The sequence below is a fragment of the Mizuhopecten yessoensis genome, unplaced genomic scaffold (assembly GCF_002113885.1).
Source record: "Mizuhopecten yessoensis strain PY_sf001 unplaced genomic scaffold, ASM211388v2 scaffold3229, whole genome shotgun sequence".
NCBI classification, from domain to species: domain Eukaryota; kingdom Metazoa; phylum Mollusca; class Bivalvia; order Pectinida; family Pectinidae; genus Mizuhopecten; species Mizuhopecten yessoensis.
Genome location: NW_018404940.1, coordinates 1,113,564 through 1,185,652, shown reverse-complemented (window position 1 = coordinate 1,185,652; position 72,089 = coordinate 1,113,564). Strand labels below are relative to the sequence as shown.

The following is a 72,089-nucleotide window of genomic DNA, read 5'->3' as shown; positions in this document are numbered from 1 at the left end:
AAAGGAGACATCAAATAACAGGTTTTACCTTTTGACAAGCGTTTTCTCCTATCTGTAATCTGATCACAGTCGATCCCGGCCGAGCTACATCTCGGCTCACCGATAACAGAACCTTTCCATAATTGTTCTCATTTACATTGCAAAGTTTTGAAAACGGATATGATGGTATTGCGGAAAATCAGGAAATACATCTGGTTGATTTTTTACACGAAGAAATTTCGATACTGATCATAATGTAAAGGCAAACAACACAAAGTGCACGATCTCTTTAAAAAAAAACACACCGCTAATGACCACGAATAAATACCAATACTTGAACAATAAATTTTGAGTGCACTTTTAGTCACGTGATTGGGCAGTGCATGTTTCGTATGGTCTGCTTTGAAACACGACATGCATGTACCCAAACACGGCCATCAGTCACCCTGGCGAGCTGCCGCTATAGATCACCTCTCAGTGATCGCCTGGGCGGCACTTCACGTCTATATATAAAGTATATACGGTCCGCGTCTTCTTCCTCCTTAAATATCACGGCAGACGATAGATGACGTGGTCTAAAATGGGGACATTTTGTGTGCCATGATTATGATAAATTTTGACCAATCAAAAAAAGCTGATTTGTGTGTTCCGGCTGCGACATTAATCTCGCGACTATTGTCCGTCCTGTTCCGGTTATAAATGTATTATTCAGAAATCCCCGGACTGGTCACAGAAAACACTGGAATAATTGATGGGACCTAGCGCGCGCGTCTCGCTATCACAGACTTCCTCTCGCTGCCGATATATGGGAGAGGTTGATATTGGTGCAGACTGACCCTGGATCGGAGCCGAGCTAGCAATGGCCGCCCTGTAGGCAGTTTAGAGGAGACGAAGTATTGTACCGTGATTGTCTCTGCTATTGCCATTTCATCGATGGAAAATTGAATTTGGAGCATGTCTAATTCTGTTATCGTTTCGACCATGTTGGGAAAAAAGAAAACCCTACAGAAAATAACAAGAATATTGATTAAGATAATAGAAACAAAGTTCATTTATAATATGTTTTTTACAGAAAAACACGTTTATCACAACATATAAGCTAATATTAAGGACAAGAAAGCAATTGTCTTATAACATGACAATATACATGTATCTGATGACTTCCGGTTGTTGAGACTATAGCGCACGTGTCTAATAACATGACTGTTTATGTTATAACTTCCTGTTGTCGAGACTTTATAGCAAGTGTCTGATTACATTACAGAATATATTTGATAGTATCCGGTTTTAGTGACTGTAATACATAACAAGTGTCTGATAGCACCACAACTGATTTAATAATTTCCGTTTCTATTTTATAATTTCCGGTTCTAATATCGGTAGAACAAACTGACTTTAACGTTGTGCCACGTTTACCACTAGATATTTGTTAAGCACAACACAATCAACCTATTCATTTTTAGTGGCTAACCTATGCTGAATATGTTCTGTTGATGTGTAGAAGCCTTGCGTGAAACTGGTCCGTTTTCTACTCGAGTACAATCTTAAACAAGTTTCTTGTTTTCCCTGAAGAATGGACTTGTCGTTCCGGCTCTCTCTCTCTTGCTCTTTGAACAATCTTAATAGAATTACAACAGAAAATAATAATGAAAACGAAAGTGCCTCTCCCGCCTTTCACGTGCCAATTAACGAACCAATCGCTTGAACGCGATGCAATCAAGCCCTTGTCACTACTTCTGGGGGACATTATGGGGTAATTGACACAACTTTGTTTTTAAATCGTTTGATCTTAATGCCTTTGACCTGAAACATCCAAAGCCATAAAATCAAAAATTCATGGAGAACATTTATGGATTCATTAGACCAACTTCTCCAAACGGGCTGGGTCTTCAAATTAGACGTCATCAAATTCGGCCATAAGACCAAGGGAAGGTCTGATTAGTCCGTGGACGTGACGTTTTGTTTGCACAATCTGGCTGTGCAGTGGCCCGTAATTATATCTGTGACAATGTTAGCATTAGCAGACGTCTCTTACCACACCATAGCCTCGATGTGCAAACTAATTACCCCTCATGATCGATTCCTGCCCCCATCACTTTGGGCCCGACTTCCCGCGCCCTGGACTAATCTTCGTGTAAGTACTGTAGCAAGTATTGTCATCTCAATCTCCTGTTTATAAATACTGTCATCCTACCCTTAGTTTTACGAGCTTTGTCATCTTACCCTCTTTTTATGAGCGTTTTCAAGTTACCCTCCTGTCTATAAGTATTGTCAGCGTACACCCTCTGTATAAGTATTGTCATCTTAACCCTCCTCTGTTTGAGTATTGTCATCTTACCCTCAACTGTACGAGTATTGATATTTTACATTTTTGTTTTTAAGTGTTATCATTTTACCCACCTGTGTTTAAGTATCGTCATCTTAGCCCCTGTGTATAAGTATTGTCATCTTACCCTCAATTGTACGGGTATTGATATCTTCAATTCTTGTTTTTCAAGTGTTATCATTTTACCCACATGTGTTTAAGTATTGTCATCTTAGCCCCTGTGTATTCGTATTGTCATCTTAACCCATGTGTATATGAATTGTCACCATACTCTTCTGTCTATACGTATTGTTATCTTCCCTCCTGTGAAATGTGCCGGAGGAAAAATTACCGTACATTTGAATTAATCCTCTTGTTGAAATAATGTTTCTTTCCTCGCCATTACCACAATTGAATGAATATATGTATGATTTATGCACAGGAGAGAAAGCTGGCCATTATTATACATCGAAGGGTAATATGACAATACGTCTTAACCTGTACAATATGCATTGCACAACCTGTTAAACGCGAAATCTGTATTCTTCTTATCTCTTACACACGAAATTTCTAAAGTTCGTTTCCTGATCAACACGAAATTTCTGAAAGTGTTTTCCTGTAAAATACGAAATTTCTACAGTTCCTTCATGTTAAACATGAAATTATATCAGTTCCTTTCCTGTTCAGCATTAAACAGTTTTAGTTCCTTTTCTGTTCAACACGAAATTTGTTGATTTCTTTTTGTTCCTTTTCGTTGTTAATACAAAACTCGCACAGTCCTTTCTTGTTCAACACAACAAGTTTAACTTTAGGGTTGAATATGATTTTGAAATGATGCATATGAAAGGTTGGTTCGTTTTGATTACCAATATTTGGTATGAATATGTCATAAAAGTAGCGCCATTTACAAGTCTTATGTGATAAACACACGTGCCGTCTCAGAAAGTGTCATTTACTTTGCAAGAAGAGAGTTATTCAAAGACCATTCGCTCCACGCAGTGGACAATCCTGATGTGCCGTTCTCCTATCATGTTATATTTTCAATACCATTCTTCTTACTCATAGAACTGACCGTCTTCTTCCAACCATCAAATTTAACATAACACTTACCGTCTACGTATTAACAAAATCATCAAAGACTTTCTCCCATTGTTTCATAACTATGACAGTTGTATAGAAAAATGCTTTCCAACGTTGTTATATGATTTCCGACAGAATTTACACATAGTTTACAAATAAAACGTTTTTTCTTTATGTTTTTGCTAATGATACATTATATTCTTTAAACTCGGTAAACTGAAATCATTCTCGCTGTTGAAGATATTAAAAGTGTGAAGATTTTATTCACCTTTGGTGCTATTGAACAATCCGAACGATTCTGTATTTATAACCGCAAATTAACGGAAGGAAGATTATCTGATTGTGGTATCTCAAAATGTCACAAGTATGTCTACGTTCTTGGTTGTGACATCTCAAAATGTCACAAGTATGTCTTCGTTCTTGGTTGTGATATCTCAAAATGTCACAAGTATGTCTACGTTCTTGGTTGTGATATCTCAAAATGTCACAAATATGGCTTCGTTCTTAGTTGTGGGTGGTTCTCTTTCTTATTGATCTCAAAAATAGATAGCCACCAGACAGCCATACTCAATTCGACCGTTGAAGTTTGTTATTGCTATTTCTCAGTCCGCCCTTTTCTCGAATTCCGTCTGCACGTTCTTCATGTTCCCTAGATTTTCAGTTTTCATCTTCAGATGAAGAACCTGGCTGCTAGAAATAAGAAATCGGTCATGATTTTATCACGCCTTGCTGCTCTGGTTAAAACGTTAAAACATCGCACTTTTAAAGCTTAATGTCAAACATAGAATTATGACATAACTATCACTCCAACAGATATGAGGCAATAATAGAAAATAACTGACAAAATTTAACATTGCATTGAGTTAGACAATAGAATACGATCGTGGTTGAAAAATATCCTGATTAATAATATTATTAAATACAGCACGTGCGCAAAGGTTGATTTTGATACTATTCATTACCAACACGAGTAAGTACGTGCTATGAAACAGTTCCTCACAAGGTTCCCTTACAAAACATGTGCTATTTATTTTATTAAATGATATCACAATAAAAATGAACGTATTGTGAAATAAAATTAGTTTTGACGATTTGTTTTGTATTATTATTCACTGAACAACGAAATTGAACTACGGTGTGCTGAAATACCAAAACCCACGGATTGTAGTTGACGGTGTGTTATCGTTTTTATCTTACGATGGGTTATTTTAAAGGTAACGAAAGATACGCAGTAAGCCTTGCATCTTCAATGGCTTTAAAAAAATGTACAGCTTTTGTGATATGAAACTTCCAAATGTGCCGTTTAGGTTGCAACGTATTTTGAGCAATATACTAAGTAATATTTTTCTATTAAACAATCCTCTTTTAATAAACAGGAGGACACTAGCCGTATGCTCAATACTGTTATTTGATACCTGAAGTCCCAAGGAACTGTCCTGAATACCGTTTCTGACCTAGGAAGGGCCAGGAGATATTATCACAAAAGGTGTAAACAGCAAGGATAATCTAAGTGAGTCCTTGTTACTTTAGGACCGAGTGGTTAAGTCGTCCGACCGTCTTGACCACTATAGCCCTCCACCACTGGGTCGTGGGTTTGAGTCCTACATGGAGCAGTCGCCAGGTACTGACCGCAGGTCGGTGCTTTTTCTCCGGGGAACTCCAGCTGTACTCCACGACCATGGCAGGACGTAAAACAAACAAATATACCTCTTCATGGCATCGAGTTGTTGGCAAGAAAAACCATGGCGCAATTGGCAAAGGAAGAACAGGCTTTCTCATGCTGAAGACTCGTCGTCTGGGAGGAAGAGACTTCCTAATGCACGCATTAATCACGTTATTGGATTGTTTGGACTGAAACGATCTCTAACGAAGGTCGTTACTGCATGATGAACACCGGGCCTTATTGCCGAGTAAGTATGGGATCGCCAGAAACATTGGTGTATAACAATATCTGATAATTTTGTTGGAAGACAAAATGGAATAACAGAAATTTCACTATCTGATAATAACTACAGCATATTTCTCGGAGGTTTTGTCCAAAACTACTTTTTATTAAATGTTTGTATGTAGAATAATACGGCGTACAAGTATTATTCCCAACACTTCACAATTCTCTTACACAACGACCCTTTGGATAAAGAACAATCTCACAACAGTATATCGAAGTCTGTCTTCTAATCCTCACTGATTATAACAAACCGTTGTCAATGGACAATCTCTCACTATGGTATAAAGAGATGTGTTTCCTCACACTTATTTTTAATTTAACCCATTTGATAATGAAAAGACTCTCACAAATATAAACGAAATCTGCCCTTCAAACTCCCGCTATTTATAACAACCGACAGACAAAGAATAGTTCATATTCCTCTTCCGGTTGTTTTTACACGTGTTCATTTGGTCTGCGCGACATTCAAGATATCAATACTGAAATACCAAAATGAAAATCGCGATTTCACTTTCAGATTTTGGGTCGAAATATCAAAATTCGTTTAAGAAACGTTTAAATATGAAGTTTTGCTCAAAGGAAAAAATAAAACCATACGAAACAATACATGTAAACAAAAACAGAGTTTATTTTATTTTGATCACGATTTGTTCTTGTACTAATCGCGAAGTTATTGTTGTTGTCTCGTTCTCAAACAGATTTACAGGTGAGACGTACAACGGCAACCACTGCCAACTGTACAGCTCCAAAGTATCATCGCTCATCCTTCTCTCAGCTTCCCTATCTTGACGTGTCAGGGATGACAGACGTTACTTGTGCTGTCTATTTGTCATTGTTTCAAAACTTTGGACAACCACAGATCAGAACAACATGAAAACAACAGTTGTACCTTTCTTGTACCGTAGACTCAGTATCAGTAGCTGTATGGGTACTGTATCTATGGTGGTAAAGTATGTATCAATGTAACGCTGTGCGTTATGGTGATTGAACTTTACACACACTATCTTCTTACATATTAAATTGTAAATAGTGCGTTAAAGTTCAGTTATTTGTGGTATATCGCTGTTGACCTATTATTTTATCAACTATGCACTTGTGATGGGGTCAAGACGTTGTTATATAAACTTGAAAGATTGATATCTATTGAGAACAAAGTCCGAGGTCGATATCTTTCTTCCGGTATAATTTCACATCATTTTCTAATATGTTACATATGCATAACAATGCTCCAAACTAGGTTACAAAGACATGGTACACAAAAAGCATAGTTATCCTCTGGAACCTTATACCTTTTTTTAACAAAATAATACAACAAAATGAAGGATAATTAATAAGACTCAGGCAATTCAGTTTAACATTTTCATCAAGCGGTCTCTAAACCTTATGAAACTGACCAGTGCAATATATTTCCTAGTCATTATTGTCTTTTGTTAATTTGTTGCAATATGTACGTTTTCATTAAGCCGTTTTGTACTTAGCTATGACCGATACATTTGAGCCGACAGGAAAGTCCATAAGGATGATATTACGTCTATATATTTTATGTTAACAACGTAGATATTCAGATATTGTAGATACTTACATTGTAGAGCATTACACTGTAGATAATAACACTGTAGATACTTACATTGTAGATAATAATATAGCAGATACTTACATTGTAGATCATTACACTGTACATAATAACATTGTAGATACCTACATTGTAGATAATTACACTGTACATAATAACATAGTAGATACTTACATTGTAGATTATTACACTGTACATTATAACATAGTAGATTCTTACATTGTAGATCATTACACTGTACATAATAACATAGTAGATGCTTACACTGAAGATACTTACATTGTAGATAATAACATTGTAGATACTTACATTGTAGATCATTACACTGTACATAATAACATTGTAGATATTTACATTGAAGATCATGACATTGTACATAATAACATAGTAGATACTTACATTGTAGAGCATTACACTTTACATAATAACATAGTAGATACTTACATTGTAGATCATTACACTGTACATAATAACATAGAAGCCATTTACATTGTAGAGCATTACACTGTACATAATAACATAGTAGACATTTACATTGTAGAGAATTACACTGTACATAATAACATAGTAGATACTTACATTGTGGATCATTACACTGTACATAATAACATAGTAGATACTTACATTGGAGAGCATTACACTGTACATAATAACATGGTAGATACTTACATTGTAGATCATTACACTGTACAGAATAACATAGTAGATACTTACATTGTAGATTATTACACTGTACATAATAACATAGTAGATACTTACATTATAGATCATTACACTGTACATAATAACATAGTAGACATTTCCATTGTAGAGCATTACACTGTACATAATAACATAGTATATTCTTACATTGTAGATCATTACACTGTACATAATAACATGGTAGATACTTACATTGTAGATCATTACACTGTATATTATAACATAGTAGATTCTTACATTGTAGATCATTACACTGGACATAATAACATAGTAGACATTTACATTGTAAAGCATTACACTGTACATAATAACATAGTAGATTCTTATATTGTAGATCATTACACTGTACATAATAACATAGTAGATACTTACATTGTAGATTATTACACTGTACATAATAACATTGTAGATCATTACACTGTACATATTATCATTGTAGATATTTACACTGAAGATCATTACACTGTACATAATAACATAGTAGATACTTACATTGTAGATCATTACACTGTACATTATAACATAGTAGATTCTTGCATTGTAGATCATTACACTGTACATAATAACATAGTAGATTCTTACATTGTAGATCATTACACTGTATATTATAACATAGTAGATTCTTACATTGTAGATCATTACACTGTACATAATAACATAGTAGACACCTACATTGTAGATTATTACACTGTAGATAATAACATTGTAGATATTTACATTGTAGATCATTACACTGTACATAATAACATTGTAGATACTTAGTTTGTAGATCATTACACTGTACATAAGAACATTGTAGATACTTACATTGTAGATAATAACATGGTAGATACTTACATTGTAGATTATTACACTGTACATAATAACATAGTAGATACCTACATTGTATATTATTACACTGTAGATAATAACATTGTAGATACTTACATTGTAGATCATTACACTGTACATTATAACATAGTAGATTCTTGCATTGTAGATCATTACACTGTACATAATAACATTGTTGATACTTAGTTTGTAGATCATTACACTGTACATAGGAACATTGTAGATACTTACATTGTAGATAATAACATGGTAGATACTTACATTGTAGATTATTACACTGTACATAATAACATTGTATATAATAACATTGTAGATACTTACATTGTAGATCATTACACTGTACATAAGAACATTGTAGATACTTACATTGTAGATAATAACATAGTAGATACCTACATTGTAGATTATTACACTGTTCATAATAACCATGTAGATACTTACATTGTAGATTATTACACTGTAGATAATAACATTGTAGATACTTACATTGTAGATACTTACATTGTAGATAATAACATAGTAGATACTTACATTGTAGATTATAACACTGTAGATAATAACATTGTAAATGCTTACATTGTAGATTATTACACTGTTGATAATAAAATTGTAAATACTTACATTGTAGATACTTACATTGTAGATAATAACACTGTAGATACCTACATTGTAGATCATTACACTGTACATAATAACATTGTAAATACTTACATTGTAGATACTTAGATTGTAGATACTTACATAGTAGATTATTACACTGTTGATAATAAAATTGTAAATACTTACATTGTAGATTATAACACTGTAGATACCTACAATGTAGATTATTACACTGTACATAATAACATTTTAGATATTTACATTGTAGATAATATCACTGTAGATACCTACAATGTAGATTATTACACTGTAGATAATTGTATGGTAGATAATAACTTTGTAGATACCTACATTTAGATACTTACATTGTAGAAAATAACACTGTAGATACTTACATTGTAGATTCTTACATTGTAGATACTTACATTGTAGATTATTACACTGTACATAATAACACTGTAGATATTTACATTGTAGATCATTACACTGTACATAATAACATTGTAGATATTTACATTGTAGATAATAACACTGTAGATACCTACATTGTAGATTATTACACTGTAGATAATAACATTGTAGATACTTACATTGTAGATTATTACACTGTACATAATAACATTGTAGATACTTACATTGTAGATATTTACACTGAAGATCATTACACTGTACATAATAACATTGTAGATACTTACATTGTAGATTATTACATTGTAGATAATAACATTGTAGATACTTACATTGTAGATTATTACACTGTAGATAATTGTATGGTAGATAATAACTTTGTAGATACCTACATTGTAGATTATTACACTGTTCATAATAACCATGTAGATACTTACATTGTAGATTATTACACTGTAGATAATAACTTTGTCGATACTCACATTGTTGATAATCACATTTTAGATACTTACATTGTTGATAATTACATTTTAGATACTTACTTTGGTGATACATGTATGGTAAAAACCCTTTTTAATATAAACATTGTAAGTACTTCGATTGAAGATATTTAGTTTGCCGACACATACACTGCTGATCTACGTATTGGAGATACATACATCGTTGATATACTTACCTGGTAGATACTTACATTGTTGATACCTATATTGTTGATATGGTTTTTGTAGAAACGTACAATCATACAAGTGATACTTTTATCAGGATTATAAAACTCCATCGCATGATGTAACGGAGGTGAATAGAAACCATTCTCCCGAGGGGATCATAAAATTGAAGTAAAACCCGAAGCTCTGTCAATGTGTGATTGACGAGGGAGTAATTCTCTATCTGTCTAGCGTTACAGATAAATGGGTACTGTCTCTCATACCTACTATCAAAATCAAACAAGTACGTCCTCAATGAACACCAACGGTCGACATCTTGTAATGGCTTACTAGTTATTCATTAACAACATTTTTCTGTCAAACGTTTCTTTAAACGATGTTGCCATCGACACATTTGTTTCATATTTTTATTTATCATACCAAACTCTCTACTATATAGTTTGTCAAAATGCTTTTCTATTCTTTTATCAAGAGAAAAAAATGGTCACGCCCCCGAAACTACTTTTTTTCTGTGTCGGCAACATTAAAGTATATGCAATGCAAAATGCCGGTGAACTTTTGATAATTGGTAGACTTAAGTCTATCCTAACTTAACCGAGTAAATCTAGGCATTACTGAAAGAGAAAAGGTAACTTCCATTTAACAAAATTAATATAAAAAAATAAGTTAAAACAAAAATAAGAGTACGGTTGTTATTTTTCTTTGTTTCCATCGTCTGCTGTCCAACAAAACAATCAATAACAAGACACAGGATTAAACAACTGAAGACAATTCAGATTTAAGCATAGGAAACCCCCTCCTAAAACGAAATTGTCTTTACACTGTAGCTGATTTTTTTAGGAAAAATATTCAAACTTTTGCTATTACCATGCTTGTTTCAAATTTTCCGGAGCAAAAACGACACAAGAGACAAAATGTAGCAATGTTGTGCATTTCATCAATGGAAGACAGCATGGACTGATAATAAAGAAACTAGCCAAGTCCTTCAATTTCACATTCCGATATGTCAAAGTTGTGCTGTCTTTACAAAAACAAAAGGGTAGGCAAAAACCTTGCTTAGAATATCAAGACTACCTTGGTAGATGTCGATTGCCGACGGGCAGGTTTACCAAGGACTATGGACAAGTCTTATGGTCGCCATCATGATAGCGAAAATATTTCTTTGTGCGATATGAAAGTTGATGTTTCTTATTATGCTAGTTAGAGTACCTTGTGGTTTTGTTGTCACTACCCCAATTCTTGGTAGGAGGACGTGACATTACTTGGATTCGACTTGGTGTTCGACATGGTGAGTGTTGTTGTCACTGACCCTATTCTTGGTAGGAGGACGTGACCTTACTTGGATTCGACTTGGTGCCCGACATGGTGGGTGTTGTTGTCACTGACTCGATTCTTGGTAGGAGGACGTGACATTACTTGGATTCGACTTGGTGCTCGACATGGTGGGTGTTGTTCTCACTGACCCAATTCTTGGTAGGAGGACGTGCCATTACTTGGATTCGACTTGGTGTTCGACATGATGGGAGTTGTTGTCACTGACCCAATTCTTGGTAGGAGGACGTGACATTACTTGGATTCGACTTGGTCTTCGACATGGTGGGTGTTGTTGTCACTGACCCAATTCTTGGTAGGAGGACGTAACATTACTTGGTGTTCGACATGGTGGGTGTTGTTGTCACTGACCCGATTCTTGGTAGGAGGACGTGACATTACTTGGATTCGACTTGGTGTTCGACATGGGGGGTGTTGTTGTCACTGACCCAATTCTTGGTAGGAGGACGTGACTTTACTTGGATTCGACTTGGTGTTCGACATGGTGTGTGTTGTTGTCACTGACCCAATTTTTGATAGGAGGACGTGACCTTACTTGGATTCGACTTGGTGTTCGACATGGTGGGTGTTGTTGTCGCTGACCCTATTCTTGGTAGGAGGACGTGACATTACTTGGATTCGACTTGGTGTTGGACATGGTGTGTGTTGTTGTCACTGATCCAATTTTTGATAGGAGGACGTGACCTTACTTGGATTCGACTTGGTGTTCGACATGGTGGGTGTTGTTGTCACTGACACAATTCTTGGTAGGAGGACGTAACATTACTTGGATTCGACTTGGTGTTCGACATGGTTGGTGTTGTTGTCACTGACCCAATTCTTGGTAGGAGGACGTGACTTTACTTGATTCGACTTGGTGTTCGACATGGGGGGTGTTGTTGTCACTGACACAATTCTTGGTAGGAGTACGTAACATTACTTGGATTCGACTTGGTCTTCGACATGGTGGGTGTTGTTGTCGCTGACCCTATTCTTGGTAGGAGGACGTGACCTTATTTGGATTCGACTTGGTGTTGGACATGGTGTGTGTTGTTGTCACTGACTCAATTCTTGGTAGGAGGGCGTAACATTACTTAGATTGGACTTGGTGTTCGACATGGGGGGTGTTGTTGTCACTGACACAATTCTTTGTAGGAGGACGTAACATTACTTGGATTAGACTTGGTGTTCGACATGGTTGGTGTTGTCGTCACTGACCCAATTCTTGGTTGGAGGACGTGACCTTACTTGGATTCAACTTGGTGTTCGACATGGTGGGCGTTGTTGTCACTGACCCAATTTTTGATAGGAGGACGTGACCTTACTTGAATTCGACTTGGTGTTCGACATGGCGTGTGTTGTTGTCACTGACTCAATTCTTTGTAGGAGGACGTAACATTACTTGGATTCGACTTAGTGTTCGACATGGTGAGTGTTGTTGTCACTGACCCAATTTTTGATAGGAGGACGTGACCTTACTTGAATTCGACTTGGTGTTCGACATGGCGTGTGTTGTTGTCACTGACTCAATTCTTTGTAGGAGGACGTAACATTACTTGGTGTTCGACATGGTGGGGGTTGTTGTCACTGACACAATTCTTTGTAGGAGGACGTGACCTTACTTGGATTCGACTTGGTGTTCGACATGGTGGGTGTTGTTGATAAAGCTGAAGACGTTTACCCTTCCAGAATGTCCTGTTTCATTCGCCTTATATTTTTTCATAAATCTTAAATTAAATCTTTCATTCGTTTATACTTTGCCCTAGTTTTATCGATTTCGGGTTCGGGGTTTGGTTTTGTTGGTAATTCGGTATTCTCGTGTTTTTATCATTACATGTACCTTGTTGGACTGTACGTACACGTTTAGAACACGTTGCCGATAATAATATAATTGTGTTAAGCTCTATCTTTCCTATTTTTGTAATGTTTGTGGTTCCGTAAAGGAGACTTATTTACATGTGAAATCTTGTTTGAATTAGTTCCTTGCGTGGTGAATGCATTGCACAAAGTTTGTTCTATTTCGATGCAATGTATGATTTTTCTTTGCAATCGTCACTGTAACTTATTTTATTTTTTGTGTGAGGAATATTTCTAAGTGGAAACTGTGGCGAAACGTCAAATTGGTTATCAAATGTCACAACCGTGACTTTCGGAAAGATAAACTACAATGTCAACACTCAAAATAACTAGAACTGGAAATTGATCTGAAATTATTATTTCTAACAGGAACTAAGGAGATACCAAAACAAAAGTGAAGACATCATGAACCCTCACGAAAACGGAAGTGGATCCACTAGATCCGGGGTAAGCATTTCGTGCACCACATGTGGCCCCTGTCATGATGTCTCTCGTCAAATACAAGAAACTATCCGTCGCCAGCGACCTTTGATAGAGCCAACATGTCTTAATCTGAACTTATGATAAATATATACTTATATACATTATGAATCAGATGTAGACAGCTTATTTCCATGTTGCTTTGGGTAGATAAAGAGTGTTATTGTTTCATGGACGGAGGGCGATCGAGATGACACAGCGTAGCAGACAGACGTGATGAATCGATATCATTTGAAAAGAACACATTGGCGTGCGATGTGTGCTCAGTGGGTTATACGCGACGAAGACCTGTCCAGCTCACTAACATACCACTAAAAACGCTTTAGTTAATTTTTCATGGCAACATAATGACATTGTCACTTAATCCATATTGTTACGACTTAATTCATTTAATGGAGAATTTATCTCTGAAATGTTATAATATCGAACATAAAAGCGATTAATCACAGCAATCTGGAGCGTGTATCTAGGGCTGGGATGGAGGACGGGTCTATGGACCCCAGAGGTTAAGAAAGCATGCTATTGTGACAACAGTATTCGAACACATGCCGACAATAATATTCATAACATATTTCTGACGTTATCATATTAGTTCATAATCTGATTCATCGTATATTATTTGGAAAGTTAAAATGTTTGTTTATTATAAAATATCAGAAATAGTTTCACAACAAGATTTATTTATTTCAATGTTCCGTGTTTTGTGAAAGCTCAATAACATTTCCATTTATCTACATGTAACCTACTTTCGATCAAGTTTACTTTTTCTCGATTTCTGTTACATAGTACCCGGTATTGGTACCTGGACAAAACCACGTTGTTTGTCCAGGACTTTAAAACCTTGGTCAGCTGTGCAGTCAACAAACATTTGATAAACATGGTATTTTTATTAAACATAACAAAATAATCCCAACAAATGAATCTTTCTGTATTGTATAACATACATACGTGTGTAAAATTATTTTGTTTCTAGATGCTCATTTTTCCTCAAACGGACAACTTTATGACTGTTGATATACCTACCTTAACTCTTTAGGACAACGAGACCCATTGACCTATCACCTGGTTTGGTACTAGTTAACCATGAACGCTAATGGGGTTAAATTGGTTGTGGTCATAGTAAAATCCATTTTCTTCGAATACCTGAAGCTTTTCTAAAATGTGTTAAAAACGTGTTTTTAAAAGTAGTGACAAGTTTGGTCGAACATATAATACCTAAGTGTGAATATAGAAGGATAATAGTAACTATAAACTATGAAAGTCGACACGAAAAGATCACAGCTGAAATTATCAAAACAAAAGGGAAACCCTACACACACAAAAATATCAGCGAAACCAAGTTCCTCGGAAGGCTTTATAGTGAAAGCAGGTTCTCTGGAGGGCTTTATAGCGAAAGCAGGTTCTCTGGTAGGCTTTATAGCGAAAGCAGGTTCTCTGGAGGGCTTTATAGCGAAAGCAGGTTCTCTGGTAGGCTTTATAGCGAAAGCAGGTTCTCTGGAAGGCTTTATAGTGAAAGCAGGTTCTCTGGTAGGCTTTATAGCGAAAGCAGGTTCTCTGGAAGGCTTTATAGTGAAAGCATGTTCTCTGGAAGTTTTTGTAGCGAAAGCAGGGTCTCTGGAAGGCTTTATAGCGAAAACAGGTTCTCTGGAAGGCTTTATAGCGAAAACAGGTTCTCTGCAAGACTTCAGAATGTTCTATACCTCATATGTGACAGAACAGAACAGAAGAATATCCATGTCATGACATTGTACGCATGCGATACTTTAAAGCGGTCATTGGGTGGTCCTATCTGCTGTGGACACTGGCTGTATATGACCTTATCTCTTGCAAAGACGAAACACCCAAAAATAGCCATACAAACCAAGTGTGCCACCCGCCATCATGTTTCCTGTCTCATCAAGGAGAGGACATTGATCCTCAACTATATCTAGTATCATAGCACGACTTTGGATCTTATTGACGTCAGATCGTGATGTCGCCCGGATGTTAATCACCTGATTCACAGTCGTTTGATTTTAGTCTTTCGATATTGTACAAAGTGTTAACACTAATGAGACTACCTTTCGGACCGGCAATCAAAGTATTGCTGACACCTGGTTAAACAAGTCAGAACTGTTGAAGTACTTAACATCATAGTACTTGTTGTCTATCCTAGAGGTCTTCTTTGAATAGGCTGTAGACCTCTCCGGCACGGCAAATACCTTACTCTTGTTGATTAAAATGTGCATTTTCTTTTTCTAACCTTGCATTGATTAATATGACAAACACGTATTGTGTTTAACATAGTACTTTGCATTGGTCTGTCACCAAAACTACTTTATATAATTATTTGAAATACATATTAGTCATAATAGAATTACCAGGAAAAATCAACCAAATAAAGACATTAGACATACCTCAACGGACGTTTCCACAATGATGGGCATCTAGAGAACAAAAAATAACGGTTCTATTATATCTAACTGTAGGGTAACATTGAGCATTAGGGAAAAGGTATAGTAAGACCACCTTGCTCAACTATCATTCTATAATGAACCATTAATGTGCATTTAAAATTCAACGTAGTTTGCTTTGACATAAGTATTTGCTTTTGTTGAAATTGACTTACTGACTAAATGTGTCGATATCCAAACACGACTAATACTACTATCACACACGTTACATTTCAACTTTCAAACTTCAATTTGGGGCTATTTCAATTGGGGCTATTTCAATTTCAAATTGAACGATATACTCAATTAAGCTCATCAGTTTGGAAATATGTTATATTAAGAAATTTTGAAATTGCATACGCAAATGCTTGAACTCTTGTAAATTATTTTCTGTGTACAAAATACTTAGTAGTTATGCCATTTTCGTTATGATATCTTCCAAGAAAGAGGAAATCGGGATGTCAAAGCTTCACCTCGTGTAATCTTTTATTTCGGCAGATATAACCCATGCTTATCCACTGACATATAATGAAAAAAGGAAAAGTATCATTTTTCCTAGACAAGTCAAATATTACCCTCCCCATTATATAATTGGAAAAGTAGAATTTTAACTATCGAACTGTAGAACTATAAATAATTGTTTCACTTCTCATTTATTGTATGAAAATGACTTCAGCTGTACAGCTGATACATCCCATACAAATTCAGAACACTTTTTAATTATTCAAAAATATCTTAAATAAGATTCATCAGTTTGGAAATATGTGATTTCAAAGTTTTACTTCAAACAAAGTATTATTAAACGTGTCGCAATGTTCCAAGACCGACTGGCCCCTTTGTCAGCGTCGATTTAAACCTTGTGGTATGCTACTGCTGACAGAGGAAAATAATCATTTTGAAATGAAACGTAATCCACACAATCATATCACATAACAACAATAAATCATAAAAAGATATTTGCATAATCTGCAAATAAGCGTATATCGAGAGGTATGCTAATGGCAATTAAACTATAAAGCTTTCTCGCCAATAATGCGATACATAGCAACTATCTTCTTGGCACCCATCATTCGTTCTGACTAATTTCTAAAATAAAAACATGTTAATTTACCGCATTTGGTATCAGAGTGACGTAACGCAGACAGAAAATTGTTGTAGTAGACACTTTATCTATTGTACCTATTAAAGTGTGACCGAAAGGCAGAAAGTCATCCAAATATTGTTAGCTAGTGGTACACTCATTCCTTAACGGGCCTTCTAACCTAATTAGTGCCGCGGGGTCTAGCATTAGGAGACAAACAGCAGGTCGACGGGCTAAATCAGTAAGCAGAACACCCTGCTCACGTTAAATGTCAAGATGGTATTTACATTTTGTTTAAATATTGTCGTTTATTGACAAACTCGTTCTTGCCTATATTTAAATTTGTTCATTTGCAGCTAAAAAGACAACCATGGAAATGGTCTAAATATTGGAATTATAAATCAGACCTCTCGACTTGAAGCTAATCAGGCGTTGATGGAAGTTGAGATGTTTAGTCGTTAGTTGCCCGCTAGAGTACACGAGACATTTGTTGAAGCTGTTAAGCATGTAGACGGATACCTGGTAACGGCACCAGGCTGCTAAATTAGCCCATTCTTCTGTATCTGTTTCTGATGTCCATCATTGTAGCAAAAGTACAAATCACTTTTTCTCTCTCAAGACACTGTCCCGTCGACCTAAAAAGTTCTTCATGTTAATTAAACAAAGTTGAAAGATGATGCAATGTGAAATGTGACAATTAAACAAAAACAATTTAAGATTTGTTTTCAGCAAATACCACGTATTTTTCACCATATAGAGTTATATATGCGTGGTCTATGTTTCTTTAACACCTTATTTGTATCTGTGTGGCTTAAGTTGTTCTCTTTTCTTTAGTTGTGTACCTCCTTGGTACCTGTTGTTGTCTCCTTTCTTGTTTCTGTATCTCCTCGGCTCCTGTTGTTGTATCCCTTCTTGTTTTTGTATCTCCTCGGCTCCTGTTGTTAAATAAACTTTTGTTTTTGTATCTCCTTGGTACCTGTTGTTATATAAAATTTAGTTTTTTCATCTCTTCGGCTTCTGTTGTTGTCGTCTTCCTTTTTGTTTTTGTATCTCCTCCGCTCCTATTGTTGTCTTCCTTCTTGTTTCTGTATCTCATCGGCTCCCGTGGCTGTCTCCCTTCTTGTTTTTGTATCTCCTCGGCTCCTATTGTTGTCTTCCTTCTTGTTTTTGCATCTCCTTGGCTCCTGTTGTTGTCTTCCTTTTTGTTTTTGTATCTCCTCGGCTCCTATTGTTGTCTTCCTTCTTGTTTTTGTATCTCCTCGGATCCTATTGTTGTCTCCCTTTTTGTTTTTGTATCTCCTCGACTCCTTTTCTTGTCTCCCTTCTTGTTTTTGTATCTCTTCGGCTCCTGTTGTTGTCTTCCTTTTTGTTTTTGTATCTCCTCGGTTCTTATTATTGTCTTCCTTCTTGGTTTTGTATCTCTTCGGCTCCTATTGTTGTCTCCCTTCTTGTTTTTGTATCTCCACGGCTCCTATTGTTGTCTTCATTCTTGTTTTTTGTTTATCCTCGGCTCCTGTTGTTGTCTCCCGTCTTGTTTTTGTATCTCCTTGGCTCTATTTGTTGTCTTCCTTCTTGTTTTTGTATCTCCTCGGCTCCTATTGTTGTCTTCCTTCTTGTTTTTGTAACTTCCGGCTCTTGTTTTTGTTTTCCTTTTTGTTTTTGTATCTCCACGGCTCCTATTGTTGTCCCCCTTCTTGTTTTTGTATCTCCTCGGCTCCCATTGTTGTCTCCCTTCTTGTTTTTGTATCTCCTCGGCTCTTGTTGTTGTCTTCCCTTTTTTTCTGTATCTCATCGGTTCCTGATGTTGTCTCTTTTCTTGTTTTTGTATCTCCTCGGTTCCTATTGTTGTCTCCCTTCTTTTTTTGTATCTCCTCGGCTCCTGTTGTTGTCTGTCTTTTTTTGTATCTCCTCGGCTCCTGTTGTCGTCTTCCCTTTTTTGTATTCAATCGACTTCTATTGTTGTCTCCCTTCTTGTTTTTGTATCTCTTCGGCTCCTGTTGTTGTCTTCCCTTTTATTTCTGTATCTCCTCGGTTCCTATTGTTGTCTCCTTGTTGTTGTTGTGTCTCCTCGGCTCCTTTTGTTGTCTTCCTTCTTGTTTTTGTATCTCCACGGCTCCTATTGTTGTCTTCCTTCTTGTTTTTGTATCTCCTCGGCTCCTATTGTTGTCTCCCTTCTTGTTTTTGTATCTCCTCGGATCCTATTGTTGTCTCCTTTATTGTTTCTGTATCTCCTCGGATCCTATTGTTGTCTCCCTTCTTGTTTTTGTATCTCCTCGGCTCCCATTGTTGTCACCCTTCTTGTTTTTGTATCTCCTCGGCGTTTGTTGTTGTCTTCCTTTTTGATTTGTATCTCATAGGTTCCTGTTGTCGTCTTCCCTTTTTTGTATTTAATCGGCTCCTATTGTTGTCACCCTTCTTGTTTTTGTATCTCCTCGGCTCCTATTGTTGTCTCCCTTCTTGTTTCTGTATCTCCTCGGCTCCTATTGCTGTCTTCCTTCTTGTTTTTGAATCTCCTCGGCTTCTATTGTTGTCTTCCTTCTTGTTTTTGTATCTCCACGGCTCTTATTGTTGTCTTCCTTCTTGTTTCTGTATCTGCTCAGTTCCTATTATTGTCTTCCTTCTTGCTTTTGTATCTCCACGGCTCCTATTGTTGTCTTCCTTCTTGTTGTTGTTTATCCTCGGCTCCTGTTGTTGTCTTTTGTATCTCCTCGGCTTCTGTTGGTGTCTTCCTTTTTGTTTTTGTATCTCCTCGGCTCCTGTTGTTTTCTACCCTTTTTGTATTTAATCCGCTCCTGTTGTTGTCCACCCTTTTTTGTATTTAATCCGCTCCTGTTGTTGTCCACCCTTTTTGTATTTAATCGGCTCCTGTTGTTGTCTAAACTTTTTTCTATTTAATCGGCTCCTGTTGTTGTATTCCCTTTTGTTTTTGTATATCCTAGACTTCTGTTGTTGTCCCCCCCCCCCTTTTTGTGTGACTCTTTGGCTCCTGTTGTTGTGTCTCCTTTTGTGTGACTCCTTCAATCCTGTTGTTGTATATCCTGTTGTTGTTTATATCTTCTGCTCCTGTATTTGTCTCCCCTTTGTTTGCCTCCTCTGCTCCTATTGTTGTCCCTCCTATTGTTTGCTTCCTCTGTTCCTGTTGTTATCTACATTTTCGTTGGTTGCCTCCTCGGCTTCCGTTGTTGTCTACCATTTTGTTGTTTGCCTCCTCGGCTCCTGTTGTTGTCTATCCTGTTGTTGTTTGTCTCCTCGGCTCCTGTTGTTACCTATCCTGTTGATGTTTGTCTCATCGGCTCCTGTTGCTGTCTCCCCTTTTTGTGTGACTCTTTGGCTCCTGCTGTTGTCTCCCCTTTTTGTGTGACTCATCAGTTTCTGTTATGGTCATTTTGTATCAACTCTATGTTCTGATGCGTATTGACGCCGTGGTATAATATTGCTACCTTATATAAACATACAAAATGTGTCATTAAATGGTGCAAAGTCCGAGTCATGTAAAAATTGATTCCGATGATATACATCACAACATAAACAGACCTTGTATAAATATCAACTACTGGTACGATAGAAGGTTCATAGAGTTGTTAAAATAAAAAAGTGTTTGGTAATATAGAGGTTTCCCAACGATTAGTGGTTGTTTATGATGTTTATCTCACTCGAGTTTGTTAATTTTAAAATTGTATGAAGATACTATGAAAACCTCGTGTCTTTTACAATTTGAAAAATTCATTAATGAGAGTTTGATAAACGTGAAAATCAACCGTAACGAGTTTTGAGACAATTTGTTTCCAAATGGGAAAACAATTGACATCAACTATGAGGTCACAATGGAAGTTGAAGGCGCAAAGCATTGTTATTTGATACCATCATTAGAAAATTGACAAGTGAAATCGTATTTAGAGTGTTACCCATTCGTAAGTAACCAAAATTGTTAACCGACTCCTAGTAGGTTTATCAAATGAGTCGCGAGTGAAGAAACCTACAGTGGTTGTGGGAGGATTAGAACATGAATCATACCAATCATTTGACACTGAGAATGTATATATTTATCATACAACTGGTACTACAGGGGGTATACACAGTAAGATATCAGTATTGATACATGTACTACATCAGATATATAAATAGCGCGTGTGTACACCAATGAGGTGCACTGGTCTGTATATTGTTAACATCCACGGAAACACTTTCAATTAGAAATCTATGAATATCGCTGGTGTTGTATTGGCTATCATGATCCTAATAGAGCTTCCCGTTAAAGGATTTCTGCCCGACTGACTTCCGCCAATACGCCCAGGACGTAAGCTTGTAAATCCCTGACTGCCAAGCTCACAAGTGACCTGGATATCCTACATGTACGACGGTGCCGTCACAAAACGTGTTTTACAAACAAGGGCTTTTAACAGCTTAGCTACACAGGACAGCCCACATAAGGAGAGTCACATGTTTCATCGGAATTCGTCGAATGTATCATTGCTTATCAGTGTCCACCAAATCTATTCAAACCATACACTGTACGGTATTCTGGGAAATTATTTAATTGTGTTTGAATAAAGTTTGACAATACACTGTCCTTGTAAAACATAATGAGCACACGTTATGTACGCGATACACATAATTATGACTGGACAGCGTACACTTTATCCTATCTGGTATTACCACTATATAACCCTACCGGTTTCCAATGGCACTTTTAGCAGCTGTGAATGCCATAACCCATGTGGTGACATCATCGTCACCATGGCTTCAAAAATGTAACATAAATGACACATACCCTTATTTGAGCTAAACGATTTACCTCGATAAATAAGTTTAATTTTCCATTACATTTAAATATATTAACAAATGCTAAATATAAGTATTAAACAGATTTCAGTTGGCATTTTAAAGTCGATATGGCTGCTACGTGGAAAGAGACAAACTCAACATGAAGCATGGAATGTGTCAAGTACCACTTGAATGGAGTGTAACTTATCGTGCGAGTCTGACGTAGGTTTAATGTTAGTGTAAAGAAGAGGAGAACGACAATCGTGAGTTCTGGAGTTTACCTTTCTACTAGGTAATTAATTGTATACCACTACATAATATGATTAATTATTTTCAATATTCAGTGTATTATCATTTGGCTTCACAGTAACTTGTATATTTATACATCGAGGATCATAATTGATTCTGTACCAGAAAAAAAACTTAATTTATATCAGTTAACGGTGAAAGAAACAAAGATCGGTGCTATCATTTTTTCATAATTATGAAATCATTGCAATACAAAAATGTACAACCACCAACCAGGGTATACGTTTGCATCTCGTATTTACGAGTTGTACTTGTTTCTATGAATTAAGACAAAGCGGGACAGTGACAAGAAAGTAGGCGAGGTGTAACCAGAGGACTGTGATGGTATAACAAGGACATACCTAAACCAGCGCTTGTTTTCATGACTGGATGAGTTTTTAAACGGATACAGGTCGCGTGTTAACAAGACATAACCGGGGGGCTATTGAACAGTTACTGTTGTGGACCGACAACTTTCGTCCCGCGCCTTCCCATTCAGGGCGAAGACTGTGTACCACAAAAGAGCAACGCCATTCAATAGTGTTGCCACTATATGACAAGAAGGGTCGTCCAACGCCAATAAAATGGTTACAATACAATTGTAAGCAAATCACTGTCCCCTACATAATGAAATGATGCCTAGGCGACCGCTCTCAATAGGATGGGACCCAAACCTTTATCGCTATCAAATTAAAATATTTCACAACAAAGCCTTTAAAATTGATTGCAAACCTATTGGTCTAACTCGCTCAAACAGTTACACACGTGAGCTTAACGTAAGAATTGTCTATGTATCGTCGTATAGCCAGGGCCGGACAAGGCAACATCGCCTGCTATCGGGGACAGTAGCTATCACCAAGCGAAAAATGCAAACAAAACTCTTCATAGCTGGACCAAATTCGTATATTTTACTTGTAAACAAAAGAATACGTTTTGCTTAAAACGACCATGCTTCTTGACCACCGGATACAGCTTTGGCAGTGGTCATTATGAGATGACCACCAAATGGACAAAGGGCGATTGTCATGTGTCGCCAATAAAGGCGATGTTTTGTATAACGTCTCTTGCTGCGGTACGTTAGATCAGCGGTTAAACAATGGCACCCGCCATCCGACAACTTAACTCGGTGTCACTGGGGAGTTATGTGTGGCATGTGATAGCTGGGGATATCGGTGTGGGGGGAAGAGGAGGGCTGGGGCTCTCGAATCCGCCAGATTATAAATGCTCGGATTTTCTTAAACGAGAGTCTTAAATGTTCTAGAAAAATAATTCGGACATGTGCCACAACTCTTGCATTTCATTTGAAAAATGGTTCAATTCTTGGTAAGTGAATGTTTATGATATATTTGCAACTGTATCAAAACATGTACGAAAAAGTATGCTTTAATTGTAACTGAAACATTTTTCGGTTCATTAAAATAAGGAATATTTTTTCGAACACAGTAAATCCACGAAATATGGTTTCAAAACGTTTGTCGAGATTGAAAATATCTTGAAAGTGACCTTGAATTAAATTTGAGAATATGTCAGGTAGCTGGAACATTTAAACACCATTTCCTAATTGGTTTTAGCTCCGCTAGGAAGTGTCCGCCAATTTCGTTCAGATTTATATCAACTTCTGTGAAATAATGTGGTCATAGTGCATCGATTAGTTTCAAATGACATTGTACTAAGCTTGGTTTGACCGAAAGTTTTTCATTAGAAATAAAGGATGTTTTCAAGAACAAATTATGATGATCTGTTTAAACCAGACTACTATCACAAAGCAAAATAAATGTGAAGCATTGAATGTCACTAAATATTAACATGTGATCCGAGGTTATGAGTATGGCTACTAATGCTGGTATGTCGTGTCAATAAAAAGCATAAACTGGACCGATGAAACGGAGGTGATACGGGCTCGCACGTAGGTTACGTCACGACAAGCTTACGGTGGCAGACGTTATGGGCAAATCAGGATAAAGAGTCCATTTGAAAACATTTTCAAAAATTGTTTTGAAATGATAGGAGAAAGAAACGAGTAAGATTATTGAGTGGCCCTCGGCATGAAGCAATCCGCGGGTTACACGACGAAGACACTCACCCCTCGAGTTGATATTTCTCTCTCAAACATTTTGTACCGTTATAGTAGGAGAAGATTGTATTAGCCCTATGTTACAATAATTATCACATATCCATGGCATTCATAGCTCATATGAAAGTTATCTGAATTTGGTAGGGTTACATACTGACAATACCATACAAAACAATGGTAAATATGTCAAATTAACCTCTGCCAGAAAGATGGTACATGTATCAGTTGCAGTAATTAATAACGACATCGCTTGGACATCGATGATAATCTGATATGGCAAGACGATAGATTGCTGTTCTCCTAAATAATGTAACCCCATCGAGATAATCGCCATGTTGTTGACTGTTTGCTTCGTCATGACCATATATCGCGTCTTATGGGAAACAAGTCCTTAAAAATTAACTCCTTATACAAACGACATAACTGGTTTTTAACCTATAAATTACTAAGCTATGGATTTCTACCAGAGAAGCTCAATTCTGAAGAATTTTCATTGTCGTCACTACGACCCTATTTCCTGTATAAATTCAGTGGTCGTCGAATTAAAACACTTTGTTTACTGCATCTTCGATCGTCGGTGACCTACATATTTTCTGGATTTGAGGAGACATCATGACGATTTCCTTGGCTACCATAGACATAATTAACATGTACGGTAATAGCTGGTAGTGGCGATTTCGTCTTGGTTTTGTGGACGCTCTCGCTCCGATATCCATTTTTATCATTTCATGACCGAAACATACCTTCATCAGGAGGCCACCACATAGAGATGATTCTGACGTAGGTAGCACACGTATCAATCTCATACCACCCCCATCCTGGGGCAGAAGACAATATAACAAAAAACATTTATAACTTCAAATTCATTTTTAATAGAAACTTTTTCATCAAATTTTAATAGCAACATCAGTATTATAATACAATAGTTAACAACAGAAAATTCGTCTTGTTCAGTTAATTGTGGCAAAAATATAAAATGAAATCATAACAAAACTTTAAATTAAGTAGTTCAATTCTGTGAAAATGGTAGCAAGTATAACAATATTCATCGTATATCTACATATGTCTTAATGATGACGTGCCGCTAACAATGAATCTACTGAAGATAGAAATTGTTCGGAGAGAGTCGGTCTCCTTGTCGAATACCATACGACTGATAGAGAGTTAACTCCCCTCCTCTGAGTTAGCTCCCATTGTTCTCGGGATAAGTGTCGCCATCCCCTTAAAAAAAATGTTTACGACAAACAAAAACTTCATTGTGGCCCCTCTGTCATTCGGACAATTTCTGTTTAAAAAAGTAAAATACCAAATTTACTGGGGAAAACTGTCGCTTAAAACTACAAAGTACAGGAAAATACTTATTAATAATTTTACCTTAACTTCGGATTGGACTTCCATTATACAAATGTAATCTTCTCAAAAGAAACGCTAACATTTAGTGTAAAAAGAGACAAATATGTATAATGAAATGAAGGTTTACATATTATATCGTCCTGACTTGACGGAGGAAAGAAAATTGACGTTTGTAGGAGATGGCGACATAAACAGAGATATTTTACCAGCGTTCAGTTGCTGTGGTTATCACTTAGCTACCCCTGCTTGTAAACAGCTACATCGTCCCTACTATACACTTCGACGATGTAAATAAAGTCAAATTGTACAACACTATTTGTTATTTTTAAACTGAGGACGAGACAGTGGGAAATGAGGACATTTCTTTCATTACTTGTAACATATAGGTTTTGGTAGATAGAGAGGAAAACAATGTCTTGTTCCGATTCGTGATACTATTTGGTCCCACGGTTTAACATGAATTGCATTTTAACAATGGACACAGTAATAGGGGGAAATGACGTCAAGCTTGTTTAAAAACTGAATGATGAACAAATTAAATACAGTTAAAATCAAAATCAACACAAGAAATCATTTTGTTTTAAACAGGTCACACATTTGAGAATTTTCGTGATATGATAAAGAAAGTTTAATTCTTTGACAACAAGATAGGGTTTGTTTATTGTTAAAGTAAGATAACTTTCTATATCTCTATCTCGTAACAATTTAGATATCTTTTCAAGATTGCATTTTTACTAAAATCGCGTAAAATAAACACTCAAAAAAAATATCTGTAAATACGAAATCAATACAGAGTGTAATAGATGAAACAGGTGCCCGACAGGTAAACCGGTGTCTACCTGAGAACAGTACTGTATAGTCGATTGCATATATTTCAAGGTTAGCGACCTTCAACTAGTTAAGGTCAGTAATAAGTTGCCGATGTTGTCAAAGAATACCCCATTGTTTGAAATAATATTTCATTAGGAAATATACACAGCAAACTGTCTTGTCAAACAGCTCACACAAAGTATATATACAGTATAACATGATTTGTGTGAAATGGAGAAAAAAATAGTTGAATACATAAAATCAAAATAAAATAGGTAGGTATATATTAAAATATAGGTAATACTGTGAGCCCCGAAAGCGGGTTTTACGTGATGGTTTTGTAGACACTTGTCGTCATGGAGTGGTCATAGTAGGACAGCTAAATTCCTTAACTTTCCCTAATGCTCGGAAACTAGTTTTTACTGTTAATGAGATTCTTTTCAAGTTGATTTTAAATCACATTTATAAAATAAAACATAATATTTGTTTGAAATAATATTTTGCCGAACATATATGGAACTTTTAAAACAACTGTGCATGTTCACTAAAATTTGTATAGAAATGCAAAGATCGATAATGACGTCATTCGACTCCAACACAACTAGTATCAATGATTACTTCCGTCATTACACCCACACTTTCACATACCATTACAGAGCGGAACTCGGCATCACAATGGAAGGAAGTTAACGACACGAGAGGACACAACTTAATTGGGAAGGGTTTATAAAATGCAAGGTATCACTTTTTTATTTGAATAATGAAAAATATTCACATAAAAATATACAAACTTACGAAAATAGGTGACAAATAACAGCCTTTGATTAACAGTTACCCATGGAATCAACGGATTACAGCCGGGCTTTGATTGGGGTCGTTTTAACAGTGGAAGGTGTGGAAGTATTTCTCCTGACGCTATTGCTATGCTCATCAATATCAATCGAACAGAAATCACGCTCACTAATTCGATTTTGAAGTCAATAGAACAAAAGGTAACACAAATTGTACCAATGAATGTCCTCCAGTTAGATTAGTAATACCTTGTTAGAACGATTTAGTACTGCAAGTGGAGAATTTAGTACTTTGCAATGTCAATTAAGTGTAACTATAGCCACCCATCCCATACAAGCCCAAGAGAGAATATAATACCGAACAAAATCACTCGTCTAACCCTGTTTGTGTGTTCTACTGCCAACGCATTTCATTGTACAACTTCTCCCGTTGACTGCAGAGCTACTTCCGGTTAAATCATAAACCCCTTCCGGTATAAATCGATGTGATCATTCCGTTATTATTGTTCGATTGTCATGATTACACACACGTGTATTTACAGAATAACACGCATGGACGTTACAGGAAAGACGTTTAACCTTTTACACAGACACGCTTCTGTACTCGTTGACTGTATAAAATATATATAATCAAACGAAACACGAGAATACCACTGAAACATAAAAAATTAAAGAGCTACATTTTTAAGTTGTCTGGAGATGAAACGTCACCACGCCTGCAGTAGGAAATCACTTGACTTTAGACGGGCGAGAGGCTCTGTTGTTTGTGTGTATGTCCCTACATCGAAGCACACCTCGAAGCTGAGTAATAATTCACTGTTGTCACGGAAGACCCCCGACGTGCCCAGCCAGGCGTGAAGGTTTGACGATCGTAGTGGTACGATCACCGTCACAGCCCCACGATACATAAATAAGGATAGCCTGTTTCCCGGCGGCCACAGCCCACGTCTCCTGGTCCGTACGTATGGTCAACTTCCATCACAGTCAACAAATACGTACCCAAAGATTGTCAATAAAATCACTTTACCCAAACAATGTTTCTAATACCAACTGTCACACATTTTTGGAAACACATTGCGTGATTATTTTTTCATATATAATTAATTAGATAAATCACACTCACACAAACACAAATGCACATACACGCCTGAATTTGAGCTTGCAAAGTGACAGGGAAGAGAGAGTAATCTAAATTAGTATTAAAGAGCAAGACTATGATAACAGTCATGATTTTTGAGATTTGTAGGAAAACACATATATTGAAGAGGGAAGAAAGATAAACTGCTAAATGAGCCATAAAATTGTTGTGAATTTTAGGAAATGCTAGAAGGAAAGTACGTAGAAAGATAGAAAAGGTTGAGCGAGAGTAAATCAGGAGGTTTAACGACACAGAAGGAAATTGATACTGGTATAAAGAGTTAAATGTACCTGAAAATACCATGTCATGAAAAACTACATTAACATAATCACTGCCATGACTCAGAGTTCGGAGCTGTAGAGCCACGTGTTTGGAAATGAATACTATAATAGAACAAACGTCTTCATCCGTCCTAACACTGTATGTACAAAGGAGGCTACAGGCCTACAAACGAGACATTAGGCAATAATCTTATAAAAACACTGTACATCGTGAAGGTGATCGGGGATGAACAAGACATTAAACATACGATGTACAATTGTTATTAAAAATATTTTTGCGAGATCTCGACATACAATTTAGTATTCAGCACAACGTAGCACACATATCAAGTGAGGATATGGAACATGCTTCGTCCAATTTACTTTGGTGCGCTGTTGCAACACCCAAGTCACACTAAAAAATACACTATGACCTTAAAATGACTTGTTCCACATAAATGTCCAAACTTCTCCCGTCGAGGTAGTTAGCTGTCGCATGTAATCAATCGAATACACATTTAGCATAAAACTCACACCATATTGTAACCCTCGACGTGCAAGCTTCCCGCGAACGCCAGGGGAAACAACGTGTATTCGATGACAACAAAACATCACACGTGGCCCTGATTTAACATATCTCAAATTACGTAAATGATATTCTTCTAGCAGCACAAACTCCAATAAACGTTCACTTTGCGCCGAGAATTTCGTCGAGCCAATTGGCGTCATTATTGCCATCCGAACTCTGTACCGTTATTCCGTCGATAAAGTCAGAGTTACCGGTCTGTGCACTATCTAATAAATTTATAAAATCGTCCTGATGCGCGTGCGTGCCGCCAGCCGTGGCGTTATAACCAGCAGCATTAGCGTCCATAGATGGCGCCATTGTACCGGAAGCGCCGGGCATAGGCCCTCGAATGTTCATCCGTTGAGAAATTTGCATATTCTGTTGTTGCATCATCATTTGCTGAGTGTTACCTTGCATCATTGCGGCCTGTTGAGACTGCATCGCACTCATTTGCATCGGTCGCGTTTGTCTCTGCATTTGCATGCTGGCAACTGAGTTCATTGTACCGCACTGGTTTGAATAGGAGCCGTATTGCATCATACCTGCGGCAGACATCTGAGGTCGACTCATTGCACCTGGTCCGCCCTGGTGTGGCGGGCCCGCGAACCGAGGTCCCTGGGAGCCGGGTACCATTTGGCGAGGCCATTCGTGCTGGGAGCGAGGCTGAGATATGTTGAGGCCATCAGGACCTACGTTCACGTTTGGCGGTCTTTGGTTACGCATTATTGCACTGGTATATGTCGTACCCCCTGGTCGCTGTTGTCGCGTCTCCTGAGCACTGATCTGCGTTCCCGGGTATGACTGTTGACGCTGTACAGACGGCTGACCGGTGTAGGGCGCAGAAGCACCCGGCACCGGACTCGCACTAACGGGGCCTGGCATTCCCACCGCCGAACCGGCAGAGTTCATTCTCTGTAATGTTGATATTTGTGCACTTTGCATCATTCCATTATGCATTTGAACCGAACCGTTTTCACTTTTGATTTGTCCATACCCTGCAGCTTGCATATTCTCTGATTTGATCTGTCCATACCCTGCCGTTTGCAGGGTATTCGTTTGGTTCACCATATTTTGCATTGTCTGTAGTGGGTTTGAGCCCACACCGTTTGGCGTATAGCCCTCGGGTGCGCCCTGACTCGACTGCTGCATCTTGTATTCCGGCGGGGGCCGACCCATATACTGCTGCATTTGGGCAGCTTGTTGTCTGTTCATCATTGTCGGTTGTGGCGTATGTTGTTGTTGCTGTTGCTGCTGTGAGCGTTGTTGTTGCTGAGCATGCTGCTGTTGCTGTTGAGGACGAGATGGTTGTGGAGGATGCGGCTGTTGTTGCTGTTGTTGATTGGGGTGTTGAGACTGTGTTGGGTGTTGTTGTTGCTGCTGTTGCTGTTGCTGCTGTTGCTGTTTTCTCATTTTTTCAACCATTTCCATGTTCATTTGTTCATTCATGTACTGTGATTGGTTTGGCGTCATGTTTCCACCAGGCATAGAAAAAGACTGATGTTGCGACATGGCGATCTGGTGCGGCTGCCGCATCTGAAGTTGTTGTGTCTGTGACATTTGCATGCGATGTGGTCCGTCAGACACCTGCATTTGTTGCGTTTGAGTGATCTCCATCTGAGAACCCTGGTCGAAGTGTGCCTGTACTTGGTTCTGTAGCTGTTGTAATGATGAAGGTGTTGCTGGTTGCGATGAACCCTGTGGTGTTGAGTAATGTGAAAGGGGTTTCGTTCCGCCATACGTCAAACTCAAATCGGTCTTTCCCGGACCGTACGGTACCGGTCCGCGCATATTGTTCATACTGTGCTGCTGACCTAGATACCCGGTCTGCTGCGATAAAAAATGCTGTTGGTGATTAATATTCGGTGGGTAGCCATTTTGACGGTAATTGGTATTTGTTTGAGGAAAAGTGTCATCAATAGTCTTCATGCCGTACACATCTTGCTGCAGACTTTGGTGTTGGGCCGCCATTTGTTTAAGAGTCTCGGCGGCCGGCCCAGTTTCACTCAAAGGTGACCGAAAGTTTTGTGGCATTGGGGGAGTTCTGACTGGGTTCAAGTTTTGATTAGTGTCATACCCGGTAGGGGTCGCGTCAGGATATGGTCCCGGGCCCTTTTGTAGCACCGGAGAAGTGCTAGTCATGTTATACATCTTGTCCTGGCTATCATTACTGTCTTCTTGTAAAACTTTGGAATAAATTTGATCGAACTTTTTTAGTTCCTCAATCAACTCGTCACTGATCTCACTATCACCGTTATCGATTGTGTTCAGAATGTCATCTAACTCAGCTTGGTTAAGAATATCCGACGAATTATGACTCGAATCCGACTGATTGGAGCCACCACATTGAATATCGTCGACTCCTGGTTCCTGTTTACACTCAAAGCTCGTGCTAGTCTCGACGTTCGTTGACGCCTGCGCACTCCCCTGCTCGGGAGGAGCACTGGAAGAGTAATGTGTTTTGACTGTGGTGCTTACGTTCACATTTGTCTGGATTTTTTGGTCTGGGTGTGGGTTGCCACTGATCTGCTGGACGATATGTACGGAGACGTCGAGGCCCTGAGATCCGGCGTTTACGGTCTTTTTTGTTGTAGTGGTGTCGTTGTCGTCAAAGTCGAACGCGCTCGTATCCTGAGGAGGGTTCTCAGTCTGGCTGCTGTCGATCTTCTTCTTCAGACGTTGCTGCAAGGACAAAAGGAAAAAAATCAGTAAATTTCCTAACATCAGGAAGTGGTCGACACATGGTAAAACAATAAGTATTTAGTTAAATTTTCTTCCATATACAATGTCCCATTTTATAACTCTCGCGCCAATGTAACATTAGTGATAATTAACCGTTGGATAAACAACTCCCGTCACTTTGATTGGCTAAAATTCTTCACTATGGACATCCGTCCGAGACGTAGTGCCATGATGAACGTTAAAAATTAACAAATGGTTACTTTAACGAATTGATTAAAATAGAGCACTACCAAAAGGACTGAGGTATTATGAAATGAAACTTGAGGATATTGCTGAAAATGAAGCTTTGTGGTTTTTCACATTAATTATCAAACAGAAGTAAATTCCTATGCGGCTTAACCCGTCATTTGTAAAACTACACAGATCGCCAACCCTCGAGTGTCGTGGTATAAAACTGGCGACTGTTGATTATTTGGTTTATAACATTGCATACAAATTTCATAAACTTATTTAGAAATGGTTATACATGGGCTTTACAGAAATGACATGTATGGTATATATGACATCATATGTATCAACAGTTTTTGTTTTTAGCACTGCCTCATTAGATACATCACTTAAATAGTTAAATCAATATAGGTATGTGCCAGTATGACACGCGTGTATAGCTGTATGTACAGACATATGAATGTAAATACACTTGCGTGCGAATGTGTATGAACACCCATGTAGGTGTATTTTCATATAGGTGTGTATGGTGTACGTGTTTGATGTCTGTATACGTGTATTCTCTGTCTGTGTATATGTGTAAATGTGTGAGCATGTAGGTGTGTATGGTGTGTATGGTGTACGTGTTTGATGTCTGTATACGTGTATTCTCTGTCTGTGTATACGTGTAAATGTGTGAGCATGTATGTGTGTATGATCACTTGTGTATATCTAAGCTATATCTGTGAAAAATGGAAGTCATTACAAAGTTCATATTTCATCCAAGTGTATACAACACGTGCTGTATAGTGTTTATCAACTTATTTATTTATTTATTTATGAGAATAAACTCACGACCAATACCCGTTGGTATCTTTGCTTAATGTATCTTTATATAACTATATGGTAGATATTCGAACTCGCAATCAGCACGAAAATAACATCGAAACACATCCGAAATTTAATGATGTTCATTCCAGTAAACACTTGTATATTGGTGTTATCTTTCCTTTACACGTCTGTATATGACTTTACAGATTTTATCCAGATTGGTATTAATGTGTACGAGAGACAGGACCCGGGCCGAGGCTCTCCGTCAACACCCTCACTGCCCACAGCTGCTCAGTGGCGAGACTCCCGCAGATGGTCCGAATATACACAGACATGTTTATTCAACAACGGCATGCCGTGCGTACTCGTGCACTGCGAAGGATTCTAAATATCGCACGACATTAAACACTGCTCAACACTTCAAAATTTAAAATAAACAATTTAAAGCATTCACGAAGAAACATTAGTTTACAACACTTAGAAATGAGGTATCTTACTACAATTTAACTGTGTACGTAATGTCGACATCATTCATAGAAATGTCTTCGTAATATCGAATCGGTACCGGAAATATGAGGGTAATACCGGCGTCATTTACAGAAATATGTACGTAAAATCGGCGTCATTTACAGAAATATGTACGTAAAAACGGCGTCATTTACAGAAATATGTAGGTAATAACGGCGTCATTTACAGAAATATGTACGTAAAATCGGCGTCAATCAGGAATTTAATACTACAAGACATGATAGCTTTATAAATTGCCATGAAAATCAAGATAATGTAGAGACAATATTTTATCACAAATACAAAAGTTCATCTGACTTTCGCGTCGATATGGTTTGTACGTTAGATAACGTGTACTCAACTTGTATGCACCGATAGTATAGCTTGCTGAGCATTCGGTGATCTTAAGGAATATTGGTCATATAATTTACTCGCCTACGACCTCCTCCTTCGCCCAGAATCCGAGACCAGACTTACGACAACTTCCTTGGCCATGCAGTGGCGATACAAGCCTTTCAGCTCATTTTGAAATCAATTCCCTGCTAGTCTGATGGAGTAACGTTAGTTCACATCAGCAGCTCAATATGGCATCGTGTTGGTAACCGAGACGTTCGTATGTATGTCGGCTTAGGAACACACAACCAAAGTATCTCAATATCCAATCCTTCCTCGACTAGTAAATGTCTGGGACACATAAAATGTCCCGCTGTCATGCATAATTGGTTTCCTTGTTTGACAGTTTTCTATGAAAAGTAATGGTGACTTTGACCTTGGCATCCTAACATACGAACTCGTCCATAGTATTCTCCTCTCCCAATTTTTGTAAAGCAAATCCATTCATAAAAAGAAGTCGCTATAGTGATGACACTGGCGATTTTCTATAAATAGCAATACTGACCCTGGCCTTGATCTTAGAAAAGTTTTATCAAAATCCTTCGAAAAATGAAAACGATTTTGTTATGTAACATGAATCGGGACCGGACGAGACAGTGGGACACGGGTAAAGAAACGCTATGTGTGTGTTATCGATAAAAATATGGTGGCAATGCAACAAACAATCTAATAAACGGATATTGGCTGTAAACAGACACATCAAGATCAAGTAGATTGGCAGTAAAACAAAAAGATTGTATTAATTGGAGAGTGACAATGTAACAAAAAGTCTAGTTCCATGAAGTAGCAATACGACAAAACAGCGGTTAATAAAGAGTGGTAATACGACAAAACAGAGGTCAATAAAGAGTGGTAATACAAGAAACATCGAGTAAAACGGAGAGTGGTAAAACAAGAAACATCGAGTAAAACGGAGAGTGGTAAATCAAGAGACATCGAGTAAAACGGAGAGTGGTTATACAAGAAACATCGAGTAAAACGGAAAGTGGGAATACAAGAAACATCGAGTTAAACGGAGAGGGGTAAAACAAGAGACATCGAGTAAAACGGAGAGTGGTAATACAAGCAACATCGAGTAAAACGGAAAGTGGGTATACAAGAAACATCGAGTTAAACGGAGAGTGGTAAAACAAGAAACATCGAGTTAAACGGAGAGTGGTAAAACAAGAAACATCGAGTAAAACGGAGAGTGGTTATACAAGAAACATCGAGTAAAACGGAGATTGGGACTACAAGAAACATCGAGAAAAACGGCAAGTGGGTATACAAGAAACATCGAGTTAAACGGAGAGAGGTAAAAAAAGAGACATCGAGTAAATCGGAGAGTGGTTATACAAGAAACATCGAGTAAAACGGAGATTGGGACTACAAGAAACATCGAGAAAAACGGCAAGTGGGTATACAAGAAACATCGAGTTAAACGGAGAGAGGTAAAAAAAGAGACATCGAGTAAATCGGAGTGTGGTTATACAAGAAACATCGAGTAAAACGGAGAGTGGTAAATCAAGAGACATCGAGTAAAACGGAGTGTGGTTATACAAGAAACATCGAGTAAAACGGAAAGTGTGTATACAAGAAACATCGAGTTAAACGGAGAGAGGTAAAAAAAGAGACATCGAGTAAATCGGAGAGTGGTTATACAAGAAACATCGAGTAAAACGGAAAGTGGGAATACAAGAAACATCGAGTTAAACGGAGAGTGGTAAAAAAAGAGACATCGAGTAAAACGGAGAGTGGTTATACAAGAAACATCGAGTAAAACGGAAAGTGTGTATACAAGAAACATCGAGTTAAACGGAGAGTGGTAAAAAAAGAGACATCGAGTAAATCGGAGAGTGGTTATACAAGAAACATCGAGTAAAACGGAAAGTGGGAATACAAGAAACATCGAGTTAAACGGAGAGGGGTAAAACAAGAGACATCGAGTAAAACGGAGAGTGGTGATACAAGAAACATCGAGTAAAACGGAAAGTGTGTATACAAGAAACATCGAGTTAAACGGAGAGTGGTAAAACAAGAGACATCGAGTAAAACGGAGAGTGGTGATACAAGAAACATCGAGTTAAACGGAGAGTGGTAAAAAAAGAGACATCGAGTAAAACAGAGAGTGGTAATACAAGGAACATCTAGTAAAACGGAGAGTGGTAATACAAGAAAAATCGAGTAAAACGGAGAGGGGTAATACAAGAAACATCGAGTAAAACGGAGAGTGGTAATACAAGCAACATCGAGTAAAACGGAAAGTGGGTATACAAGAAACATCGAGTTAAACGGAGAGAGGTAAAAAAAGAGACATCGAGTAAATCGGAGTGTGGTTATACAAGAAACATCGAGTAAAACGGAGAGGGGTAATACAAGAGAAATCGAGTAAAACGGAGAGTGGTACATGAAATACAAGAGAGTGGTTATACAAGAAACATCGAGTAAAACGGAGAGTGGTAATACAAGAGAAATCGAGTAAAACGGAGAGTGGTACATGAAATACAAGAGAGTGGTTATACAAGAAACATCGAGTAAAACGGAGAGGGGTAATACAAGAAACATCGAGTAAAACGGAGAGTGGTAATACAAGAGAAATCGAGTAAAACGGAGAGTGGTACATGAAATACAAGAAACATCGTAAGCTATTACTTTTGACCAAGATGTCAGTTACAGGTAAGCTCTTACTATTGACCAAGATGTCACTTTCAGGTAAGCTCTTATTTTTTATCAAGATATCAGTTACAGGTAAGCTCTTACTATTGATCAAGATATCAGTTACAGGTAAGCTCTTACTATTGATCAAGATATCAGTTACAGGTAAGCTCTTACTATTGATCAAGATATCAGTTACAGGTAAGCTCTTACTATTGATCAAGATATCAGTTACAGGTAAGCTCTTACTATTGATCAAGATATCAGTTACAGGTAAGCTCTTACTATTGATCAAGATATCAGTTACAGGTAAGCTCTTACTATTGATCAAGATATCAGTTACAGGTAAGCTCTTACTATTGATCAAGATATCAGTTACAGGTAAGCTCTTACTATTGATCAAGATATCAGTTACAGGTAAGCTCTTACTATTTGATAAAAATATCATTACGAAATAAACCTAAAAAAACACAGGCCAATATTCGGTGTCTACATGGAGTAAGCTGCAGCATTTGATCAAGTTATCAGTTACCGGTACGTTTTACTATTTTATCAGACATCGGCTATGGAAGAGTTGTTATCCACTGGGAATTTTAAAGACGTCCTATTTTAGAGACCAATGCGAGGAACTCTCATCCGAATAGAGGTCTCGAAAGGTCTCATTACAAAATGTCGTGTCAAATAATTCATGAGAATTCAAATTCGCTGTCGCTGGATCACATGTACTTATGTGGTCTATGTAAGGATCGTTTTAACGGGAGAATTATTTACCAATGAATTTTAATTTTGATTAACAATGCATGTATGTTAATACGGTTTATGACGAGTCTGACATATCAGGGTTTCGAATATAAAGACAGTTTGCGTTGTCTGTTATGTGATGTCACCATGGGGGATTCAAGATCTTGTATTTGGGAAAGTCTGCTGGGGTAAAGATGTTGATTTTTAAGGGTGGGTGCTACAGGGGTAAAGTGACGAAACTTCCGGAATATTACTTAGATACATATATCTGACCTAGATTTTTAGATGTGATCGACGTAAAACGTGCCCTAGTGTAGCACGAAGAGTTCGCGATGCGAGTCTCGGATATTTGTGGTCTATAATAAGTAAAACCGAACTCCTATCTATACAACTACATTACCAGTTCCACATTAATATATATGTGGGTCAAAGTGATACTACATCACATTATACCGATTATGTGATAGCAGACGGACTGACTGGTAGTGTCGTTTCCTGGTCCGTATTGACTTTATTTATTAAGGTTATAGGCGCATTGCATGTGCGACAATTTGTGCAGACATTTACATGTTCCACTGAGTGAGACACTGTATATGTAACTTTTATCTGGGTCAATTACAGCACATGAAGTCATCTGGGAAATGCCTTGATCACAACGCCTGACGAATACAGAAAGATTCCTATTGATCAATTTTAATGGTGGGTTTTATACCATTAGGTCAATTGGAAGTGGCGAAGGGGGAGAGAAGGGAGGAAGAGTGTGTGGAATGGGGTCATTTAATGTTGATCATCAATACTGCATAAGCTACAAACGTCAAACGTTTATATGAACCTGTGGTGACAACAATATCAATACTTCTGTGTGTGAAAGAAAAGACAAAGCGATTAAATTACTACAAGCGTTTGGACGATATCGACATCACCCTATAGTGAAGGCGAAGCAGATCAATGTACCCGAGGGGTTCCACATGGCAAATATTATACATACAGGATGTAGCGGTTGTGTGTGGTAAGATAGGGATCAAAGGGGTTCTAAATGGTAGATATATATACAAACACGATGTAGTGGTAGTGTTGTGTTGTAAGACTGGTATCAAGGCTGTCACATGATATATCGGTTGGTACGTACGGTACATGATATCCAGGTACATATCTGGTCCAGGTAAACGGACGGTTCCGTGGGCAGGTATTAACTTCATATATGGCCTTTCCTATGTGGCCGATCAATTGTTGTGTAGAACATTCCTACCGATCAATTCTTTCCTGGTTCCGTCTTAGGGAATACGAAGCTACCAGAACAGGGTACCAAGTCTTCTAGTTTTCTAACACCTGGCCTAGACGAGGCCTAGTATAAGACGAGGCCTAGTAGAAAAGCAATATTTAGTGTAAATATGTAACGGCATGAATATTGAAAAGGCTGTAAAATGCATGAATTTTCATTATAGAATTAAGTTATTAATTATTGATCAAAGTATTGATACTCCCTTATCTTTTCGATATTTAAGTGCCTGTATCGTCAGTGCAAACGAGATAACAGGAACAGCCTATAGCTAACGTCGCTGTTTGCTTCTAACGGTTGTCTTACGTTTATCGAGGCGGGAGGTGAAGCTTCGAAAAGACGCTGATCAAATTGGCGTTCATAGCCATACTTGCAGTGCACATGTAAATATAGACACGTAACATAGACCCTGTATACTGTATAACCAATTTTGTACGGACTCCCGAATATCCTTGGCCCTAATTAGGTGTGTCGTTGACCGACATAACATCATGAGTAACAACTTCGTGAAATAAAAAGTAGTATATATCTATACAGTACTTGCAAGATATTAAAGGGGCTGTTCGGGGGAAAAAATACAAAATAAATGGGTCTAAATGCGTTCTCTGGCCTTCCAAAAGTTATCCCACGGCAATATGATGGTCGAGTTCTGCTTGCAATGTCCAGTTTTGACCACTGAAATCTTGGGGAAGCCCCGCGTAAATTTAGCGCAGATCTATTTATATATGTCACGTGGTTGTTTCGAAAGTGAGGCAGTGAAAATAACAACAATAGCACGCCGTCTATCAGCCATGTCGGACTCAACTAGCGGACAAAACAGCAATACTATACGTAAATATTTGTTTTTCAAAGGTCATGTATGATACAAGTGTAGTATTCCTACCTATATGTTGTTGTTGTTATATATAACGGTATTGATACCTCGTGCCTGTCATGGCATCTTTTTCTTTCGCCGCAATGTTTACATTTGGCTTGTTGATGACGCGCATGCGGTAAAATTACATCACTGATCTGGGTCAATTGAGAGTGTTAGACTGTCAGGTGACGATTTAGGATTTCTTCAATATAATAATAATGTTTACTCTTAGGGAGTGAATTTCAGCAAAATTTGAATCGGTATGTTTCATAAGAATATATTCTAAACATGTGTATGCCATTTTAGCAAATATGACATTTTTTTCCCCGACCAGCCCCTTTAACGTATGACTAATATTTTCAGAAAATGCCATGCACATCTGAATATTTCTCTCTACTAACTTGCGAAGTGTAGAACTAATTTGGAGCATTTATATCAGATTCTTTGAAGTATGGCCTATTCGAGAAGAAAAGAAAATTCAAAATTGACATGAAAGAACGTCTTTAAAATATACATCACGTTCATATTTTCGGTTCGTTGCAGCATAAACAGGTTAACTCGTCAACAACCGTCATCAATTATGCACCTGTAACTTATCAAACGGACGAAATCCTATTGATTAGAGTGTATATAGTAAACCCGTCTGCAGATGACCTTGTGGGGACGTTAAAACCCAAACACATAAGTATGTGGCAAGTGTCATAAGTTATATGATGGTAAGTTTAATGTATACAACGCAACGTGCACGATGTTATATACAACGGTACGTATTAGACGTTTGGAGGAAGGTACAAGGTATACAGCGGTACGTGTAAGTTGTATGACGGTACATGTAAGTTGTATGACGGTACCTGTCAGATATATGATGCTGCGTGTAATATGTATGACGGTACGTGTAAGTTGTATGACGGTAAATGTAGGTTGTATTACGGTACATGTCAGATATATGATGCTACATGTACGTGTAATATGTATGACGGTACGTGTAAGTTGTATGACGGTACATGTCAGATATATGATGGTACGTGTAATATGTATGACGGTACGTGTAAGTTGTATGAAGGTAGGTGTAATATGTATAACGGAACGTGTAAGTTGTATGACGGTACATGTAAGTTGTATGACGGTACATGTCAGATATATGATGCTACGGGTAATATGTATGACGGAACGTGTAAGTTGTATGACGGTACATGTCAGATATATGATGCTACGTGTAAGATATATGATGTAACGTGTAAGTTGTATGACGGTACGTGCAAGATATATGATGGTACGTGTAAGATATATGATGGTACGTGTAAGATATGACAGTACGTGTAAGATATATGACGGTACGTGCAAGATATATGACGTATCGTTCATGTTAGGTTGTAAAAATGTAGCTAAACCAAAAAGATATACTGCTGATGGGTTTATATAACTGGGATAGTGGGTGATTGTTGCGTTTGAAAAATAATAAACATTGACAACTATAATTGCTTTATGGCAAAAGGCTAACGGAAGTAGTTAAGCTACATTTAAAGTTACGTTACATCTCTTTTCTATAAATAGGCAACATTTACGTATGAATACTAATTATTAATAAACAATGTCCAGGTGTTTTTGTTTCGTGTTTTTTTTAAATTCTAGAAATCCTAAAGCCAGACACGAAGATTTTAAAAACAAACTTAACACTAACCAATAATTAGACAGAAAAACAAACCAGTAAGTAAAGGAAAGCATACATTTCCTATAGATTTGTACACCTGTTACCGTGTAACAACACGATGGATGCAGTGTGTTTGATATGTTAACTCGACCAGTGAATCTCGTGTTGTACGTAATTTCTACTTGACTGCTTTTAATCGGTTATCCAACAAACTGAAATGCGTTTTAGTTTTATTACAAAAATCAATGGAATGTGAGTCGTTCGGTCGTGTGACAGTGGGCTGGGACGACAGGATCACAAACACGTGTACATGTGTGCAGGTGTGTGACACATGCACGACATGTATCCAAATCTGGGAGACAGGATCACAAACACGTGTACATGTGTGTATAGGTGTGTAATACATGCACTACATGTATCCAAATCTGGGAGACAGGATCACAAACACGTGAACATGTGTGTAGGTGTGTGACACATGCACTACATGTATCCAAATCTGGGAGACAGGATCACACGGTGCGAGGGAAACATTACACAACCTCCTACATCTATCTAACAAAACTATGTTATCTGTCTATATTGCGTCTTTTCTATCGAAGGTCGCGATACGCTTCACTTAGCACGTGCTACTTCCGGGAATGACTCCCCCTCCCTACATGTACATCAGCCTGGTATATAACCATACTGCTAGTTATCATGTATTCAGTTTTTCACCCCTTGTGGTCTTGGTGCAAAAACCACCTGATGTGCTACAGATTATATTTGAAAGATTTGGAAAGGAATGGGTTTTAACAAAGACAGCCAGCGCAGACAACTAGGCTATCTGTCTTAAAGTACACTGGGTTTCTGATCACTCGGCGGGGTGCTGTGCTGGTGTATTTAAACTGTTTTATAACGGTCATAAGGAGCCTTTCTAGGCAAATTTATTGAAATATAATATTTTCAACAATTAGGCTGAATACATGATTCACGAAAAAATATTCCAAATGTACATACAATTAAATAACTATGATTAAGTTGTAGGCGACAAAATATTGTTACTCATCATTTAACCCTTGCGATCATCTTTCACTATCTATCTGTGTCAACAGTAAATTGTACGTTACAAAGGTATCAAATCTCGTGTAAATAATTATTTCTTTACAAAGGACAGGAAGTGCGTGAACTTGGACATTCCAGACAAATGAGTTAGGTTCCATCACCTCTCGGCCACCGCCCGACACACGTGATGAGGCGGCAATGACCGCGGTACGGTACGGGACGGTAGTTAGTCAACAGCCCGGCAATGATCGCCGACAGCAACAATTCAAATGGCGATACAGAGAAAGAATTAAAGGAGTCGAAGTAACGAAATGTTTTGTTGATCAAAGACCACATGACTTCAAATAGAAAACGGGGGGTTGCAGATCTATTAATTGACAGTACATGTAACTTCAATATTTCCTTGCATTTTATAGTTATTAAAAGTTTTCGACAATTCGTTTTTTATCACAATCTGCCAATGTCTTCATTGTACTTTCAAATTTAGTATTCATGGTCTCTTCATCGTGGACAATAAACCTGGATACCTCTACAAAGGTACAGCTGTCTGTTACAGTAAGCACATCTGTAATAGCGCGATGTCACAATGGTTTACGACACTGCGAGCAAGATAGCACACGCGAATCATTTTGCCAACACCTTTTCTTATTATCACTGTTCTAGTTTGAGTATTGACGGTAAAATCAATAACTGTCCATCAGCATAGCAAGGTCAAATAAACAAAATAGCAAGGTCAAATAAACAAGAGAGCGAATGGTCAATACAACAAGGTGAAATAGAGGGAATCACACATATATTGTTCCGCAACCGAACGGTAAAAAAAATATTCACATGAAATACGAAGTCATGAAACGCCTGTTTAAAATCTATTATTAGCCAGCCGGTGCAGATAGCCAAACAAAGTAAGTATTTACTGGGGCCATATTGCCATTTCGTCCGATTAGGACAGATCAGCGATACAATATGTTAAGGCTGATGTCTATACAGACAAAAGGAAATACATAAACGCTATAGGTAATACTATGTACATCATGTAGGTGATACGAACATACATTTTCTGTGGAGGATTTTACAAAAACGGATGCAGAATGTCATTTTTATGAAAAGGAGTTTCATTACATTCTTGGAAGATGTAATTACCATTTTTTAGCTATTAAAAATTAAGGGTAGGTAGGTAGGTAACAAACTTTCTTTTAAGAAATGATTGTATACGGTTTATATAGGAGAGTGATATTGACTTTAACGGTGTTTCTTTGAAGATTGTCTTATAATAAGTTTAGGGTATAGGCACAAAAACTAGGGTAGGTAGGGTTACCGGAAACAAGAAATATTTCTTTTGTTAGGCCTTAACGAAAACGAACCACAACTTTTCTCACAAACGGGCAGCATTAATTTAAATATATAATAATTCAGAATATTAATATGCAAAACTGACATTATACCTATTCTACCTATACATATATATTTATGCACGACTGTGCCTATGTATTAACAGATTATATAATGTATTATTGTAAGTACACGACGTTCATTTCTCTATACAATGCCATATTTATGAGAATGAGAACGGGCGCTGTACAGATGCTCTAATCCTCTGGTCATCCCACCATTAACATGGACATCTTCCGTATGAACACTGCTATAATTACATATCGGGTGCTGGGTTAATATCGCTTTCAAAGGTTCATATAACCACTTTTGTTTACCTCCACACAAGTCTGTAATTGATAATAGTGACAACACAACAGACTGAAAAGGACCAATCGTTTATCACAAATTCAAAAAAAAAGTATCTCAATTATTATTTTTTATAGACTTAATATATGAATCTTAAGTCTAGAATAATACTTGCGTAAAATGTGTTGGTTAAATAACTGAGATTAAGTCTAAATTAAAGTCAACTCTTATCTGCTCGTAGCGAGAAAAGTATGGGAGTGAAGACACGCGAGTCGTCAGGAGTATATTAGTGTCAGAGATTTCTACAACCAGCCGATCATCAGGAGACTCACAAAATTATGTATGCTTCTAACTAGTTGATTAATATATGGGTCAAATCCTTGTTTTTAACCTATTTGGCACATTTGTTTCAATACTAGTAATCGGACCCGCAGTAGATAATGAACAAGTGCTAGTAAATACGACTTTCGAATTGTAACTACCCCCACGTGGAAATAAAACGTTTGTATCAAATTATATGGCCACATAATGATATTGATGAACGTTTAGAATATGTATTTAAAATTAGAATTAGAAATTAAACAAGACGCATGAAAAGTATACTTTGGGGGAAAATTTACGTAAATCAACGAATTTTGGATATTTGTAGCCGATAATCAATCGATAGCTTTTCTATTCGTTAACTGTCATTTAACTGAGCGTAGACTTGCTGGTCGTATAAGTAGAGGATTCGGAAGGGTCTCTGATGTATTTACACGCACCTGTTCATTTGCCATGAAATTACATAATCATCTACATGTAACCTTACAGTAAAACTTGTTTAACAGGAAATGAAAAGAAATATCCTGGCAGTATGTTATGTAACACTAACTTATTTAACAGGGACCGAACAAAATAGCCTGCAAATAGTAATAAATAGTCTAGCTTCACAGTAGTGGATAGTGTACTCGTCTTTCACCTAGACGATCCGGGTTCAATTCCCTTCCCCGATCGGCCGTTAACCATATGGCCGATTTGTTGTAAAATTAATATATCTTCTACATGTCAAGTACGGAATATACTGCATGTAACCATATTTTGTAAATAGTAAACCTTCATTAACAGGGCACAGGCGAATTTAAGATTATCATTCTTCATGTAAAACCTTTGTGTAACGTGCTGAAGTACATGTACATATACATTAGGGTTGTCACAATATATCGGAAAACAAGTATATCGCAATACACAGTTATATCGTATCGTACCACTATACAGTGATGAAATATTGCTGTGTCGCAATACTTTTTTAAATTCTTATTTTTATGTATCTCATTCTGCTTGGTGTAGCAAACTACTACAAATTCCAACAGATATGCCAATAAGCATAAAACAGTCTTTTATAGTGGTGGGAATTAGTTCAAATGTTGTAACGATGGTCGGTTAGACAAAAATCTGAAATCTTTGTGATCCATACTATACATTATTAAGTTTAATAACATTCCGACAACAACTTAATATAAAATTGAGCACATCTTCCCTATGACAATATATCGGGATACGTATCGCAATATATTCATTCGGTATTGCCAATACGTTTGTTTATGTTGTGTCTGTCTGCAGTTCCATCCACATCAAGTTATCTTTTGGATGCAAAATGCAATGAAATTGAATTTATATACAATTTCTGTCCTAATTAACATTACGTTATAACTCTTCCAAATATTCAAAGGATAAAATTATAAAAGACGGATCACGTGCAGTATTAATATCCGCACGTCATCTTTTGCCGAACATATATACTTATGATGTACTTAACAACCTAAGGCGATCCAATCAAGTACAGAGGAGTGGCTATTACTGACAACATAGTACGAGGGGAGTCTATATTCGAAATATTTTACAAATACGTGTAGAAGGTTATATAGGACAGTTCAGCGAGACCTACTTACCCACATCATACTGAAATATTCTACAATCAATTACCTTGATAGTGTAACCGTGCAAACCTCTGACCTGGGCCATCGCTCGCGTTATATACCGTTATGTCCATATACGAAGTGACCACCGAGGATTACCTAAAGTTTAGAACGATATTTTACAATAACAAGTCGCTGACCGTGTTTAATATAGGTATGGCCCGAGGTATACTACAACTGGGAGACCAGGCTATCAACTGGCCCTTCCTTGTCATGTGTAACCACACATTATAACTGTACCGGGGTCGCACAGTTCAGGAAGTCACGCTAATTTATACGTACACATATGTAACATACCGTTATGCGTGCGAGTTTTTTCTTCGTACACAAAGTATAACTGGACTTTTTGATTTGTAAACTAAACGAGTATACGCCGTACGAGAGTAAACTAAACGGTGTGGAAAGTTAAGATAAGATATAATATAGTCGTTAGTCCCACGTGTTATACAAAGTGTTCGAGTGTCGATTAGAAAATTACTAAATTATAATTAACTTCGGAACGCGCCGGTGTCAACTTACTTTAGGATCATGTCCCGGAAAGGTTTTCGAGCGGATACATGGAAAGGTATAGGATACATGGAAAGGTATAGGATACATGGAAAGGTATAGGATACATGGAAAGGTTTAGTAGTTAACATCAATACAACAATTTCTAAAAATTACCGAAGTCGGGAATCGGGATACCATACGGAATCCGAAAGTAGCTCAGGATTCCTACTCTTAAGTTACACACGGCCACCTGTCCTCCTGTTGAGGGGATAGTTCGCCTCAAACTTGTAGTATCCGATTTCCAGACTGGCTTACAAAGAACGCGGTCAAGATAACTGTCGGTTCGGCCGTTTTTACAGATTGGTCGAGGATCTAAATAGATACCAGTGCTGTAAAATACCGAGCTCTTAGGTCTTCTATTACAGTGTCGGAAAAGTTACTAGACAAATTCAATGTTATAGGTACACTTTAAATTCAATTCATTTAAAGAGAAACTATACACTCCTCATCTTGATATTCTGATCCCCTACAGTATAAAGGGAAAGTTTGAAATTAAACACACAACTTCATGTCAACAATTTTACGTTTTGTTAACAGTATTTGTGTTCTTTTTTACATAAGAAAACGTCATTTATCACTGTGTGACATTATCAAGGGGTAAAAGATAACTTTTGATTTTTATTGTACCTGTCCTCGTCTTCATTACTTAGTAGATATTACATATATTTATCGACCATTTGAGATATACATTTCCAGGCATTCATTAAAAAAGCATTGTTTTTACCGTTTGAAGCATATGTAGTGTCGCTAAGTTCCATTCTGAATAGTACATTCGTCCACCGGACAATATCTCGGTACGGCTTCGTTATCGAAACTGTCAATCCTATTAGCTTCATATATCCCCATTCACCTAAGTGTTATACTCCTACATACTTCAAATAGGTATAAAAACAGAATAATTCGGATGTTCTCTTTACCGAGAACACAAGCTAGAACGAGGAAATCCTAACCGTTAACATTTTAAAATGAGAATTTCCTACAATTTTCTCGAAGTTCCGAAAGTCCATTTCAAGAAAAAAATTAGCAACGGAAGATTAAACTTTCCCCTTATAGAGTTTTTAGTTTCCATGTGTACCGGCACACACACACACTTGTGTACCCACACGGTGTGACGGTATGTTACGAATCACTTCCTATATATAAGCGTGTGTATACTCGGGGTTTATGATAAACTATACACAGCTTCCCACGCAGTTTTTTCCTTACAATAACAAGAACCTCTTAGGGTAGCGCCTACGTATCCGAAAGTAAACAAAGGTCGAATTTATGACAGTGTGATTTTAACTTATTTATATATATGACGAACGGATTGCCAATATGTACATGTAGGTCAGTGTTCCTGTGATATACATGGATTATAAAGAATAGTATATACGTACTATGTAGAGGTCAGCGGGTACACACCTTGACTCAATGGTCAGTTAATTAAGGAAGGTCAAAACACCTTTCTGAATGGTCACTGGAGAAATAGTGTCGATTTCTATACGACAAGGCTTGTACAATGACGGGTAGCCAGTAACACATCGCGTTAGACTGAGTGTGGGAAAATATCCAGGCCAACTGATCGCAGGGGTACGTTCAGGGGTCCCGCGGTCCAGTAAAATGATTTTTATGAATGGGTTGCTTACCGTTACTACGAGGTTACGGGGGTCAGTCCCGTGTCCGGCGCTGGACTCTTTGCTCGCCTTGGACTGCTTGGATACTTTCTTAGCCCTGCTCTCCAGCCATCTTTGGTGTAGTAAAACAGTGTCTTGGCGTTGTTGTTCGTACAAACCGTTTATTGTGTTTTCGAATCTCCTCAATGACCCGTTTTGATGGCGGCGATAAAATTCGTATCTCCTTCGCAGACGATCAAAAACTTCCCGCCTTTTAGGGGATGACAAATCCCCCATGCTATCCACCGCCTGCACTGTGAGGTTTTTATGAGACGATGCTGGTCCCGTTGAGATATATGTATATAGAATCCACCGGCCGATCACTACTTAGGGTAAAACCAGTAACACATAGTACTGCTCCACATATAAACAGCGCCCCTGTCAAACCTGGCCCGGACTCCACCTTGACAGTGCCTCCAACTCGACTGTCACTACCCCACACACTATATCTGCACCATTGTCTCTGTTCCTCGACTTTAGTATTTGCTGATCAGCTGACAGCGTCACTCGATTTGCTAAAGTCTAGTACACACAGTTCGGTATGGCCGTCCTACCACCGAGAGTCGGCCACTCTGCCTATGGCTACAGCTAGCATACAACGGCACGCTTTCCAATTTTCGGGCTAATCCATTCATCGATACGGGGGTTTCAGGAAGTTGAGGAAGGCAGTCGGCTATAAACTACCGTCTGTCGGGTCATAGTATGAAACGGAATACACCTCATGCGAGGCGAAAGGTGAACTGCACCACTGTGTATTAACGCTGACTTTAGTAGAAGATTTAGTTAGATTTTACCGACAATTTGAGACTGACTCGGTCAGTGTTTACATGGTACTGTCATTGCCACGCCGAGTAGTCCAGCTCGGCCGGTATATCGGTATGCCGCTTTACCTGAACAGTCCGAGTACACACGATGAAGACACTGACTCGGAGTTTTTGCCTCGCTTCGATGATTTTTACTGCACTCGACAATTTACTATAATTGTTTGAGCAGAGAATTGAATGAGGGCCTATTGTTACCAGCTCGAACGTCATGGGATAGCGGACCACTAGACAGGAAACAGCAACACGCACGTATATATAGCTGCGGTCGTGATAGCGTCATTTTAGGCCAGTCAGTGTTAGCTCCGACCTAGTAGTCGATCATATCATATATACACATAGATCTATCTACACCACGGTATCTCATACACACAGATTTATTTTCTTGAATCTAAAGTGATGTTATATCTTGGTTTTTTTTTATTTATTTATTTTGTCATTTCCTGGTATCATTCAACCGTTATTATATACGTCTCTGATTCAACACACAATTAAGATTTATTTTTGGCCGCTTTGGAAAAAACGGAATGTTTTTTTGTTTCAATCAAGTTTTTCTACTTTGGTATAATTAAAACGAATACAGAAATAAGTGTGAAGTCAAGAGATTTGAAGGAAATGCCGTCCTCCCAGTTCTTGGCTATCCAGGGCAAAGGGTATCGCTTACGTCTCTGTACACACGGATTACAACACGCTAACCCGTTAATTTTCTCTCCTCTATCTTGGTGCGTATTTTCCTATTGACAACATTATAACAAAAGCCGTGGCAATGTACATGTATTTGTATGTAAGGTGTATCAAACAATCCTCGCTAAGTCGTAGGTGGGCTTCTGTATTACAGACGGGGTGTACACATACAATGCTACATGTTACATGGGTCTCCTTCAACACGAGTCTATAAAACCTTGTTTATAAGATGTAACCCAGATCTCAGCGGACTCGGCACACTGCCTTTGAGGGTGAACAGTAATGCGTTGATCAGAGCTATCAAATTGCACGACTCGGTCTGAAATTTATATTTTTAACGGCAGCATGACATTTATTTCAAGTTACCTCCCTTATAATGACTTCATTTTATATTTTTTTCCTTGTCCACTTTGCATCACGGTATTGTCTATGGACTTCTAACTCAAATTCAGACACAAGACTATCTAACTTCAAAATCCAAGAGTTCTGCTCTCGATGTCGCATACTTTGGATATGTCATGGCCGTTTTATTCCTGCTTAACGTTCACCATTTGGAGTAAGTTAGTATAATGTGACCGGGTGAAGTACTGCTCTGAGTGACTGTGGCATGGTCTTAGCTATTTCAGTGAGCTAGCACTTTAATTGGCTGTGACGAAAGTTTGACTTGCAGCTTCTTTGGCTCTCCTCAAATGTACCATGGTGACACTTCCACACAAGAGGCGGAAGGATTTACCTACTGTGCCGATGTCGCTCGCTGCTAAACTAACAATGGTTTTGACTAGACATTTTGTTATCATTTTTTCCTCACTTTATATGGGTTGACCGACATGGATAGTCAGCTATAATCAAGATCGTGTGCACTCTGACTGGTCTCGTTATGCAGTTCTTTACTTCTCTGAAGAATAACTGCTGAGTTAGATTCTTTATTCTGTGCTTCACCATTCACTTGACTGAACCACAGGTATATTCCTACATTTCCATCTGTGTTTTTTTGGAGTTGTAAAGAACCAGGCGACATATTTTCCGTTGTGCTCTATGCAACCTTGCAAATACTGCCAACAAGCGCACTGGTGATTCGTTCGCCGTTTCCTGTTACAAGTTTGTCAAATACATTTACAAAGTTAAACAACACCAATCGATTACCCCATTAATATCTTACTATATTGTTGACAGACGTCATCCGCGTGGGTCATATACAACTGACTCAATATCTGTACTGTTTATGCCAAAAGACGTCATGAGCTTAGGTCATAAGCTTTGGTCATATTCACTTGACTTATAAATCAGGTGACGTCATAGATACACGGCGAGAAAAATGTGAAACACACACACACACACTTATCTACAAGGCATTGTGGTGAACCCAGGAAGTAATCAACCAAACAGAAAATAATCACGTCAGGATTTGAACAAAACTGAAAATGACACAACAAAAAGTTGCAAACGTGAAATGGTGTTCTATTTGGGATTCAATCATTGCAGTTTGATAAGAGATAGAATAGGAGACACAATTGAGCATCCGTCGAGAAAGGTACGCTCTTGTCAGACTGTCTTTATTCCGACGTGAGAATGGTTGTGTTATACTTTGGTCTTCACTCTGTAACGCACTTCTGGTGTTCGAACTTCAGGTGTCGTATTGAATATAAGCTTCATTTACTTTACAACAGTTATGAAACAGATTTTTCCAACTTATATTGATCGCTCTTGTTGACTCGGATGGAAATGCACAGAGGGTTTTAATGTTGGAGAAAACCTGAGTACTCAGATAAAACGCACGTGATCGGGTAGGTGACTCAATAGTTTTTCATGTCACATCGAGGAGTCGAACCTCAATGACAATGTCGCCATCTGTAAAATAAAACACGATGAACTGATCTATAATCCAGAAAACATTGAAATTAAGGCAATGCTACGGCCGTAAAATATATTCAGCATAGATCGAAAACGATCCGTGAGTAACAGGGGTTGACAGAGTTTGGAAGTTAACATGACAATTCTACGTGCTCTCTCTTGCTTTCGGCGATCTCGCCTTTCTGGAACTTATTTGACATAGGAAATCCACGTGTTCTGTTTTGTTGATTTTCATCTTATTTTCCATGAATTCAGTAGGAATGGGAAGTTCACGTGTGCTGACTGCTGCCATTTCTTTCGCCTTCCTTGAAATCGGTTGACATAGGTAGGGGGTCCACGTGCTTTGCCTCGCTGCCATTAATCTGTCGCCTTCATTGAACTCGCTTCACATAGATAGAAAGTCCACCTAATTGCCAAGTCGGACATAGAGCTATACTAAATACTAAACAAACAGGAACGCAAAAGACAACAAAAGGAGATGCAACATCATGGACTGAGGGGACACAAAAACATTAAGGATAGACATCAACAGGAACCAGAGAGATCCAAAAGGAGAGAACATCACGAACACCGACATAACAATGGAGACGAGATGAGGTGCGCTGGTAGGATACATGTTTTCTTTAGCATATGACAGTCGTCGTCCTGTCCTTCATCGAATTCAGGAAACTATGTATGTGTTTACATATTTACCTTTGTTTGCTATCTCCCCTATTCCTATAGGTTGCCATTTGTCTTGCCATCTCATCGATTCCCTAGGTTGATCTTTGTCTTGCCTTGTTATCTCCCCGATTCCCTAGGTTGCCCTTTGTTTTGCCTTGCTATCTCCCCGATTCCTTAGGTTGCCCTTTGTATTGCCTTGTTATCTCCCCGATTCCCTAGTTTGCCCTTTGTTTTGCCTTGCTATCTCCCCGATTCCTTAGGTTGCCCTTTGTATTGCCTTGCTGTCTCCCCGATTCCTTAGGTTGCCCTTTGTCTTGCCTTGCTGTCTCCCAGATTCCATCAGGTTGCCCTTTGTATTGCTTTGCTTTCTCCCCGATTCCCTAGGTTGCCATTTGTCTTGCCTTGCTGTCTCCCCGGATCCCTAGGTTGCAATCGTCTAACCTTGCTGTCTCCCTGATTCCCTTGGTTGCCATTTGTCTTACCTTGCTATCTCCCCGATTCCCATGGTTGCCATTTGTCTTCCCATGCTATCTCCCCGATTCTCTAGGTTGCCATTTGTTTTACCTTGCTATCTAATCGATTCCCTAAGTTGTCCTTTGTCTTCCCTTGCGATCTCCCCGATTCCCTAGGTTACCATTTGTCTTGCCTTGTTGTCTCCCTGATTCTCTAGGTTGCCTCTTGTCTTGCCTTACTATCTTCCCAATTCCCTAGGTTGCCCTTTGTCTTGCCTTGATGTTTCCCCGATTCCTTAGGTTGCCCTTTGTCTCGCCTTGCTATCTCCCCGATTCCATCAGGTTGCCCTTTGTATTGCCTTGCTTTCTCCCCGATTCCCTAGGTTGCTATTTGTCTTGCCTTGCTGTCTCCCCGATTCCCTAGGTTACCATTTGTCTTGCCTTGTTGTCTCCCTGATTCTCTAGGTTGCCTCTTGTCTTGCCTTACTATCTTCCCAATTCCCTAGGTTGCCCTTTGTCTTGCCTTGATTTTTCCCCGATTCCTTAGGTTGCCCTTTGTCTCGCCTTGCTATCTCCCCGATTCCATCAGGTTGCCCTTTGTATTGCCTTGCTTTCTCCCTGATTCCCTTGGTTGCCATTTGTCTTACCTTGCTATCTCCCCGATTCCCATGGTTGCCATTTGTCTTCCCTTGCTATCTCCCCGATTCCCTTGGTTGCCATTTGTTTTACCTTGCTATCTAATCGATTCCCTAAGTTGTCCTTTGTCTTCCCCTGCGATCTCCCCGATTCCCTAGTTACCATTTGTCTTGCCTTGTTGTCTCCCTGATTCTCTAGGTTGCCTTTTGTCTTGCCTTACTATCTCCCCAATTCCATAGGTTACCATTTGTCTTGCCTTGCTGTGTTCCATATTCCCTAGGTAGCCATTTGTCTCGCTTTGCTGTCTCCCTGATTCTCTAGGTTGCCCTTTGTCTTTCCTTGTTATCTCCTCGATTCCCTAGGTTGCCCTTTGTCTTGCCTTGATTTTTCCCCGATTCCTTAGGTTGCCCTTTGTCTCGCCTTGCTATCTCCCCGATTCCATCAGGTTGCCCTTTGTATTGCCTTGCTTTCTCCCTGATTCCCTTGGTTGCCATTTGTCTTACCTTGCTATCTCCCCGATTCCCATGGTTGCCATTTGTCTTCCCTTGCTATCTCCCCGATTCCCTTGGTTGCCATTTGTTTTACCTTGCTATCTAATCGATTCCCTAAGTTGTCCTTTGTCTTCCCTTGCGATCTCCCCGATTCCCTAGTTACCATTTGTCTTGCCGTCTCCCTGATTCTCTAGGTTGCCTTTTGTCTTGCCTTACTATCTCCCCAATTCCATAGATTACCATTTGTCTTGCCTTGCTGTGTTCCATATTCCCTAGGTAGCCATTTGTCTCGCTTTGCTGTCTCCCTGATTCTCTAGGTTGCCCTTTGTCTTACCTTGTTATCTCCTCGATTCCCTAGGTTGCCCTTTGTCTTGCCTTGTTGTCTCCCTGATTCCCTAGGTTGCCCTTTGTCTTGTCTTGCTGTCTCCCCGATTCCCTACGTTGCCCTTTGTCTTACCTTGCTATCTCCTCGATTCCCTAAGTTGCCCTTTGTATTGCCTTGCTTTCTCCCCGATTCCCTAGGTTGCCATTTGTCTTGCTTTGCTGTCTCCCCGATTCCATAGGTTGCAATCGTCTAACCTTGCTGTCTCCCTTATTCCCTTGGTTGCCATTTGTCTTGCCTTTCTGTCTCCCCGATTCCCTAGGTTGACCTTTGTCTTGCCTTGTTATCTCCTCGATTCCCTAGGTTGCCTTTTGTCCCGCCTTGCTATCTCCCTGATTCCCTAGGTTGACCTTTGTCTTGCCTTGTTATCTCCTCGATTCCCTCGGTTGCCCTTTGTCTTACCTTGCTATCTCTTTTATTCCCTAGGTTGCCATTTGCCTAGGTTGCCATTTGTCTTACCTTGCTGTCTCCCCGATTCTCTAGGTCTTGCCTTACTGTCTCCTCGGTTACTGTTTATGTCTATTGTTTTGCATTGTTGTGTCCTTAAACGAATTCGATATGAAATGTAGACGTAACGACGTTGGATTTTATAGTATACAAGCCATATTTCGTGATGTTTAAATGTATTTCACGTATTTGATACATATTTTGTAGTTGCCTTGATCTTAGAAAAAAGTAATCGGCACGTTATTCACTGTTTCATTGTCAATTTAGCAAAGTTTGATTTCACTCTCTATGCATTATACGTCATTAAGAGCCAATGTCACGGTAGGTATAATCTTGAATATGACTCGTTATGTTGCCTTATGAAGCAAATGTTCCAGCATTAACACGTTTGCACACGTTTGCATTTTCTTTTGGAGAAAATGTCCCAGATTTCAATTGAATCAAAATAAAAAGAATTAATGCCAATCATTTTTGTCTCGTATTACCATTTATGACAACTTCATATTGAAAATGAAGTTGACCTTACTGCAGATTAAACAGAAACCACAGACATCGAAACAAATACAGCTAACTGAGGAGACATCGAAACTAATACAGCTAACTGATGAGACATCGAAACAATGACAGCTAACTGAGGAGACATCGAAACAATGACAGCAAACTGAGGAGACATCGAGACAATGACAGCTGAAATCCTCTAAACCTTGAGTAGAAACCAAAACAATGACAGCTGAAATCCTCCTAACCTGGAGTAGACACCAAAACAATGACAGATGAAATCCTCTTAACCTGGAGTAGAGATCAAAACAATGACCGCTGAAATCCTCTAAACCTGGAGTAGAAACCAAAACAATGACCGCGGAAATCCTCTAAAACAGATATGAGACCTGGAATAGACACCAAAACAATGAGAGCTGAAATCCTCTAAACCTGGAGTAGAAACCAAAAAAATGACCGCTGAAATCCTCTAAAACAGATACGAGACCTGGAGTAGACACCAAAACAATGAGAGCTGAAATCCTCTAAACCTGGAGTAGACACCAAAACAATGAGAGCTGAAATCCTCTAAAACAGATATGAGGCCTGGAGTAGAAACCAAAACAATGACAGCAGAAATCCTCTAAAAAAGATATGAGACCTGGAGTAGACACCAAAACAATGACAGCTGAAATCCTCTAAAACAGATATGAGACCTGGAGTAGAAACCAAAACAATGACCGCTGAAATCCTCTAAACCTGGAGTAGACACCAAAACAATGACAGCTGAAATCCTGTAAACCTGGAGTAGAAACCAAAACAATGACAGCTGAAATCCTCTAAACCTGGAGTAGCAACCAAAACAATGACAGCAGAAATCCTCTAAAACAGATATGAGACATGGAGTAGACACCAAAACAATGACAGCTGAAATCCTCTAAAACAGATATGAGACCTGGAGAAGACACCAAAACACTGACAGCTGAAATCCTCTTAACCTGGAGTAGAAACCAAAACAATGACAGCTGAAATCCTCTAAAACAGATATGAAACCTGGAATAGACACCAAAACAATGAGAGCTGAAATCCTCTAAACCTGGAGTAGACACCAAAACAATGACAGCTGAAATCCTCTAAAACAGATATGAGACCTGGAGTAGACACCAAAACAATGACAGCTGAGATCCTCTAAACCTGGAGTAGACACCAAAACAATGACAACTGCAATCCTCTAAACCTGGAGTAGAGATCAAAACAATGACATCTTAAATCCTCTAAACCTGGAGTAGAAACCAAATCAATGACAGCTTAAATCCTCTAAAACAGATATGAGACCTGGAATAGATACCAAAACAATGACAGCTGAAATCTTCTAAAACAGATATGAGACCTGGAGTAGAGACACCAAAACAATGACAGCTGAAATCCTCTAAACCTGGAGTAGAAACCAAAACAATGACAGCTGAAATCCTCTAACCCTGGAGTAGACACCAAAACAATGACAGCTGAAATCCTCTAACCCTGGAGTAGACACCAAAACAATGACAGATGAAATCCTCTTAACCTGGAGTAGAAACCAAAACAATGACAGCTGAAATCCTCTAAACCTGGAGTAGAAACCAAAACAATGACAGCTGAAATCCTCTAACCCTGGAGTAGACACCAAAACAATGACAGCTGAGATCCTCTAAACCTGGAGTAGACACCAAAACAATGACAGATGAAATCCTCTTAACCTGGAGTAGAAACCAAAACAATGACAGCAGAAATCCTCTAAAACAGATATGAGACCTGGAATAGACACCAAAACAATGACAGCTGAATCCTCTAAAACATATATGAGACCTGGAATAGACACCAAAACAATGACAGCTGAAATCCTCTAAAAAAGATATGAGACCTGGAATAGACACCAAAACAACGACAGCTGAATCCTCTAAAACATATATGAGACCTGGAATAAACACCAAAACAATGACAGCTGAAATCCTCTAAAACAGATATGAGACCTGGAATAGACACCAAAACAATGACAGCTGAAATCCTCTAAAACAGATATGAAACCTGGAATAAACACCAAAAAAATGACACCTGAAATCCACAAAACAGATATGAGATTTATATTAGACACCAAAACAATGACAGCTGAAATCCTCTAAAAACAGATATGAGACCTGGAGTAGACACCAAAACAATGACAGCTGAAATCCTCTAAAACAGATTTGAGACCTGAATAAGACACCAAAATAATGACAGCTGAAATCCTCTAAAACAGATTTGAGACGTCGAATAGACACCAAAACAATGACAGCTGAAATCCTCTAAAACAGATTTGAGACCTGAATAAGACACCAAAATAATGACAGCTGAAATCCTCTAAAACAGATTTGAGACGTCGAATAGACACCAAAACAATGACAGCTGAAATCCGCTAAAACAGATATGAGACCTGGAAAAGACACCAAAACAATGACAGCTGAAATCCTCTAAAACAGATATGAGACGTCGAGTAGACACCAGAACAATGACAGCTGAAATCCTCTAAAACAGATATGAGACGTCGAGTAGACACCAGAACAATGACAGCTGAAATCCTCTAAAACAGATATGAAACCTGGAATAGACACCAAAACAATGACAGCTTAAATCCTCTTACACAGATATGAGACCTGGAATAGACACCAAAACACCGACACCTGATATCCTCTAAAACAGATATGAGACGTCGAGTAGACACCAAAACAATGACAGCTGAAATCCTCTTAAACAGATATGAGACCTGGAATAGACACCAAAGCAATGACAGCTGAAATCCTCTAAAACAGATATGAAACCTGGAATAGACACCAAAACAATGACAGCTTAAATCCTCTTACACAGATATGAGACCTGGAATAGACACCAAAACACCGACACCTGATATCCTCTAAAACAGATATGAGACGTCGAGTAGACACCAAAACAATGACAGCTGAAATCCTCTAAACCTGGAGTAGACACCAAAACAATGACACCTGATATCCTCTAAAACAGATATGAGACGTCGAGTAGACACCAAAACAATGACAGCTGAAAGCCTCGAAACCTGGAGTAGACACCAAAACAATGACCCCTGATATCCTCTAAAACAGATATGAGACGTCGAGTAGACACCAGAACAATGACAGCTGAAATCCTCTAAAACAGATTTGAGACCTGAATAAGACACCAAAATAATGACAGCTGAAATCCCCTAAAACAGATTTGAGACGTCGAATAGACACCAAAACAATGACAGCTGAAATCCTCTTAAACAGATATGAGACCTGGAATAGACACCAAAACAATGAGAGCTGAAATCCTCTAAAACAGATATGAAACCTGGAGTAGACACCAAAACAATGACAGCAGCGTTTAAACTGTGAGACAGATCATGAAACAATCTCGATTTATGTCAAAGTTTGATTGTTGCCTAAATTGTCATATAGAAAAGACATTTTGAAGTACAGATACACGTTTATATATATATGTAGATATTATGTATCATTTCAGAAATGCTGGACTCATTTCCACGAGAAGTGAAATATTACCTTTATGGACAGAGTGAATTTGGACTGAATCTTAGACTATCTGATTCCATCACAAGAACTGCAAATCACTATAACAACTTGCCACTGGAAGGCAAGAGAAAGACAGGGCTACCGAAAACACATGACGCCGAACGACAAAACAGTAGCTGAAATACGTGAGCCACAACTGGAGAACAATCGGAAGACTGACAAAGGATACAGACGTGTAAGAAATGCATTGATGCCTCAAACGTTTGTCGGCAAAGTATATTCTGTCTTTGCGTATTGCAGATTTATCTTCTCTTGGGAGCAGGTGTTGATTGTTACGTCATTGGTTTGTGTGAGAAAATTACGTCGTTTTCTCAAAAATTGATGACTTTACTCTCACAAACAAGTGACGTAACAATCAATACTTGCACACAAGAGAAGATAACTCTGCAATACGCAAAGACAGAATAGTAAGTAGGTGATGCTCCGAAAGGGGCAAGCATTTTCCCATGTGGCATCCAACAAAATGTCCATTACAGTCCGATCCAGGAAATAACCTGGATTACCAAATCTGTATGACAACATCAACACATCTCATGTTAAACATTCAAATTCTATATTTATACATTAAGTCACGAAAATAAAGTATCTTTTTTTCTGTAGGTAAATTTATCTATCGGAGATGATTATAAAATACAAGGCTATGTTCTAAATTTAGTCGTGGACGGACTACCACCACAGTCTCTGTAATATACATGTATTACGCAATAATGTATATATATATATATATAACATCAAGATGAATTTCCGTTACATGCAGGGTCTTAAACTTCCAGGTGGTCTGTTTTGAAACATCTGATGATTAAGTTTCTCAGCCAGTTTACCTGAGTTTCACGCCACTATCACTGGGCACGTCGAAGACTATAACATGAGCTGTGAGTAAGCTGAATGACAAACCCTAGCTATTGGGTTTGACAATTGTTAATCATTATGGTAATAAACATTTCAAGCGTGAATTAGTTCTGTATTTCCGTGTGTCGTTGTGTTTGTGATGTGTACTAGATGTTTTAAGATATGTACATGTATTTAATTTTTATGTAAATAAATGCTTAAGGATGTTTCGTTAATGGGGTTTAGACTGGAGAACCTTTGTTCAGTCATGCCTGTTGAATATATCGATCGACTAAAATATTATTTAATATGTTATTTCCGCTTCCTGATTTCTCGAGATGCCAGAGTTTTATTTTTGTCACCAACGTGTTCCCTGGCTATGTACTTCTCTTGATTGTGTTTCCTGGGTGAACAATTAATTCAAACATCTTGAAGTTGATAATATAATCAACCATTTACGTACAAGTAGGCCATTAATTAATATCAAAGTCATAGCGACATTGTAATGTAAATAGGGCATGACGTATTATTGTAACCAGCAGTAATTAGCGATACACAATAATTCCACGTGAAGGAACATCCTCTGGTCATTGTCAAACCCACATTGCCCGTGTTAACGCCTGATGCCATCTCCTTGTACAGAAATGGAGTTGGACGTCTGGCCAGTAATCTAGAACGACTGATTTTCTAATTATTCGACAACTAGATTCAGTTAAATTTGTCTGCGGTTATACAACATAAAGGGATCGACGAACGTTTTTTATTTAAAAAAATCCAAGTACATTTCTTTATACTCCACCGAGATCAAAAGTCTGCGGCCTTTCTAAACATATGGGGGACCCTCATCTATGAATTGCAAAACTACAAAATCTTAATACAATTATGATGTTGTCCAAAGACAATAGGACTACATATGACGTCATCCCTGACCTTGGCTAGACGTGTAAGTCCATGGAGAGCGATATAAACTCCAATTCCGCTCCTGGTTCTTAAATCTGATATATCGCTTAGGTGGCGGTGGTGTAGACCGCGCGATTCATTGTTTTGGTTTGACTGCTGAAGCGATTCTCTGTCCCTTGTAACTAGGCTTGGTGTTTGAATGCCTGGTTCTGTCAAACTATCACATTTAATAATTAATTTGATATTAGGACAACATTTTAACGTGTAAGCAAATGTAGTCAGTCTCATACTTGTGGTAAATAATACATCATCACAGCGGAAATGACGTCACAAAAAGGCACGTTAGGTTGTTGTAGTAATAACAACTTCTTTATTTTGTCTGCTCACAATACAGTAACTTTAAGAAGGTGCTATGAAATCATAGATTGCCATACAGCAAATAAAAGAAATATCGAAATAAATTACTTGCACATACATATTTATAATCACTCTACCGAAAATATGTCTCCATGTTACACCAATCACTTGGATACATCATTCATTTCATTTTCATTGATAAACACTTTATGTATGGCCTTTTACTATCAGTTGTATAACAGTCCAGGAAACGGATTTGTTTTTATGAGCTGAAGTAGCCCTAGATAACAGGATAAACGTCTATGCATAGTAGGTGGATATTTTTTCTATTAAAGAGTACATATATCTGGTATAGTAATAAAAAACGTGATAACATACATCTGGTATAGTAATATATAACGTGTGCTAACCTATATCTGGTATAGTAATATATAACGTGTGCTAACCTAAATTTAGTAAAGTAATATATAACGTGTGCTAACATATATCTGGTATAGTAATATATAACGTGTGTTATTATACCTTTCTTCTTTTTAACACTTTATAAAAGTAGAAAATAGAAATTCTATTCAAAATAACCCCTTTCAAATAACTATACACCAGGTAAATAGTCATTAGAGCTGTTTACCCGGAATGAGCGTTTGTCAACATCTCTACTTCCATCGCATACAATACGATAAAGTCCGTAAGCGTTTCCAAGACCCAGACGAAGCAGACGTACTTCGTTTGCAAAACAATCGGTCGGTATACTTTTGTTGTTGGTATGTAAAACAGTTATTTTATGGATATTTCGGGAAATAGCACTTTTATTGTCACCCTTGGGGACAATAAAAGTGCTATTTCCCTTACACCCATACAATAACTGTATACAAACATATATCTAGTGCAGTTATACATTAAATGTGTGTTGACGTATATCTAGTGTAGTTATATATTGTGTGTTGATAAACATCAGGTGTAGTAATATAGAGGTTCCTGAACAAGTGACGGTTGGTATCGTCTTTTTACAATTCGAAAATTTTCTAACTGGAGTAAGATCAACATGATAATCTTCCAAGTCCGGGCCATTTTTCTCGCACAACGTTCACATATTATATCTAGAAACCAATGTGTCGATATTTGCCTCTCTGAGAATAACGTCTAAACAATCACATAGCGTAACGACATGACTGTGTGTCTATGATATCGCAGCAGATTTCAAGTTATTATAGTTTATTACATACTTACTAATAAATACGGGTTTTTTGCATATGCGATACCACACAATTGCTCTAACCCATATCAGCCCTCGCCGTATCACACCCCAAAACCCGTATCAGCCCCTGCCGTTTCACACCCCAAAACCCGTATCAGCCCACAAAACCCATATCACACCCCTTTTGGAAAAAAATTCGTTTTTCAATATTTCAAAAATAAAGATAAATCATAAGATAGTAGATTTTATTAGTAAGTATGTAATAAACAAAATAAAACACGCCTTTTCCCATATCATACCCAGTATCAACCCTCGACCAATATCAGCCCTCGGGCCTTCGGCCCTTGGGCTGATATTGCAGTCTCGGGTTGGTACTGGGTGTGATATGGAAAAAGGCATATATTATTCTCTATTTAATGTCGGAAACGTATGATTTTGTGGTCAATGTAGCAGAAATTTTACAAAACAATAATGTGGGCCCCTGTATAGGAATGAGGAATGAAACTGATGGCTCAAGTGTTGGTGGGAGGAGATGATGTTGTGATGCAAAAACAATAATACATATAATTGATGAATGCCATATTCATCAATTGTGTGTATTCTTTTTTTCTGTTTGAGAGAAACACATTTTTATCGTTCGTTAACTTGATACTCATCTATTTGTATAGTTTATATGGTTGGGATTTTTTGCTCGTTGAAAAGGCTGTAAAACATTATTTGAATTTGAACCTGAACTTGAACTCGCAACCCCTCGGCCAGATTATTTTATATCGTGCCAGACATAGTTAGAATATTAACTTGTTTTTCACTAGCAAACTGAAAGGGTAGTGGCCAGTCCGTTGAAACTGACATATTTGTCGGAGGAATCCGTCACGCAAAATGAAATCATAGTACCTGCTGGATGATAATGATACGCAATAGCGAGATGTGTGGCCACAATACAGGTCACAGAAGTGGCCATTGTGAGTATGCAATACGAACGAAAACCTTATGCTTTTTTTCAAGCATAATTTGGCGTTTAGCAACTAAACCACCAAGAGTGCTTCTTGTGTTTGGTCATTACAGCAACTGCCAGGCCAACACTAATGTAATAAAGATCTCGTGCACGTCCAACGGTTGATATCGTTGAAGACGTTGTTCATAACTAGGTGAAATGAATACTTTAGGACGTGAGAAAATTTCTATCAACCATTGCTAATTTATTTGAAACAATTTGACCCAATCATTCGTCACATTACATTGGAGGAATATAAAATACGGAAAAGGAACCTCTTTGGATAAGTATGGTTGTCGAACGTTAGAGTTTGTACTGCAAATTGAGGGAAACAATATCCTTTACATCAAATCATTGACGTTTCGACAGACAACAAAAAGTCAGAACTTATTCTATTTTGAAATAAAGGAAGGCAAATTGTCTTTGCATTTCAACCATGCCTTCTCCTTCCAATGCCATGGTTTGATAAATTTGTGCAAGTATGTGTACCCCTTGATAGATTGTCTTGTTTGAACATGTAATACCATTCAGCTAATGTTGAGAGTATCCATTGAGACAAGAGATTATGGCAATACATCATGATTTCTAAACGTTCTGTTTTTAATAAGGTGTTGCTTTCTGAATTAGCGTTTCGAAAGAGAACTAGGTATTTAGATAAATGGTCAAACATTAGTGTACAGCAGACGTGCTGAATAAAATGCGTGCAAGTTATAAGTAAATATTTGTGCGTTTCACCTTGATGAAAGTCCAACTATAGCAAAGCAAATCAATACCATTTTGAATGTGAACACTCATAACTAATATGTTGAAGGTCTACTGTCTGTGTCATTAGATTTGAACCTTTATGATATTTCAAAAGATGGTGTCAATTAAACATTTTACGAACTTGCTCCGTTGTCATGATATCCTTGATAGGTGTCGACTGCTGACGGACATACGAACAACACAGGGTTTCCGAAGATGTAGGTTGATGTTCTCTTGTTGTTTTTTGTGAGTTTTGCTTAGACTTAAACATTTATTTTATAAGTTTTATTCAGACTTATAAAATAAATGTTATATTTACAGTTCCTTACTTCCTTACGAAGGAAGTCAATTTAATGACTTATGTCCTCGAATCCATTTTTTTCTATTTGGAGTGGGAGTGGGATTCAGTTCCTTTAATTTTGTACATTTTTAAAAGAAGTTTCACGTTGAATAATCTTTTTTTGATAAGTAAGTTTTGTCTCTTTTACCACTGTCACACGTGTATAATGTAATCGAGATAGTCCGACCCATGAATGAAATTGGTTGGATTATAATCTAGAACGACTGCTTTTCTAATTTTTCGACAACTAGATTCAGTTAAATTTGTCTGCGGCTACACAACATAAAGGGATCGACGAACGTTTTTTATTTAGAAAAATCCAAGTACATTTCTTTATACTCCACCGAGATCAAAAGTCTGCGGCCTTTCTAAACATATGGGGGACCCTCATCTATGAATTGCAAAACTACAAAATCTTAATACAATTATGATGTTGTCCAAAGACATTAGGACTATATATGACGTCACCCCTGACCTTGGCTAGACGTGTAAGTCCATGTTCACTAAGATTCATACCAGCATTCCTTACCAAAATAGTATGGTGGACTTCTGGCAATGACAACTGACATTTTTACGACGTCATTACCATGGCGGTCAATTTTGGATCAAATGGATTTGTTAAATGACACGTTTTATATTGGTTCCTTACCCTTATCAGAACCCAAACGTGAGGTGACGTTAAAATCGACGTCATGTTGTGCTATGGACGCCCATTTCACAGTGTATATATTTTATATATTAAAGCATATACAATCACTATGTAATGTTTTCGTGTACTAGTTTGCATACCAATTAACATTTTAGACCAAAACAGATGTTTTAACTTTGCCTAAATTTTGCTTATGCGGAATATTAATAAGTAGTGTATTATTGATACACTACTGTGTGTCCTCTTGTTTGCAAGTATATTTTTGGGAAATAACAAGATTTTGTGTTATTTATTCAAACGAATGTGTATTAAACAGTTGAAGTGATAGTTATCGTCGGTTTACAACTTTATCACACAACCAACCCGGCATACTAGAACAGGTTTGACGATTCTGGGTGTCAATAAGCATTAATCATCATGCGATATCGGGTGATAATATATTACTGGTGATACGATTTGGAATCGCAAAATGATCGAAGAAAGAATTAAAACTAAAAGGGTGAGTGTGTCAATTTATTTGTCGTACTTTTAACTTGACAACCTTACGTTAATGCAACCGTACATTGCATTGCCTGGTATGATGAAATCTTTGAGAACTACTCAATTTATAAATAAATCTTTATAGGATTTCCTGGTTAATTTCTGGTATTATCAATATCGTTTATTCAATAAATCAATTCGTTAGAAATCGAACATGAGTAAAGTGTTAAGTAACTGTACTTCACCGAGAGTTTACATCGGCGGTGCTGCTCCAATTATTAACCAAAAGTTCCACGGTATGCAATGTGGGCGTCTTCAAATGGATATCACACCAGTGCAAGGTTCAGGCTGATCACCGATGCTTGCTTTTTTGTATTGGAGGGAAACGTGTACAAAATATAAATTGTACTGTCGAAACCATGTCACGTGAAACTGAACAAGTTCTGTTACCAACAATTCTGTTAGGTAAAGTATCTAAACGATTTTAAACCCAAAAAAACAACTAGACAAATAACAGTATTGAAAACGTTTCATTCATTGCGTAATACATTCAGACTTCCATTGCTTTATAAAATGCAAATTGTGTATTGAAACTGACTGATTAATTACCTGGAGCTATATAGCGTGAGTAACCTACTCCCCCTGGCGCAACCCCTGTTGATAACTTTAATTCATTATACGGATCAGGCCCCGGTGTGGTTATACCTGGTACAGGTAACTGTGTACCATGCGTTGTCATTCTTAACAATGATTTATACACTAACAAATTAAAATTCAATAATAAAAGTCAAGTTTATTTTGATGCATGTCAACAGTTCGTAGAATTTGACGAGTTTATATGTGTGTGATTCCCTTTTTAAATTTAACATAATCGCAAACTTCAGCAAATATTTTGAACCCGAAAGTGAGACAATATTTGTATTTATTCAAAAAATACCAACATTTGTCAAAATGAGTGACGTTACTTTACAAATTGTATGAAGTAGGTCAAGGCAAATCTTTCAACTATGGTGTTCACTTATTAGTTATTCACAATTTCCTTGAAGCTGATTTGTTCCGTCAAATTTTGACCGTTATATATAATTAAGTATACCTTTTTTGCTATTCGGTAATAAAATGTTTAAATATTAATTACGTTACAGTATTAATTCATAAAATTATTTAATTATACTTTGTAAATAGATCAGAATATTTTTTTCGCGTGAATAATGTTTTATTTACATAAACAGGACCGTTGAGGATGAATAATATATTCTTTAGTCTGTCAGTGTTGATACATCATGCAAATCAATCGCTGATATACAATATAAATACAATACAAACCAATTATATAATTAATTACAACCTAGCGTCATGTAGTATATATATATATGTATGTTTAATATATTACATTTTTAGTCACTAACTAGGGTTACTAATATTATTCATTCACATGTAATCTACTATTACGATCGTTGTGGTTTGTTAGTTTCGAGTAAAGTGCTCCTCTTCCGAGTGTATATTGGTGATATTTAAGGTTTTATTTTTACTTACTTTACACAATGCCCACTTTACATATCGCTTTATTAAGTAGAGAAAGCAAATAGGTACATTTGCAATTATTTTCCAATCAATTTAATATACAAACTAGATAGGCCTACGATGAAAATCAATCTGGATGGTATTCTTGTAAAGAAATGTGATATGCAGTCGATCCGATAACAATAAACAGCTAGGAGTTTGCGTAAAAATGCTACTCCTCCCATGGGTATGGTTGAAAGTTTCACCAATTCCACGCCAACTTTGACAAATTAGCCAAACTTCTTCGACTTAGGATGCTAACGTCACAGAAGTAAGTCACGTTTCGGGCTATAGTTAATAAGTGAAAAATCCGAAGGAACTGTTATCGAGTGCAAAATAGTGCACATTGTAAATACCACACGTCACTTGTGCCATATCATAATGCGCATGCGTCCCCAAAGTTACCCCCCTTCCCCCTGGTAATGTCATTCTGCTACTTTTTCAATATGGTATCACTCAAAGAATATAGTACCAATGCTCAAACTATAATTGCAAAGAGTGCAGCTTCTGATTATCGACTTGGAGCATTCTCCCTTATATATAAAAGACGAAGCAACAAAAGATGTATTTTCTGGCTGTCGTTTTGATGCTGTGCATTCCCGGATGATAGCATTGGTTAAGTTAAGTGAAGATTGTTCTAGGTACCGAGTGCGATCCCTGTTTTTTGTTGTTTTCTTTTTTAATTCAATTTTATTTTATTAACTAATTAATTCATTTTTGTATTTCCAAATAATCAAATTTTGAGCAAATAAGTATCTGTAACATGCATCGCGAGTTGTTATAGACACTTCCGTAGAAAAGGGAGAAACAACAACTGTTATAGTTCTAGAGACAATAGTAATAATGCATTTCAACTTTATAGTACTATTCGTTTTGACATATATTCCAATTTATCCTCGGCATGGCAATTTAAGAATACCGTTTAGTTACTGTATTTGCATTCTACAAAATAGTTATCAGTTAATGATGAAGTAAAACGATACCCTGATAATGTGTTTGTTAATGTAAACCGTCATCACGATATGATAAGGTATAGATGGGACACCACTCCAAAAATCGTTGTTACGGGGGTGATTTATTTAATACCTTAATAAACGTCGTTTGAAACGGGCTACCAAGCATCACATTGACAAGTACTTAAAGGGCATCGTAACAAATGCACGTGTTGCTCTGGTTGCCGTTACTATACATTAACAAAATGATAACCCTGTTTTAATATATAATTGGATAGCCTACTAAACAATAGTAATAGTTGGATAACCCTCTTCCTGTCACGATTTCCTTTACATATAACAGATTTTAGTTTATATAGCATTTATTGCATCTTTAGATAATACATCACTGAATAAAAATACAAATATAAATTGGAATAACAAAATCATTTTAAAACAAATCTATACCCACTTTTTCATTCACTATTTTGTTGTTTGGTTAATAAGATTGGCTACAATAATGAAACCCACCATCCGTTTTGCGCTCGGAATCGCCACAAACTTGTGATATGCCATGCATTAACTACGTTTTACAGCATAAGGACCAGATATGGGCCAAACTGCATATAAATCAATGGAAACATATGTACATGCGGCCATTTTTTGAACGCAATGCAATATTTCGTCCTTAGATCTAAAAGTCCGCAACACAAGGTGGTCACCTTTTACAAAGAGAACCCGTCAGATATCGGTGTGATGGGTTTGTATGATAATATTTCCTATAAACTACTAGGTGGGACACGTCAAGCTTGGCAGACAGCTCCAATATGTCCCAACACCTGGTCTCAGCTGCTTAAAGCAACCTCACCTAATCAGACGAAATACAGCTTTCAACAAGTTTCGTTTTGCATTTACGTTACTTGAAATTATTATATTTGACCTGCTTCCCGTCTCTCAACGACAAGCGCTGTACCACTCTATCTACCGTCATCGCATTGAATTAGTTTATATGACAATAATCCCAGTATGACGTTTGTACACCGTGTTTGTGAAAGCTGACGGTGTGAGATGGCTGAGACACAGATCTAACGGCCCTCGGCGTACCGCGTTACATCTAAAGTGTTGCGTGGTCCTAGAAGCTCCCTAATTGTATTTTTATATTAACTATATGTAATGACAATATACCTTTTAACTTCAAACAATTTAAAAAAAAAATACCAAACATATTGCTTTGTATTAAGCTGTCAGCATCACAACGTATAAAGAAATACGTTGTAAATAGCCATTTGGACACATCACAAACTTCGTGTCGTTAACTACACAAATGATATGTAGGGTTACATGCTGAAGTGATATAAAATATATTTTTTAAACCTTTGAATGTTGCATGGTTTTAAAAGCTGTTAGATCATTCCATTATACCTCCTGGCCAAATAAACTAAACGCGTACTTTTAGGCAAGGTCGAAATCTATTTGAAGAGAATGTATTTAATGAGTATTTTAGTCATGAAGATTGTTTGATCCTTGACCTTCGCCTTTAAACGGAAGTGATTCTTATATGCCTTTTCCTACGAGCGTACATACTTCAACTTATTTACAAGATGTATTTTTTTTTAGACCATTGTATAATCTTAAATTTGAAAGGTAATGGAGGTTCCAAGAGCAAAGATGCTGTCTGACTGTGGAACATACACGCTTACATACGAGTTGATATGGGCTGAAGTTTGAATACTTCTGGAAGTCAAGAGAATAATGCATATATACAGGATGGCTCTATCTGTGACTGTAATATCTGTCTCTCCAGTGAGGAGTAATGTTTTTGTTATGTAAGAGCTTTATTGTGTGTTCTACAATCAGGTTTTCTGATTTAAAATGGTGCTTATATTTGTTTATAATTCTGTTTTACTGGTTGTTTGTATAGGGGTTTGCCAACGAGGGATTTGTTCTTACTGTCGTTGGTTTTATTTTAAAGAAAACGATATTTAGATGGTTTTCATTTTAAAAATCTAATAAGAGGTCATAGGGGCCTGATGAACGCTTACAAAGTTTGTAATTGTCGTAACGCTACAGGAAATTATTCCTAGTTTGAATCCAATCGCTGAAGCTGTGTTAGATAAAAGAACATGTCTCTGCCAATCAGAGACAAGAACGTCCATCATTCATCCTTGTATCGACACGAAAGGTAAAAACACTTAGGCGGGACCTCGTAAACACATGTGCAACGATTTCGGAGTCAATCGCTCGAGACGTTCTTCTCGAGAAAAAGCCGAAAATGTCTCAGCCAATCAGCGGCCAGGGTGGCCATCTTGAATTTCGTCGTGTTTGGTGACAATCGCTGCAACCGCTCCAGATAGTTAACCGATATATGACACGAATGTGACGAAATAAATTACCATTAAGAATTGTTGGTGTTTGGTGTCAATCGCTGCAGCCGTTCTAGAGATTTAACCGCAAATACGCGTGGTGGCAAAATACACGTGAACGTGATATTATCATAGAGGCAATGGTATAAAGCTACACCAGGAAACGTGTTGATAATCCATGTTTATATTTATCCACACCTGCTAATTATAATTGGCAATAAATGAAGTGTATTTATTTCTGTAACTTTACGCTGTATTGATCGTTATAAACACTGGGGTCACTGCGTCCATGACATAATTCCTTCCGATAAAAAGTGCTTATTTTATTAGTAATGACACAAATAATGTCATTGGCCGTTTTCGTCGTCTTTTCGAGAATTATCATTGATCGTATAGTTCTCGAAGTAAAACACACTTCAAGCTCGTGAAAGTTTGACATTTATATAAGAAACAACCTAAAACCAATCGATTTGACGTTTTTATTTTCTAACTTGTAGGTGGCAATGCCAAGACATGTTTATTGCATTTATGTTTCAATATTATTGAACTGAATGAAAGTAAAGTTCAAAAGTCAAGGTAAAATACATATTGCAGCTTTAAATGATGATCCAAAATAATTCTGTCACTATGTCCCTGTGGATTTTAACATCCACTAAAAGCTTCTACTTAATACAATTAGTGAAGACGCTCCCAAGCCTCCTAGCCAGAGCGAACAATAAATATAATATAGTATGTGGCTTTTTAGAATAAATTTTCGCATTATAGAATCTCTCTTTAAATAACGGTAACACATTACTAAGGTCACAGAGCATTAATTGTCGACGATGTACATTCCTAGCTTGACTTCCAACATCACACTGCATAGCCTAACCTTGTTAATCTGAGTTTGTGTTATCATTAAACATCATATGTTAACGTCACTACTGAAAAATAAACCTTACTGCAGAATTTGTAAATGACACTCAAAAACATAAGCTTCCTACATGTACAAAAATGTTTACGTCACTAATAAACATAACTTAACTGCAGACTTATTTACGTCACAAGTGGGCATGACTTTATTGCCACAGAAAGTGTTAACGTCATACAAGCGCATAACAGTAATGCAGAAAGTGTTCACGTCATAACTGCGCATAACATTAATGCATAATGTATTTACGTCATAACCCAGCATAACATTTATGCATATTGTGTTAATGTCATAACTAAGTACATGTATAACATTTATACAGAATGTGTCTACGTCATAACTGAGCATAACATTATTGCAGAATTTGATTACGTCATAAAGGAGCATACCATTACTTTAGAATGTTTTTACGTCATAACTAAGCATAACATTACTACAAAATGACGTCACAACTTATTTCTTTTTGCAATAAAATGTGCTCACGTCTTTACGAACATAACGACAAACATGACGACGATATCGTTTATTCGATGATAATTACGAAAAGGTACGTACAACCATGGCATGTCGCACCGCCTAAAAGCTCAGTTAAATGTTTTTAAAACGGCATTGTAAACTCTTTTCAGTTATTTTTTTATCACTGGGTGATGAGGTTCATGATCACCACGTTCATATTTTACTCTTGTCGTGATTTTTTAAGTCTGGTCGAAGTTTCTAAAACAATAACGCGGGTAAATGGTATGACATGAAATGGTCAACAGTTACAGTGCATGTACAGGGTACATGGTAGATTGGTAATGAGGGTGCATGGTAGATTTGTTATCAGATAGATGGTAAATTTGTTATCAGATATATGGTAGATTTGTTATCAGATACATGGTAGATTTGTTATCAGATACATGGTAGATTTGTTATCAGATACATGATAGATATGTTATCAGATATATGGTAGGTTTGTTATCTGTTACATGGTAGATTTGTTATCAGATACATGGTAGATTTATTATCAGTTACATGGTAGATATGTTATCAGGTGCATGTTAGATTTGTTATCAGATTCATGGTAGATTTAGTATCGAGTACATAGTAAATTTGTTATCAGATACATGGTAGATTTGTTATCAAGTACATGGTAGATTTGTTATCAAGTACATGATAGATTTGTTGTCAAGTACATGGTAGATTTGTTATCAGGTACATGGTAGATTTGTTATCAAGTACATGGTAGATTTGTTGTCAAGTACATAGTAAATTTGTTATCAGATACATGGTAGATTTGTTATCAAGTACATGTTAGATTTGTTTCCAAGTGCATAATTGATTTGTTGTGGTATATGGTAGATTTGTTGTCAGGTACACGAAGATTTGTAATCTGGTACAT

General features: G+C 37.7%; 1 protein-coding gene across 3 annotated transcripts; it reads right to left on the bottom strand.

Moving 5' to 3' along the window:
- Nucleotides 1-25,230: 25,230 nt before the first annotated feature.
- LOC110447147 (putative uncharacterized protein DDB_G0271606) lies at nt 25,231-48,988 on the bottom strand. Of its 3 annotated transcripts, none has more exons than XM_021492625.1 (2): nt 47,927-48,988; nt 25,231-31,977 (listed from the first exon to the last, which is right to left on the bottom strand). In XM_021492625.1, exons 1-2 carry the CDS (start codon nt 48,188-48,190, stop codon nt 29,419-29,421), a joined length of 2,823 nt encoding a protein of 940 aa, XP_021348300.1. In that variant the 5' UTR covers nt 48,191-48,988; the 3' UTR covers nt 25,231-29,418. The 3 variants fall into 3 exon arrangements, with proteins under 3 accessions (XP_021348300.1, XP_021348301.1, XP_021348302.1); XM_021492626.1 differs by lacking the exon at nt 47,927-48,988 and adding an exon at nt 47,023-47,228; XM_021492627.1 differs by lacking the exon at nt 47,927-48,988 and adding an exon at nt 45,757-45,842.
- Nucleotides 48,989-72,089: the final 23,101 nt, after the last annotated feature.

Coding starts and splice junctions, on each gene's coding strand:
- LOC110447147 (XM_021492625.1), bottom strand. CDS start 48,190: ATGGGGGATTTGTCATCCCCTAAAAGGCGGGAAGTTTTTGATCGTCTG. Junction 31,978..47,926: donor CCCGTAACCTCGTAGTAACG/GTAAGCAACCCA, acceptor TTGTCCTTGCAG/CAACGTCTGAAGAAGAAGAT.